A 72,089-nucleotide genomic window follows, 5' to 3' on the forward strand; every position below is an offset into this window, starting at 1 on the left:
GGAATCACAGCATTTAGCCAGAAGAATCGTTGGTAAAGTTAAAATTAAAAAAGTTCTGAGCAAGGTGCCTGTCACGTGGTGGGTGCTCAGTAATGGATTACTGATGTCCTATTGCATGCAGTTTCTACAATATTGAATTATCTCTGTATTCCCCCCACGATGCCATCCCCAGAAATCTGTCTACTGTATTTCCCATGAGCCACTTTTGCGTAGTCTGGTTGGTTACTGGATAACATGAGCCAAGCAGCAGAGCCTGAGGGCTAGTCACGTGGACTTAAGCACCAGATGAACCTGTTTGAGTCCTTTTCTGCCACTTATCCAAATGTGTGACCTTGGGAAAACTACTTAACCTCTCTTAGCCTCATGTTACTCATCTTTGAAATGGACTCCTACTCATCTTTGTAAGAACAGTTCCTACACTAAGAATCATTGCTCCTGTTCTAAGAGTTGTGTGTGTGCGCACCCATAAGAGAGAGAGTAAGTTTAACGTCTACCAGGTATTCTGAGATTAATAATATGGTCTAGAGAGTTGTGTGCATTGGGAAGACTGTACAAACTAAATCACAGCACTAATGGAAAATTGGAAATATGGCAACTTTTAAAAAGAAAAGTGAAATGATGCCTTGAAAGCCTATACTAAGGGGGATTTGACTCAGCCAGAGAGATCACAGTTGACTTCCCTGAAGAAGTGACAGTGGAGTAGAAAACTGAGGGACAGATAGGAGTTTGCTAGATGAATAGGGAGGGAAGGACGTTCATTCCTAGCAAGCTTTCAGCATCTGCATCACAAGCATATGATTGCCATCTTCTCGTCAGACTATAACCTCAAAGAGCTCTGGGATGTGTCTTTGTCATCTTCTGTCACCTCTCAGTTCCTTGAAGGAAGTAAATGCTTAGTAAATATTTCTTGAATGAGTGAATGTTAATAGGAAATCAATATGTGTTTGTTGAATGAAATAAAAAGTAACTGCTCTGCCCTCATCTCGTGGCTTTATTCAGGATGCACTTAAGGAAGACACATAATTTAGTAAAAAAAAAACAAAACCAAAAACGACATGGACCTTGCAGGCGAACAGACCACGCCCTCCTTATTTTGGCCCTATCACCTTGAGGAAGTCACAGAACATCTCTGTGTCAGTCTCCTCATGTGTAAAATGGGAATAAGGGTAGCTTCTTTACAGGGTTATTTTAAAGGTTATTATGGTAAGTCTGCAGCGCCTAATTAAAAGGGTGACTCAGAGTACACAGTCAAGAGATGAGTGTTGTGAATATTATTAGTATTAGAACATTGGCAAATTGCAGGCATGCAGTTTTTCAAAGACTTGCAGATTGCTGAAGACAGGCTAGGTACCGCTTGAAGGCCAGAGGGTGTTATCATCTGGACATCCCACAGACCTTAATTTGCTGGAAATGTCTAGAGTTCATCAATGCACTGCAGTCTCTTTCCAGTGCCTGAGTCAAATTGCAGGTTCAGATTCCCGGATGCATTGGTTATCATTGACTAGCAACAATTGGTAAAATATCCTGGGGCCTCAGTTTCCTTCTAGGGTTAATGATATAGTGTTTGCACAAGATAAAATCAGTTAATTCATGGGCATCTCATAGCACAAAGCCTGCACAGGATAAGTAAGCAATACCTGTTAGCTGTTACTATTTCGACGGCCAGGCCCTGCTGGATTTTCTGTCAACTACTCTGTAACTGAATCAGCCTTTCCTGGGCTGGGAATTGCTTCCTTTTGTAATTCCCTTTACGGAAGGAAGAAAAGCAACTCCCCGCTGAGGTCTGGAAGCCTAGCTTCCCGGGCATCGCACCCTCCTGGGCAGGTTCAGGGCCACTGAGGAGTCTAGGTGAGGCAGCTCAGCAGGGGCTAAAGGCTCTGGAAACTCTGCCTTCCCTCTGGAAACCACGGAGCTCGGCCCTACCCCTCTCTGCGTTCCTAACCCTGGAAGGCGCGATCTGCGGTTGCAGACGAGCAGTGGGCACGCTCGCAGCCCAAAGCAAGCTCGGGTCATCCGCGGGGCGCTCGGGCTTGCTGTGCTCCCCTGCGTGCAGGGACCCGGCTGCAGCTGCGGTGCCTCGGGTTTAGAAGAGCTGGAACCTCGGTGCGTGCAGCCAGGGAACCGAGCCTACCCCCGCCGACCCCAGAGCAGAACTGAACTCTGCACCACCCGCGGCTCGCGCACTCGGTGTCTGGTCTTGGAAACGCCTGGTTGGGGGAATCTCTCTGCAGACAAAGGGGTGCACGAGCCCCTAGCGCCCCTCTTTCGCTGCCGTGATCCCCTCCCTGGTCCCATACCCCGCAGCCACAGCAGCTGCAGCCCCAGCGCCACCACCCAAGCCCCGGCGGCCTCGGCCTGTGCGCGCGCTCGGGGCCGGGGATTGGCTCGCACTCCCCATTCAGGGGCTGCGCAGGCTGGCGGGAGGTGCGCGGCGCTCCGTGTGTCGTGTGTGTGTTTGTGTCTATGTGTGTGCGCGCGCGCGCGTGCTTGTGGGCATGTGTGTGTGTGCGCGTGTGTGTCTGTGCGGCGCGCGGGCGGGCGCGTGTCTGTGCGCGCGGGGGCTCCAGTGCGGGAGCCACTGGGTGTGCGTGCGTGTGTTATGGGTTTGATTCCAGAGCAGGTTGCACACTGGTCCTGGGTGGCTCTCAGGCTCAGGTCGTGCTTGGGCGTCCTCCTCCTAATCGTTTCCGAAGTAGCAGAGGCCGCAGCGCCAGCAGCAGCGGCAGGAGCCGCGGCACATCGGCAGCAGCTCAGCGGCACAGCCGGCAGAACTGTGCAGAAGCGAGCACCGTTTGGGGAGTCCGGGGGGCGGGTAAGAGGGAGGAGGGGGAAAGCCTGTCTTGGTCTTTGGGATTATTTTTCCCTTTCTTTCCCTCTCTCTCTTTCTTGAGGGTGTGTGTTACCCCCTCGAAGTGAAGGAATTTTGCTCCAGAGCGAGCTGGGACCGAAGACTCTAGGCTAAGTTATCTCTATGTAGATGGTGTCAGGGAGCGAAGCTACTGACCGAGCCGCTGGTAAATGTTTTTCACTTCTTACTCTTTAATGCTTAAGGCTTTTCCCCCCTCTTTTCTTTCTTCCTCATTTCCTTTCTGTTGCTCCTCATTCTGCAATCGCTCCTGAACCAGCCTGCAGTTTCCTTTTCTCTCTCTCCTTGTGTCTGTGCAGTTTGCAACTTGTTTCGTGGTTTTCTGTGTATTTTTTTCCTCTTTCATCCTCAGATGAATGCTGGAACATTTAAATTCGGCACTTCGGGAGGTCATCATTAGTTGCATGAGTTTCAAGGGGGAGGGGAAAGATTGGTAGGGCAGACTGTTATTTCCCTGCAGAAGGACTGCCGTTTTCTCTCTAATGTTCATCGCAATTATAGGGATTTTTTTTTTAGGATGCATTTTAACGTTGCGTTGATGTTTAAGGTTATCGTTCTTCAGGATTACAATGCATTTTGACTCAGTTTTGACAGCATGACAGAAGCCAGTGATTCCAGAGCTACTGTATGGTACATGCTGGCAAAAATATTCAAAATTAGAGGAAGAATCATTTGCATTCCAAAAGAGAATTTCTTAAAAATGCTGTTTTGCCTCACGTTGCTGCAGACTTGCAGGAGGCAATAATAGACACCACTACTCATGTTGCTTGCAAAGATAATAAACATATAAGTGGTTTAGTGCATCACATACTGTCCTGTTCTCCAGTGTTTGAGCTTTTGCTTAAATTTACTTAGTAATAAATTTAGGACTATGGAAAAGGAGGGAGATTGCTGGTATTGTTTTATTTAAAATTGCAAGACATGTTCAGCAATTTCTAATCCCTAAACCAGCCCTTTCTTAGATCTTACTTGAAGTGGCATCTGGTCAATTGGGGAGGGGGAGGGCAGATTCTGCCATCCACATGGAACAAAATTATTTCAAATAGCCAGCATAATGCATGCAAATTGACCTCTTAACTCTTTTCTTAAAAATAGAACTGACTCTGTAACTCTTGCTTCCAGGATCTGTTTTAAATATTATTTAAAAATTAACATACCACAGTTCCTTCATGTATTCGTATTTAAGTTCTTTGGAGGGTCCTTAGCAGTTAACCATGTTTCGTTTGTTTTGCTCTTTTTCCCCCTAACTTTTCAGTTCCAGTTCAGTAGAAACACTGAAGGGTCAGTAAGTAAAGGCAAATCAGCAGTTTAAAGAGAAATCAGTTGATAGTTGTGAAAATTTCTGCTAAACCATGGGAAAATAAGCTAAAATAATGACAGCTTAAATGTAGGGAGGGGAGTCGGGGGTAGAATGGATTGCAATTTCAGTATGTGTGTTACCATCCTGAGGAGCTCTGAACTCTAGATTCAGATGAGGATATCCAGTGCAGGGATACTGTGAGGCACACACATTTTACAGAGGGAAAATATTGTTATTTAAGGAAGCCTGCTTCTCTGTGGTTGCCACATCAGAGACCAGCAATTACCTAGGTGCAAAGAGTATGTTTGCAATAATACTGCTCAACTGTGTTTTAATGTAAACTTAGCTGATGTTGGAAGAGCAACATAAAACAGTTTAGGACTTGGAACAAAGCAAACTGTAAATTAACTCAAGTCAGACCCTCTTTTCTGTAGAAGAAAGCCTACTCCAAGACACCATGCAAATCCACCTGTTCTGGGCTGCCTGTGTTGACAAAAGCTTTTCTTGAAATTGTGGACAGGATTCCTAAGATCTAAAGCTTATTTCTTCTTTTGTAGTCTGCTGATGGTAATAAGACGTTTTATTTAGAATGAAAGCTCAGCTTACTCCTGGGTCCCTTGAGATGGCAATATTGGTATTTAAAATATTTTTACGGACCCTTGCCATTTACCATTTTGATCAAGTTGGAGGGAAAAACCCAGCTTCCATTCATTTGTATCACAGTTGTCTTTGAAGCATTTGTTTGCCTGGGTACGAAGGAAAAATGAATTCGTATAGTAAATTATGATCCTGAGAACCCAAGTCTTCTAAAGCATGGTTTTCTCATTCTAAGACCAAAACCAGAAAGTAATATATTCCATGCTGAGCAGCTGCATTATTTCTCTGGCATATTCCACAAACAGGGGCACAAACAGATAACTGACCAGGCTAAGGACTGATTTCACGTGGCCCATGAAGCAAGATTTCTAATTGTTATATAATATGTTCAGAGCATGAATTTATTTATGAAAGAGCACAATTAGCTTCAGTTTCAGCATCTTCACTAGTTACGAAGACCAAGAGTCCATTGATTTAAAGAACACATTCCTTCCTGCTGTGGTTGGTTTTTACCCACCCACCCCTTTCTACTTCTAGTTTCCTGGCAACTTCGGAAAAGCTCTGAGAGTTTGTGTTAAAATATAAACATAGCTATGTTTTGGGTGTATTGCCTGGTGAGATTGCTATTCAGTCAGCTGGATTTGTAATTACTCTTATATGGTTCTGTGTGGTATAGTGTTTGTGGCTTGTTGGTGGTTTTCTTATTATTGTTATTGATGTTAAGTTTTCCATTAAATCTTAACTAAGCTCATTTTAACTTTCTGTGCCTGGTGTTGATCTCAGATTAATGTGTCAAAGTAATACCATCCTCTTGCTGAGCTTGTTGGTAAATTAGGTAGTTTACGTTCAATTGGTGTTTGTGTTGAATTTCAGCATTTCCAAAGGCATGGCATCTGACATCCTGGGGAGAAGGTAACTTTTTTGGGAGGACAGGCTGTGTAGCAAGAGACTGTTGGTTCATGGAACTTGACAATGACAATACGTTTGCCTGTATTGTTAAGGCTCCTATTCTCATTTTGATAAGAGTAGAGTTTTATCTGCATGTGTGAGGTGTTTATTATGCTAGAGTTACTGAATGTTTCTTGAAAGTAATGACTTTTTTTTTTTTTTTTGCATTGTGAATTGAAAGGAACTCTGCACTCCTTGTGTGTTTTTGAGGAAAAGCTGTATTGGTGAGCTTTTCCATTATTTTCTATTCTGTGTAGACTAATTTTGAGAAGTGACTTCTGGTGAAATATGGTCAAGGTCATTGCCAAGGGCCTTTTTATCCCTCTCCACTTAAAAACTCAAACTTAAACTGCCAGTCAGATTTAAAGTGACAAAACTTATATCAGACTACTATCTCAAATGGGACTATGTGAAAAGCATATGTTTTTGTCTCTCATTACTTTGTGTGAAGCAACAGTTTTATTCTTTGACTTACTGGTTCCTAGTAGCCCTGATATACTCGCAGGAAGAAACCTTCCATTCTGTACTCATAGTACATACAACAGATTCTCAGCCTTCAGGGAAGATTGTAAGGACATTTTTGGGGGGCGGTGGGAGGGATGGCTGTCTTTTCATATATTCTTAATGGAAAGAGGAACGTAACAATATTTCATAAAATGGGATGTCGATCTAATTAGATAATACCCCATTTAAAATTTTGTGAAACCAACAGTAATTTTATGAGTCATGTGCAGTGAGAGCAAATAGTAGCTTTGTCAAAGTATTTCTTTATACTTCTGCTTTCGCTTTTGCTTTGTAAACGGAATATCCACAATGTTCAGGACTTTGTACTACCAGTAAATTGTGTGCGTATATATGTGTTTGTGTGTGTGTGTATATATATATATATGTATATATATATGATTGTTTTCTCTACCTAACAAAGATAAACCATTACTTAACATATTATTTTAGTTCTGCTAAAAGTATCCTGTTCATATTTCTAGAAGATTTTATGAAGTTGAAGAGATATAAAATCTTCTCCCAAAAATTCATGTTACTCACTGCCACAAGTCTACTTAATATATTGCATTTTCCCATGTGGTTTTGAACTTGAAATATTGCAGCCTTTTTGTATGAATTCCTCGTGGCTAAAAATGAAGCACCTTGAGAAATAGTTTGCAAATAAAGTTCCCTCATTTTTGCTGAAAGACTTTAATTGGTCTCCCTCTTCTAAGTGTAGCATTACCAACCTTTTAGACAAAAAGAATTATCCAGAAAAAAGTACGGTTATGTGCTTTTCAGCAGTAGTGTGGGTGAAAAGAGAGCAGGTGTTTTAACTCTTTGCATGTAAATTTAATGAATAGAAATTGAGATTAAATAATGCAGCTAATACGTTAAAATAAAATCTAGTTTCCCCGGCAAAGATTTTTTTTCCCCTGGACAATATGAATTGATCTTTGACTCTGATGGAACGATTGAGTGTGTCTCTCATCTCATCACCAGAATATTGGTGGTGGGTACCAAAGATCCTGCATCCATTTTGGGAAAGTACGCGTGCGTGGTTTGGGAGGAAAGAGATGGTTTCTTTAAAAGTTTAGACTTCTTATGCTTTGACTGCAGTTCTTTCAGAGGAGACTCTGCTCTCCTTGATACTTGTTTAGATCACCTGTGAAGACCCCGCATTATTTCTCCTGTCCCGGATTTGGTTCTGCCACAGGTTATTCTAATATTAATATGATGCCAGATTTCTCAGCTTAGTTGTTCTCATCATTGCATTAGTTTGTGATTTCTGGAATATGATGCAGATCTATAAAAGTTTAGGACCCAGCCTTATGAAAGATAGTCTATGTAACTGTTCTGGTGACTAAATTATTTAGCTATATAGGCTTAAGCCTATTAAAAAATATTAGAAATTTTGTATGATCCATTTCTATCATTATGGCCTTGGTAAAGTACTTATTTTATAACATATAAAAGGGAGTTATGGACCTTGTAAAATAAAGAATTTATTTATGAATTTGGTTCAAAAGAATAAGTCATTTTTGTTTGTTTGTTTAGTTGCCTCAATCTTCAATTTACCTATTAGGAGGCAAAAACTAAAGTTGGAGAATATAATTCACTTGGTGAAGATAAAATTGATACTAACAATAACATACTGATTTCACATCTTCAGAGAGGACAATTCTATGGAGGATTCTTTTGGCAAAGGCTGATGTTTAAATGTCATTTTTATTATTGCTTAGGATTTAACTGATACTCAATGTCTTGACATTTCTCCTCCTTTAATTAGAGGAATAAGAGTATATGTGGAAAAAGAAATACATCATTAAATAGAAATGATTAGGTTCTTAGATTATTTCTAAGAATGAAATTGCACTATTAGAGAAGATAGCTATGTCCACGTTTATGGCTAATTCAAACAGTAAATATCTACATAGCTAAAATTATAGTTATTATTAGGGAACTTACTGCAACAGACTTTGTGATCTTAACTGTGATAATTTTTCTAAACCATTTCAAATGTAAGATTCTATGGTTACATACTATACGTTTCAGTAGATATTACCTATTACCTAGAAGGAACATAGGCAAATTAAAGCTGCATGAAAGTGTATGTCAGTCTTTTATTTTTTTTTATTCCTTCAATAAGCAGTTTTTAGATTCCCAAGACAGGCCAGGTACTGTGCTCTGCTAAGAGCTAGATCTTATGCTAAGAGTAATTTGATGCCAAAGTGATGTCTAAGAAAGTAAATGAGAACAGAAGTGGGGTTTTTTTTTTTTTTTTAATACAAGATAAAGCTTTGCTCTTTGTGTCACTTGAGAGTATATTAGAAAAGTGATTTAATTTTTTTTTAGGATTTGCTCAGACAATAATTGTATACAAATATCTTCGCATTCTCTGCCTTCTGTATGCCCAACTTATGTCTGTTCATGTAGTCTGGTGTGATATGACCTCTGGAATTGGAGACCTCAGTCAAAATGTGGCTCTGCCTGCATGGATTTAATGGAGGCATGAGGGCAAGGCAGTGTGAGTTTGTGGGAAGAGGATGCAGACCAGAGGGAAAGGCACTCTGTAGTTGGCTACCATTTCCTTATGGTAATAATCATGCCACCAGTTTTATTTTTAGCCTCACCTAAACTTTTGGAGAAGATACAAACTGCTTCTCTAACCTTAAGAATAATAATATAATTATTACACAAACATTTCACAGTGGTTAGGGCTCTGCAATTTGTGTGACCTAACATCTAATTTTTCTCCTCTCTAATTCTGTTTATATATCCCCGCATATAATCAGACTCAGTCAGATGAAACCAATTACTAAGGGGAAAAAAATAAAATTTATTTATTATATTTATTGGATGTGTCTGCTGCTTAATTATCCATTGGCACATTTACATGTGGCCATGGAGAGGGCCGTGGAGGAGTGTGGAAAAATGATCAATGATCACTTCTCACAGTCCAGAGGAGGCTGCCAAGAAAACAAGAAAAAAATAAAAAATACAAACAAACAGAAAAACCCTACAACCCTACCCTTTCTCGTTGCTATCAACGTGGGAGACCTGAAAACTGAAAAACAAGTACACCCGGAAAAATGCGTTTGGCTTGACATAGGAAAATCTGGAAAAGGTTGGAAGTTGTTTTCAGACTTCTTCATAACCACTAGATAGAATGTTAGGAAGAAATGTAAGGAGTTCCGTACGCTTTGAAACAGATAATGATTTAGATGTTCAAAGGTGTGTGTTGGAAAATGAACTCAAATTATCCTGTGAAGCAGATGACCAAACCCACCCCTTGGCTGTGAGTTGGACTGTGGAAAGATGAGGGAGGGATGGAGGGGAGGGTGAGGGGATCTGCAAGGGGCGTTTGCAAAGTGACTGACCCTTATGTGTAACTGCAGTGAGCTGATGCTAAGACAGCACTGTTAAAGCAGTGAATTAAAGTACATTTTGTTTCTGACCTTCGATGGTAAAGACATACACAGACTTTTATTTTTGGTGTCATGTGTTCTTGTTAAAAAAAAAATTCCTCCCCTCAAACAAAAATGTTTTCTTTTCTTTTTTACCCACTACCCCACCCCAGATTAATGGGATCGATCTTAAGCATGGCTTATATCTTATTTTTTTCCCCACTTGCTCTCATCATACTTTTTTGGAAATATATCAGTGTGGAAGTTGTTCTTCAAAATAGATCGTAAGTGAAATAACCACCGTTTAAAGTAGACGTGGCAAGGCTAAATTGTTACAGAAACATCATCTTATGTATGGAATTCTTCAGTTCCGGGGACCGCTAAATTATCTGTTCTAGCCACACCGTTAAGGTAGAACGTGCGTATGAACTTCCGCGAGAAAAGCAGATCACTTTTGAATTTGAGGCATTTGAAGATTGTCTTCAAGGAAACACTGAATGAAGTGTGATTTTAGGAATTGTAGCACACCGTTAATGCATCCTTTAGAGAAGACAATGAGTAGATTATGATTTATTGCTAATTGCCATTTATTTGGAGATGCTGGTGTTGAAGAAACTATTTCAGCATTGTAGATTACGCTTTTGTTACATTTGGCTGCAAAGAAATTAAAATGGTAACATGAGTCTTGAGAATTGAGAGGGAAAGGTGGCTTTATACCTGTTGACTTAGCAAGAAAATATTAGCGATGAGGTACATTTTGCATTTATTCTATTCTGTATTTTAAAAGTTATTCTGTAAAAAAAAGGTTATTACAGAATAAAAGTTGCTCTCAGCTGAATTCACTGAAGAAGCCAAACAGTAAATAAAGAACCTGAACTCTCTTTCCTATGACAGTGATTTTTCACTAAGGACTCTCTCTCTAGGTATATAAGGGGCACTAGTTCTTTTTATATGATTTGTGTATGTTCCCATAGACTGAAGTCTATTCCTGGGCAGTTTTCAAGTTAAAATTGTGTTATGGCTACCCTGAAGGTTGTCATTTCTTGGTTTTTTCTCTTGTCAGTCAATTCATAACTGTTTATTAAGCCCCCACGGGGTATATACAGAATCATATACTATTTGGGTGTGTATACGTGTGTATGATTGGCTTCTGGTCTAGAAGCTTACAGTCTGTAGGCAAAAGTACCATTGTATGTGTGTGTGCATGTGTGTGTATAAAATAATACTTTAATTACAGAAGTTAGTAGTAGTTTTTTGTTTTGCTTTGTTTTGTTTTTAATAGCATTGTACTGGAACTCCAAATGCATTTACTCTGAGAAAAGCATAGCTTCAAGTGAGGTCAGGGATATAACTTCTCAGCTTTCTTTCCTTTAAATTCAGATATAGCAGACATGTTTTTTTTTTTTTTAATGAATTTATTTATTTATTTATTTATGGCTGTGTTGGGTCTTCGTTTCTGCGCGAGGGCTTTCTCCAGTTGTGGTGAGCGGGGGCCACTCTTTATCGCGGTGTGCGTGCCTCTCACTGTCGCGGCCTCTCTTGTTGCGGAGCACAGGCTCCAGACGCGCAGGCTCAGCAGTTGTGGCTCACAGGCTTAGTTGCTCCGTGGCATGCGGGATCCTCCCAGACCAGGGCTCGAACCCGTGTCCCCTGCATTGGCAGGCGGATTCCCAACCACTGCGCCACCAGGGAAGCCCTAGCAAGCATGTTTAAGTAAAGAAGAAAGCCCGAGGGCTAGTATTAAACTGGGGATTTTTGCCAGGTTAACATCTAGGTTTCAGAGTAAGGGCAGATCCTGATGCTGGTTATTTTTAGGACGTGCCTGTTACCTGTGTCAGTTCAGTCAGTGAATGGATGAATGACTTGATGCCCCAGAGCTGTCAATTTACATTTTTTTATGCCCAATGAGTCAATTTATGATTTACCTTTTTTTTTTTTTTTTTAAATGGAGGGTTTTGGAAAATGATAGGAGTTGTGAAGCAAAGAAAATTTCCAAGTGTTCCCATGGATGGAAAATGTTCTCTAAAGGAATATTTTCCCTGTTGTACTTGAAAGCGTGTGGTGAATATGTAGGTTCAGGGATTTACTTTTCAAAACTTATTCACTTTCTTAAGTTTATCTTTTATCAGTCATTTGTAGGAATGATAATATGCTTGAAAAGTACCTGGTGAATAGCTCTGAAAGTGGATGGCAAAGGAAGAGTGCACAGAGGCACTGACCCTTTTCACAGCCCCAGGTAATAGCTTGCTGGACTTCTGGCAGTTAGCTTTGACTTTTGATAGCCCTGGTCAGGCTCTTGATTAATGCTCATTTTTGCTGTGATTTTCAAGATGTGCATATCTCATTTCCAGCAAATTGTAGCTAACCCATCAAATTTCTTTTCCATCTTCTGTTCCTTGTGGATCTGAATCAGAGAAGCAATGGCTGAGAAAAATAGGAAGGGATCTTCATTTAAACTTTAACTCTTGGCTCTTTTCCTGTTGGATCCATGAATTTCTGAGAATTTCTGAGATCACTTCTCATCTGCTGCAGGAGAAGGATAGAAAGTTTCCTAGTCTTTGTGATAAGAACGTGTTCTTTACAACTCACAATATTGCAGGATCTCTTAATTTCCCAACAGTTTCTAAAATTAACCAACACAGAATAAAAGCACAATTTGATTTATTATTTTTGATTGTGGGGTTGGGTTATGTTCATACTTGTAAGTTAGAGAGACTAATTGTGGCGAACGTAAACAGAAAGGGAATGCGTTAGAAAGATATTGGGAATCACGGAGTCCCCGGGAAAGGTTTGGAACCAGGCACTTGTGCTTCTGCCACTGAATACTGGGTGCCCAGCTGTAGCCCTCCGCATCCCTGACACTGGGCTTTGCCATTGCCTTTAGTATCAGCTAGCGCTGCAGTCCTGGAGGCTGCAGTGGTGCAATAGATGACTATTTGTACCAGGGCTGGAAGGAACCACTGTCCTTTCTGCTGGGGATCCCGGGCTCTCGATTCAAAGTTCTAATCCGGTGCATCCATCCAGTGGCTGCATTTTGATCACGTGTCACATCCCTGTAACTAGAAAGTCTGGGAGATCAATAGTCTGGCCCTTTTATATTCTATAATGAGGCAAAAAGACTTAGACTTTGAGCAAGATGTAGATGGTGGAATTCCCTCAAAATAAAAGGGGAGAGGCAGTCAACGAAACTGATAAACAAAAAGCCCCCAGCAAGTATTTACCATAAGTGACCTGTAGGGTCTTAGAGGATGGACAGCAAGGGCTTCAGTGCATGAACTTGGAAGGCTAATAGCAGTGAGAACTGCTCTCTTGCTTAAAATGGATTGGAGGACATACCTGATTGTAAAGGTATGAAGCAAAATGCTTTTGATTTTAGCACACACCAATCTCAAATATGTTCGTCATGAAGAATTCTTTTAGTTATCACCAAGAGCCGTATTAAAATGTTATTCATGTGAATTCTGCTCATGTTGAAATTAAAGATAATCCACTAGAATGGGCTGAAGTTTGCCTATGCGTAAGTATGTAAAGTCGATAAATGGTATGAAAAAAGTGAAGATTTGTTTAAAGTACTGTAAGGAAGACATCTGGATGGCTGAGTAATTGCCTGCAAGGAAATTAGTAGGAATTTGGTATAAAAGATCAGACCAACTTTCTACTTATAAATTGCTAATAAGAGCAGTTGTGGTACTTGAAAGAAATAAAACCACATTTCTTTTTTTCTGTGGTTTAGACTCTCTGAGGTTCAAACACATCTTCCTCACTAAATTATTAGCAAACGTAGTGAGATGTAGGACCCACACAAGTAATCCATGTATCTAGTAAAACTTTTGCATCTGAAGGCTCAGTCCTTTATTCTTCAATTCCAAATTAATATATTTATCCTTCCATCACTGTCTCTCAAGGATTTTGAGAATTAATTAGAAACAAAATCACTTTCAGTCCTTGGATGTTACATTCTGTGCTGAAAAACTATGAGATACTGAAGTGTTATTAATAATGACAAAGGTTCATCCAATAAAATAATCCGACTGAATTCTCACATGGTTGGTATTTTCTAATATAAATTACTGTAGGATTAGATAGTTAAATATTGAATATTGTCTCATTTAATGCAGTTGCATGAAATATTAATGATAATGATGGTTCTCCAGTTTGGGGAATAGGGAGGTTTTTTTTTTTTTTAACTGACTAATAGCTTTGGCTGGTAACATAATAAGTTTCACAAGATGATAATGATGATATTTAAATGAAGGTATAGCAGGAAATAAATGGCCGCTGAATTGATAGATTTCAAACAGGTCAAACATCACAAAATTTTTTTAGTCTTTGTACTAAATAGTTTTCTCTCTATTCTAACGTCACCACTGTGATCATTGTGGTTGGCCTTGAGAATTTGTTAAAAGAACAGATTTAGTCTATTAGGCCCTTGAAGAGGAGCATCGTTGATGTTGTTTCGTTGGCATGAGGTGTAAAAGTCCGAAAACTGGATTGGGCTTGGAAGGAAGGCTGGCCGTGTTGAATGTAACAGTTGAAATGGGATTGTTCATGAAGATAAAAAAAAAAAAAAAAAAAAGAAGGCAAAGAAAAAATAAGGAAAGAATGAAAGAGAGAAAGAAAGAGAACTGGTAACCAAATAGTGCAACTGGTAAAACTTAGGTCTACTTAGACTTCACTATTTAATGAATAGAGCAAAAAACTTTTAAATGAAGACTTTTTATTGTTCGATTAAAAAAATTCCCTGTTTTGAATTTTCTTCATGTTCTGGAGCCTGTGCACTTATATCTCAAATTAGGGAAATACAACCCAGTGATAAATAGGGTGACTATTATTGAAATATTTTGTCATGAATACAGAATAAGAACATAAACCAGTGCATCAAATTGGTTTAAATCGATTGTTTTCTCCACTCCCCCCGCCAGGGGAGAACTTTAATGTTTTGTGAGATGATTTTATTTGAAATTGCAGTTATCCTTGTTTCAGACCTAGTAATTTAACAGTTGAAAAAGCTTCCTTTTTTGTTCTGTGTAGTTAATGTATGTGGTGTGGGTGAATACATTTTATTTAAAAAAAGTGTTTTGGGGTAGCATTCTTTTCGCACAAACTTATTCCTTGATAAAGGAGCTGGCTGTAATTTGCAGAAATGACTGTTTCTTTTTCTTTAGTTGTTGGATAATTGCTCTTTGTATACACTGTGGAAATGTGCATATAGACCAGTGACAAAGCCTAGCAGATGCACTTGCAATTATCTGGAATTTAAGTAAATTTTGCATCTGATACACACAAAGCAAAGGCTTTGTCCAAGCAGGCTCACATACTGGCATGTAGATTGCTGTGAATACAGTGAGTAGATTTTTAATGGAAACAAATGGGCCTGTTAGTAAGTCTTGTCTTTTACTTGAAAAGACACCCGCTTTAGGCATGGCCTACAACTTATTCATATTCGTAGTTGTTTCAGTTCTAAATATGACCTTTGAAATTGAACAAAAATTTTAGATGTTTAAAACAAAATGTGTAACTGTGTTTTTATTGGAGTCACATTCATAGTTTTTTGGAAAAAGAATGGTGAAATAAATATTTGTTTCATATTTCAGTGTTAACTCTTTTTCCACTGCTAAGGACAGCATTCACTTATTAAGACTCTAAAAATGTAAAAGGGGATTTCATGGTATAAATAAATCATGCTATAGATAAAAGATAATTACAATGTTACTTAAACAACCTCAATTCACAAGGGGGACCGTATGAAGGAATATATAATGGGTCCAAACTCGACTTCTTATTATAAACAAAAGAGATATAGCCAGAGGAATAGTTTTCTGCAAAAGCCTCTTTTCCGAGTTTTGTTTGAGATTAATCCTTTCCACTGTGTATTTTTTGTTGTTGTCAGATTTACGTAAGTGAGATATTTTTGAAGTCTTAATCTTTTGCTGTGTAGTTATTCTTAGAAAATATTAAATGTATGGATGGAGCTTCTTGGACTCTCTTAAATGCCTTTAGGTCTTTTGGCCGGGTGGGAGCAGGGTGGTTGGTTAAATAATTTCTACTTTCAATGGGAGAGTTATAAATAATTGGTCCAGTTGACTTCTTTTTCCTAGTTTAAAGGTGCTCCGTGCTATTCTGGCCTTTGAATGAAGCAAATTTCAAAAGTAACTCAGGCAACATAAAGGAGTGCCTATCTTGCCCATTTTCTCCTTTCTTCTCAATCTAAAATGGAATCTAATAATAACTGGAGATCTTTTCTAATTCTTTTAAGAATCAGAAGCCTCCAAGGGGTCTAAGGGTTGAGTAATTGTTGGAAAAAAAAAAAGTGGATAAAGTAGATTTGGGAAGAAATTTTTGAGAAGGAACGGGAGAGCCTGACAGAAGTATTTTGGGCTCTGAATTAGGGCAAGACAGATGTGCTGTTACTGGAATATCGTGCCTACAAAATATGCCTCCACCTTAACCATTTTTCCAAAAACAAAACTTCTCCAACTAAGGACTTTTTATAGAATTTTCAAAATGCCAGATTATTCTCTGTGTTCCACAGTCTCTCCAGTGCCGGTCGTGACCTCTCCACTCACCCCTCCCCTCCCCCACTGCTGTTTACATTTCTTAAAGGATCACAGGCTATCTTTAGGCTTGGAGAGGAACCAGGTACTTTCTTTGGTATTTAAGCAGCTTGCTATTTTGAAATTCCCTTAGAGAACTGTGGGCATTTTTATTTCTGTGTCTTGAAGCATCTCTTTCCCTCTCTGAAGGAGAAGCTGCTTATATAATACCCAGAAGCAGACCCCTGGGAACCGCCGAGCTATTTTATGGATATTTTGCAGAAAAAGAAAAGCAAGTGCTCCTGTGTCATGCGCGCCTCCCACGGGGGTCTCAATTTGAGATATTTGCACAATAGCAGATTCTCCAAAGGATAAATATATACAAATCCATTTTTCAAATTGAGTGGGATCGGTGGGAAGCAGCACCTAGGAGGGTGAGAGCCCACTAATAGCTCAGACTGAAAGAGAGTCTTCAGCGGTTCCAGAGCCAGTAACCAACTGTCTACAGAGCTTGCCAGAGAGACAGATGCTGCGTGTGGAAGACAGTTTTCCTCAGTTAGATATTTTGTTCTCGTCGATGGCCAACCATGACTCCTGGGGGAAATCGGAGAGAGAGAGGAGAAAAGAAGAGTAAATTAATCATTTTATTAATCCTTATTGAGAATTCAGTCATGTAACTAAATGTCAACCTGGTGAACTTTCCATGCAACCAGAAGGGTTGTAAAGACAGTTGCGGGGTTTGAAAGTTATGCCAGGTGATAAAGCCGTCTAATTTAACCTGCAGATGAAATGACTGACACAATTTCAGATGCATACCTGGAGAAAATAGTAGTGTAGGAATTATCAAATAATCCAGACTCAAAGCTTGTTTTTGAAGGATTGAAAGGACTTGAATCATTTTTCTCTGAGAGATGATAGGTTTGTTCTCTGTTCTCTCTTTCTATATCTGTGTCTGTTTATGAAAATAGTTGTATATGTGAAAGATAATCTTTTCTTCACTGTTCTTCTCTTTCTCTCCCTCTCTCTCCATATGTGTGTGATATGCATGTGTGTGTATGTATACACATATCACACCTACACAGATGTGTAACATTAAGCCCAGGTTACTGCTGCACCCTAAAATATCAGCTTTCATCCACATTTATCACGTACTTCCAGATCTCCTGACTCTGTAGCACATGCAGTTGATTAATTTAAAGCAGAACGTCTGCTATCTGAAAGATAGTAAAGTTCAGTTTTTGTAACTTATGACTATAGCTGATTGTGAGTTTCTTTCAAATTTCTAGAAAGGGGTTAATATGGTAGATAATAGTCTTAGTTTCCTCTCTTTTCTTTTTTCTTTTTTTTTTTTTTTTAAAGATTCCTCATTTCTTTTGAAAACAAACAAAAGAAGAGTTTGGTACAGTTTCCCAGATTCTCACTTGTTTGGGGCTGAGGACTTCAGGGTCCCTTTGAGCCAAGTTTATTTCATAGATCTACCCTGCAGGTCTCCAAAACTAGAAGTTACATGTTTGAGTGCCTAACGGTAGCCCCTATGCCAGACTTTTGATCTATCATTTTTCTGATAGAGTCTCAGAAGTTTTCATTTTCCAATCTGCATGTCCTTCCTGAGTTGGGATGGCAGATGGGCAAAACGTGTGTGTTTGGAGAAAAAGCGGGCTTTTATTCCCCACCCCCACCCCCCCGACCCCAGTCAGCTATTTGGAGGGTACTCTAAGAACTGAAAATCACAGCTGTGGAGCCAGTTTAGAGAGAATAATTCACAATTGACTTGGGGAAGATGTAGCCTGCCTTCTTGAGCCACTGCGCTTGTCTGACCAATATGGAGCTGTCTGAGATGAGGCTCTTTACTCAAGGTTTACATGCCTCCACTGTATCTCATGTCAAATCAAGCCCTAGGAGACGAGCTTGTCAGTCTGCAGCACTCTCTGGGGAACTTGGGGTCTTGAAAACCCTGGGTCACATTGATCCTTGAGTAAAGGTTGTTGCATGTCTTCTGAGATTTATCAAAATAATGATGACAGTTTTCATTTGACTGTTTCAGACCCTTATTTGTGAATGCACCTAAAAGGTGAATGATTCTTGTCTACATGCCAGAGGTTGCTGTCTTTCACATTGCCTTGCACATAGTATGTGCTTGATAAATGTCTGTTGAGTGAAAGCATTGTGGATTTCTTTTCCTTTGGGAGCATGGAAGAATCTACCATGTGATTTTAATTTTTTTAAAACCATGGCTCATTGAATGAGTTATCTTGGTTTCATGGATATATATTGGAAGTAACGTTGTTCATGTTCTATTCTTTTATAAATAAGGAAATTGTCACAAATAAGACTGAAGGACAGATTCAGGTATTGAACAATAAGTGTGTGGCAGAATTAGAATTATTAGAGTCCTGAATTAGGAGTCCATCAAATGTTTAGTGTGACTGAAGATATTTTAAATAATTATGTTTACATTTTATCCTTCACATTATTTAAAAGATGCTATAGTAGTTGCTATATAGGAATGATAAAAGTAGCAATCTTTTTGGTATGAGAAAATGCATCATTATCACTTTCCATGTACAAAGAGGCCAGGTATATAGTGCCTTACTGGAAATTGGGAAATGAGCTAATAAACTTGGTTTAAGGTAGGGGTCAGCAAACTATAACCTGTGGGCCAAATTTGACCTAGTACCTGTTTTATATGCCCGTCAATGAAAAAAAACTAATCAATGGTCAATCTAAGAAAGAAATGGAAAATTTTATTCAAGCCAAACTGAGGATTATAACCTGGGAGACAGTCTCTCAGAGAGCTCTGAGAACTGTTCCAGAGAGGTAAAGGGGGAGGTCAGTATATATGTGATTTTGGCAAAGGGGGTACATGCAATGAAGCACACATCTCAGTAGAAGTTTGCTGCTAGCCATAAGGAGGAGACATCTTAGTTAATGATTTTAGTGCTTTTGTAAGTATGGGAAGATGTAAGAATCTAGGTTCATAAAAAATTTCTCCCGAAAATATCTATCTGAAGTCCTGTTCTGCCGGTTTACCAGAACCGAGCATGGAGTGCCTCATCCTAATCTTTGCCCTGAATTCCTTTCAGAGTGTATTGTAGGTCAGTGACCGCAGTGGCTAATGACTTGATTCTTGCAGAACTGGATGGTGGGCAGTGTTCTTTATTTTATAATCCCTTCCCTTTTGGTCTTCATTTCAACCGGTTTGGGAGGCGTGTCACGACCAATTTGCTACAGGGCACTAGGAATGCTCATTCCCAGGTCAGGCAAGGATTTCATTGATAGGCCACTCAGTGTGCTATTCCTGGAGTAGGGCTTGTTAACAGTAACCAGAAGTCTCTGGACCTCCTATCTTACTGGTCTGTTATGGTCCAGGAAATGGTTCCCTCTTGTTGCTTCTTCCCATATCTAGAGTTACCCTATCACAGTAATTGATCTTATAGAGCTATGTCTGAGGTTCAGTCACACATTTGATAATGCAGGAAACAATAATCTTGGGGGAAAAAAAGGCAGAATACAAGTTAAACAGCTAGTACTATTAATAAGGTCATAAGTAAGTCTTTAAGCAAAGACCGTTTATTAGGTGCAGCCCAGCATCTCCCCAGGTTGTCTGACCAGTCTGTTCTGCACCAGTCGCTGTCTTTAAGGGAAATGATATATTGGTATTGTACATAAAGTCCACTGAAGATGTCTGCACATACAAGACAAGTGGTTGGTCCTCGTGACCCCCTTACAGGATTGAGAAAGGAATGTTAGCTTCTAAAAAGTTATGTAGCTGATGCCAGAAGGAGAAAAATTGATCTTTAAAGTTGAGCAGGTATTTGTGCCATTGGAGAGGCCTGGTTAACACATAATGCAGATGCACAATGCACATTAGAGGGGCGGGAGGAGGCCAAAGGGCAGAGAAAACGTTTTAGTTTGAAATTTTTCTTGTCTTGCCTTAAAATGCAAATTTTTATTTCATCATGCCCATAAGCCAAGAATGTTTTTCTATTTTCAAATGGCTGGGAAAAATATCAAAAGAAGGGTAATATTTCATGATACTTAAAAATTATGTACAATTGAAATGTCTGTGCCCATAAATAAAGTTTTATTGAAACACAGCCATGCCCATTCCATTGCATGTTTTTGATGGCTGCTTTTGCAACAGCAGTGTTGATTAGTATGACCCACGATGCTAAAACATTTCCTATTTGTCCTTTTACAGAAAAACTGTGCTGGCCCTTATGTTATTTGAGGTTTACAGTGGTTCAAAGGCAATGCAACAAAACTGGTGCATTTATGTTGAACTAAAACATAAAGTGAAGTATGAGTCTAAATGAACAAGGCAGAAAATGGAAGCAGAAAGAAGGCAGACCAAGTGTCACATGAAAAGGTGCAGAGGCCAGAGAGAGTGTGATGGATTTGGGGAAAAGAGACGTCTTCATTCACTTCATCTGAAGCAGAGCATCAGTGAAGGAGAGTGCTGGAAATTATAGGAGTCAGATCATTCATGAGTCACTGATTTATTTACCAAACGTTTATTGAGATTCTGCTAAGTACCAGGCACTGATTTCAGAACAGGGGTAGTAAAAACACATGTAGTTTATGGTTTAGTGGGATGAGATAGACAAAAAGATAAGTAAACAAATAGAAGATCAAAATAATTTCAGAAAATGATAAGGACTTGGAAGACAAGAGAGAGTGATATTTATGCACATAAGTGTACATCTACGTGCATACATGCACCAGTTAATTTAGATAGGGTAGACAGAGAAGGCTTTTCTGAAGCAATGGTATTTGAGCTGAGACCTCAATAACAAGAAAGAATTGGGCACTTGGAAAGGTATGGGATTTTCTCAGGCAAAAGGAACAGTAAGTGCCAAGGCCCTGAAGTGGGAGTCAAAGTGGAGTGTTGGTGAGATGGAGAGAAGACCAGATGTGGTTATAAGGAGGTCAAGGAGAAAGAGAGTGGGCCATGATGAGATCTGGTCAGTGACCAGATTCTGAAAGATTCTGTAGGCCTCGGTGAAGAACTTTTAGATTTTATTCTCAATGCAGTAAGAATTTATTGGAGTATTTTAAGCAGAGGAGCGCTATAATCATATTAATATTTAAAAAAGATCACCCTCCCTTGAATGTTACTGTATCTAAATGGTACCTCAATGAATCTGACTTAACGTGAATAGCTATCAAACTTCTAGCTCTAATAATTCGTAGGAAAGAGGGAAAGAGAAATATGTTTCAAAGACACTAGAGGGATATAATCAGCACAATTCTCATTTTGTCCTGAAACTCACAGGCACTGATGAACTCAGGTGCATGTTGTCATGGTAGTAAAATGCAATAGACATGGGATATGTTTTTGAGGTGGAGTTGGCAGCTCTTGTTTTGGCTGTAAAAAGTGAGGGTAAGAGAAGAAAGAAGGATGACTTCTGAGGTTCTGGTTTGAGCATTAGAGTCAATGACGGCATCATTTATGGAGAAAGAATATCTTTAGGGGGTAAATGCCGAAACCACACCTAAAAGGAAGGGGGATCCACTGAAGATAGATTGACTGGTGGCAAGATCAAGAGTAGACTAGGTGGTTGAGTCTTGGAGTCAGGGAGTTGGAGGTGAAAGACCATGGTGGTGATTCTGATGAGATGCTGAGCATATTGACTCAATTAATGAAAGTTTGAATGGAGAGAAGGCAAGGGATCTAGAGCGTATTTTGGAAGAGGAGCCAACGTGACTTAATTGGAGGTGGGAAGGAAGGGAGAAGGAAGACTGTATAGTGCCTTCAGGTTGATGGTGAGCATATACTAAATGATGGGCAGCTTCAGTCAGGGCAGAACAAGTGTTGGAGGAAGACATCAGAAGTCCAGCTTTGACCACCTGGTTTTGAGATGCCTTTAATAGGGATGTCCTATAGAATTAGATATATGAGTCTGAAGCTTAAGGGAGAGAGATGAACAAGAGCCTTCAGTAGTGTCAGTGTGAGCAAAATTGCCCAGAGAACTGGTAAGAAGAAGAGAAAAGAGAGGAGAAAAGAGAGCTGGACATAGGGTGTTGGGAAACACCAGTGTTTCCAGCTTAGACTGAGGAGAACGGAGTGTGGGGGAAGATTGAAAGGTGCAAGAGAGGAGGACCATGGGAGAGGAATGTTGTAAAACTAAGGCAGAAAAGAGTTTTAAGAAGCAGGGCACTATAATCAGTGTCAGATACTGCAGAGGTGTTCATTAGATTTGGACTGGAAAGTATCCATCACATTTAGCTGTTAAGAAGCCACTGTTAAATTTTTTAGCAAGATCACAGTCAGTGGAAGGCAGAGCTACCTTGGTTTAAGCAGTTAATGGGAGTTCAGAAAATGGAAACCAAGATACTTTATCCAGCCAAAAATTAGGTGAAAACCAAGTAGAAATTAGGAAGATCAAAAAGAAAAGAAAAAAAAGAAGTGCTATCAAATACCAAACATCTGTTTGAATTGTTAGAACTTTCCCTCTATTGCCGTTAGTAATCATGAGTTTTACTTTAATTTGCTTTATGGAATTGGACTGTTCATATGGAGGTTTTATGTTATAAATCACAGTTTAGAGTTTATAATTGGGAGCACATTGGAAAGAAATCTGTAGCCAGACCTTTATAGTTCAAAAGTAACCTCTATCTACTAAATTCATATGTATATTTGTTGCTTAAAGAAAAGCCTACCAAAAATGTAGTGGATGAAGAATTCTATGTGCCAAAGATAGTAGATGTTTGGGCCATGATATAGAGTTGCTTTTTGAGTATAATATATATTTGTTCTGGTCTGATTGCTTAATTAAGAGCCATTTAGTTAATAAAATGGAGAAGGTAGATTGGAAAATTTAAAACAATATTTTTATACACATACGAATACCTTGCATAGAGCTAGTTTTTGGAATGAATAAATGGTTAAATTTATTATCAATGATCATGTATGAATAAATGATTATGCGTATAGATAAGCTTATTGGAACTTTTAGTTCTATTCATAGAAAGTTATTCATTTCAAAATTTAATCAGGTGGCTTTAAAACCTTCTATAATGTACTCATGTAAAAGCTCTCTGATCGTTGGACTTTCTGGAGGAAAAGTAAGTTGTTCTTTGTGTGTTTTGTTTAAACTTTGTGCAGTTGTTGTTATTTCCTGGATTTCTATTTGCCTGACACAAAATGACAGTTTAGTCAATTAGCCAATACATTGGTTGATGGGTTAGTTAGTGAATTAACCAATTAATTAACTGATTAGAGATTTTTAAATATAGTGTTAATTAATTGGTTTGTCATCCTGTGGGGCTTTTGAGATAGAAATGTAGGCTGGTGCAAAAGCTACCTCAAAGATTCTGAAATCCAGAAGTTCCACATTTCTAAATTAAGATCCAATTTAATTTGATGAGAAGCTCTGAAGTGTGAAGCGGATCGGTGTACATTTTCAAGGAGGAAAGTTTGGCCTTGCGGTCTTCATGCATAAGCCTTGGTTAAAGGTACTGAAGTTTGGGCTTCCCTGGTGGCGCAGTGGTTGAGAGTCTGCCTGCCGGTGCGGGGGACGCGGGTTCGAGCCCTGGTCTGGGAGGATCCCACATGCCGCGGAGCAACTGGGCCCGTGGGCCACAATTGCTGAGCCTGCGCGTCTGGAGCCTGTGCTCCGCAACAAGAGAGGCCACGATAGTGAGAGGCCCCGCGCACCGCGATGAAGAGTGGCCCCCGCTTGCCGCAACTAGAGAAAGCCCTCGCACAGAAACGAAGACCCAACACAGCCATAAATAAATAAATAAATAAATAAATAAAAAATCAAAAAAAAAAAAAAAAAAAAGGTACTGAAGTTTGATATGAAAAGGAAATCACCTCCTAAGACTAACAGCATCATGAGTTACTCTCATTTTCAAGCTTATGGAAAAATTGTTCTCAAGGCATTCATACGTATTTCACATATCTTATTCTCCAGAGTGTAGGCAGTAATCTTAGATCCTGAATCTTGATTTCTTTACAGACCAGTACTGACCTGATTTGTGGGGTTGGAGGAGTTATGATGACATGCATAACTGCCGTTATACTTTATTGAATGAAAAGAGCATTGTCCAAGACCTACCCAAAGTGGAATTATAAAAAAATACAAACAGTAAGAACCAAAACAGGTTAAATGTTCCTTATTTTTGTACAGTCTTTGACTATTAGATTAGAGTCAATCAAATTTTAGGCTTTTTAAAAGCAGGCTGCAGGAACAACCACCACCCCCCCCCATCACATTTTATTACAAATGTTGCTTTGCATGTTATCCATGAGAACAGCCTACTGAATCAAAAGAAATAATGTTGTGTCCATGGCAGTGGCTGTTTTATACAGCAAAGCACATAGTACAAGCTTGTTGGTAGGTAGCTAGAATTTGACTACTCTTTTAGTTCTCCCTCTCTCTCTCTCCTTTTTTTAGTAGACAAATCTCATTGGAGTCTCCAAATGCTTATTTTATTTTGCTTTCTGATGCTCCTGCCTTTACTTATTCAGTGAGTTCCTTACAGAAAGTTGCTTGCCTGAGTTGATTTAATTCATATCATATAAAAACTCTTCTTGTACTTTTATGAAATTGATTCTATTATTCACAATAATATTTTACTGTTCTTCTAACAATAAAATGACGGGATATTTTTGGACAGACTGTATGGTTCATATGAAAAAGAACTAGGGAAAAAACGATCTTTTTCAGAAAAATATCACTGGAGTAGCTAGCCATTTCAGAGCTGTAAATCCCTTAGGAGAACATTCAGTTTAACCTCCTAAAGGGGAAAATTTGGGCCTAAAGCAATGAAACAAGTTGTGAAAGCATCCATAAAACCTGTTGTATTGCCTAAATGAAACTAATCATAAGACATTAAATTGAATGTTAACTCTGTATTTTTAAAAAAGAAAATTAACACTATATTTAAAAATCTCATCTTGTGAAAAGAGTTATAAGCAGTCTGGAATGAAGTAAATTATAACCAAAATTTCTTAATAATCAGTGAATAGTAATAATAGTTAATAATAATGTCTTTTAATTATTCCAGGTAAGAGTTTCCTCTTAAGAAGTATTAGACACTTGAGAGGTTATTTTGCAGTGATACGGATTTTTCTTCCCCTTTAAAGTTCCTCCACATAAAAAATAATTAAATGCAATTAATATATGTAAAGTTCTTTTTTTTTTTGGTGACATTTTTTCATAAAACCCTCTAGGACTCATTTGAAAAGCTGCTTTGAAGTTAATTTCAGGCAGATCTTCCTGATTTGTAGTTGTGGTGAATTATTGTTAAACTAAAAGAAAAATATCTGAAAAACCCAAATCATCCAAACTTACCATTTATTTTATCTTTTGTTTAAATTGGTTTACTTTAAACCAGGCAAGTGATACTGAGTAGTTCAAGTCTCTCATAAATTAAACGGACGTGATAAAAATCTTTCTATGAATTAATATAGGATACAGCAGAATTGCTGTTTAATAATCCAGGTGTCTTCACCCAAAAACAGTTATTAAGATACCTATCACCTCATTAAAATGTCCCTACAAATAAAAACCTCTTCCTGAGTGTTCTTTTCCTTTTAAACTGTCATTTGCATAATTGGGGGAAGGGTGTTTTCATTATGCAAATGATTTCCGAGGCTCAAATCAGAAGAGTTGCTTAATTGTCAGTGAATAGGTCAGTTTATACCTCCTCATTCATATTTTTTTTTTTTAATTTATTTTATTTTTATTTATTTATGGCTGTGTTGGGTCTTCGTTTCTGTGCGAGGGCTTTCTCTAGTTGTGGCAAGCGGGGGCCACTCTTCATCGCGGTGCGCGGGCCTCTCACTATCGCGGCCTCTCTCATTGCGGAGCACAGGCTCCAGACGCGCAGGCTCAGTAGTTGTGGCTCACGGGCCCAGTTGCTCCGCGGCATGTGGGATCTTCCCAGACCAGGGCTCGAACCCGTGTCCCCTGCATTGGCAGGCAGATTCTCAACCGCTGCGCCACCAGGGAAGCCCCCTCATTCATATTTGAAGTTTTAGTTGAAACCACTTAATGGCACAAGTGACAAGCTTCTGTCTTGTAGCATAATTTAATTTATTGTGACCAGGATGTCAGGTTTACTTTAAACTTTCTATGAGTGTGTATTTGTGATTGGCAACCACCCTTTGTTGCCTGGTTAGAAAGGTAGAACTTCTTTTATGTCTTAAAATTATAAGGTCATTTTGAGATATGTGTAATTCAGGGCAAGGCAGTTGACAACCCTGCCAGTGTCTCATTTCTAGAAATACAGTAAAATTCAGTAAATAAATACTTTGATGATCTTGGAAGAGGGACTCATATTGTACAATAGAATGTAAAACGCTTTACATAACACATGTACTCTTTTCAGATGGTTCATTATTAACAAGGAGTGTGTCTAATGAGCATTTTAGCTTCTTACTTAGAAAATATACTCAACTCTCAGTTATAGGCTTTTGGACTCTAGTTTGTGGATTATCTGTAACAAAATGTTAATCCCAGCCATGATTCTGAGTCAATTCCTTTGCTCAGGAATTGTAATTCATTTTTAATATTAGCCTTAGGGGTAGAAACGTGATTAGAAATGCAGAATAATGCTTCCATTCGAAACCAATTAAAACAACTTCTGATTCTCCAACTTAATGGATAATTCACAGCACTGCATTTCTCCATTAGGATAGATTGAATTTGATGTATTGAAGGATGATTTAAGACTTAGTCACTGAAATATATTTCAAGAAAACATTTAATTTTAGTTTTTACTGATGAGGAAAATTCTTAGTTTTGTGCGTCATTTGAAATATACAAAATTGCATTATGTCTTGGCAAAAGAAAAGTTCAGTTTCTGTTTTTGATCTGTTGCAAAAATGATGTTTCATGTAAACTGTACTATATTTGTTTTCAGCTAGCTATTCGTTGCCCTGCAATAAAGTATCATTTTACAGTATATAGAGAAACCATCACTTACAAAAGTTATTTATTTGTGGCAGTATTGTATAATCTGGTACTTTTAAAATTTCAGACAGGGATTAAAAAACACAGTTGAAAAGAAGATGGTTAATGGCATATTCTGTAAAATCTTATTGTATTTGCTAGATTCATTGGCTTTACTTTTTAGAGATCTTAGTGTTTAAAACCAAAGATGGGAAATGTTATTACTCTTTGAATATGTACACGGCTTATTATTTGGTTATGAGTAGGTACCTTAGTAGGGAAATAAAACTTGATATATAAAAAGATTTTTAATAGTCTTCCAAGCTTGCAGACTGTGTTCCTTTCAGGCAGTATGCTCCACTGGGTTAGAAGGGACTTGCGTTGCTGAATGTCAAAGAAAAGCTTTTCTTCCGCTCTGCAGCCCACTTACACGAAAGCAATGTGGGAAGGGAACCTGTCAGATGTCCTTTAAAATTAAGTAAAAAGAATTCTGTCTAACCGTATTACTCATCTAGACCTTATTTCTTAACTGACCTTTCTTTCCAGCTGTTTTCCTAGGATGATTGGAATACTGAGTCAGGAAAACTATATTCATTCATTCATTTAAAAAAATTAAAAGGTATATATGTCCATGCCACTCTCTCACTTCATCCCAACTTACCCTTTCCACTCCCCATGTCCTCAAGTCCATTCTCTACCAAATGTAAAATAGATAGCTAGTGGAAAGCAGCCACATAGCACAGGGAGATCAGCTCGGTCCTTTGTGACCACCTAGAGGGGTAGGATAGGGAGGGTGGGAGGGAGACGCAAGAGGGAGGAGATATGGGGATGTATGTATATGTATAGCTGATTCACTTTGTTATACAGCAGAAACTAACACACCATTGTAAAGCAATTATACTGCAATAAAGATGTTTAAAAAAAATAAGTTGCAAAGGGATTCATAAGCAGATAATGACAAATAAATCGAGAAATATTAAACATGAAAAAAAAAATTAAAAGGTCAAGAAAACATCCACAGTGCAGATCATTAAGAAAAAAATAAAACAAAAAAAATTTTTTTAAACAGAAGTTCTAGAAAGGAAGTTGGTTTTGGTTTTGTTTTCCTTTCAACTGGGACTCTGTGAGTCTCTTTGCTGCCTCAGTGTTTGCACAGCAACGTGATATGGATTCAAGGGACTTCTTCTGTAGTGTCTTTTACTGTTTCCACATGCAGTGTGTATAATTTCATAGAAAGGTCTGTTGAATGTTGGGAATGGTCTGTGGAGGGTAGAAAACATCTAAAAGATGTAAAGATTTGTCACCCGCTCCCTGGGTATCAAATATATTCATTTTATTAGTTTGTCAGTCAAGAGAATGCCAGTTTTTTATTGAAACCTGTAGGACATCCGCTAGGAGCACTGTTGATTTTTAATAATACTTATAGAATGTTACTCTGTTTCCACCATTTTGGACTTTTAAAATGTGGTTTTTTTGACTTCTAGGAAGGCAGATGAGAAAATAATGTGTAGTAGACCAAACTTTTACCTTAGTGCTATGTTTCTGATATGCTGAATTTAAAAAAATTAATCTTTCCTTCTTTTGATCTATATGGATGTGCTTGCTGACAATGAATGCTCATTCTTATTCCAGCTGCTGAAGTCTTTAATGAATTGTAGTAGGATCTAATAGAGCGGATGCAAACGCAAACCGTTGAGCCTAGACTAGCTTTTTTAATCCTAAAGGACCTGAAGTCTTGGGTTCCCTCCCAACTTTACTGTCCTTTGAGCCAACCTGGGAGTCCTGAAATTGTGCATTCAGATCCCAGATATGTTATGGCCAGGCTAGCCAGGTTAATATACTTATTATGATTTTTACAAAAATGTAAGAGTAACCAGATGCCCGATACTTTTTAGAAAACTTTTGGTCAGTTCAACAGTAGAAGAGAATGTGCAAACCCTTTTCCATTCTTAATCTGTCAAAACTGCTAAGTAGACTGGAGCTTGTTTCTTTACAAGTATTTCCTTGTCCTTTTTTTTTTTTTTTTAAGCATGTTGTTTTATCGTGTGATTTTACTTGATGAAAATGCTGAAGCATGGTATTGTCTGAAAGTAAAACAACGCAGAAAAGTAAAAAGAAGAAACTTTAAAAATCAGCCATATTCCCAGAACCTACATCTAACTGATATCAACATTTAGGTGGTATGTTCTTCCAGAGAAATGCATTTTTATTTACTTGTATGTATTTGTGTACATACTGGAGCATAGGTACATGATATATTTAACTTTATGTAATGAGTCATTTATTTATGCAGCACTCCATATTCCTTATTTTAACCTCATATTCTGTTATGCTTTTTTGGTCAATAAAAAATTTCAAAAATATAATTTCATGTCTGTGCAGTGCATGATTCTGTTTAATACATTTTAATGCATTTATTCATTCTCCTGCCATTGATTCCTTGCAGTTTTATAAATAATGGAAGTGCTTGCATTTTGAATATCATTATTGGCCTGCTTTAACATACATATTTCCATTTCTTTCTGCCTTACTCCTCCATTGCCCAGAATGACTGTGTCTGTTTGTCTGTTAATTTCAGGATCACATATATAGACTTAAGTCCCAAAGGCATTTCCCAGCTTTCAGTTTAAAGGATAAGCCTGTTGACTCTGAGAAAAGATTTTAACCTGAGCATTTCCAATTTAAGGAAAAACGCTCACAGGAGTTAATTTTGGTGGAGCATATCTAATCTTTTACCTTATTTGGCTGTTAATTTATGAATGCAATGCATGCACAGGCAAAACAAAAGTACACAAGTATATATGTATCCAGTTCTCTGTATATATGTTGCTAGTTATTTCTGTTCATTCTTTCTTCAGTCTACCCCTCCCATACCATCCTATGGTAACTCTTACGTTAATATTTTGATGCTGTCATTCCATACTTTAGTGTAGGCTTATATAAATAAATAAATAAGATACCCCACTCCCAGAAAAAACATTCTAATGCCTTATCATCCCCATTATTTTCTAACATGCTCCCCCCACTCCACTTAATCATGGTTAAATGTATATAACTAATTCATTCTTTCTACTGCACGTAATACAATGATTCTGCTTACATGAGTTACCTCAAATGGTCAAATTCATGGAGACAGAAAGTAAAATAGTGGTTGTCAAGGGCTGGGGAGAGGAAAGAATGAGGAGTAACTGTTTTATAGGTACAGAATTCTGAGTTTGGGAAGATGGAAAAGTTCTGGAGATGGATGGTGGTGATAGCTGCACAAGAATGTGAATGTATTTAATGCCACCGAACCATACAGTTAAAAACAGTTAAAATGGTAAATTGTATGTTTTGCATATTTTACCAAAAAAATTAATAAATAAACATACATAAACGAGCACTTGAAAAAAATAGCACGTTAATACACCATTGTGCCCCAGGTGAGGTTCGGTCTTTCCACCTTTTTTGGGCCCACTGGCTCCTGGTGGGTTTTACTTCTGCCAGCCAGTACCTGCGTCTCTCTGAAGGGCTTGGCTCCAGCTGCCAGAGCTGCTTTACACCCACCTTGGGAGTAGCCCAGAACCAGCGACTGACAGTTGCAGGGGGCTACCTGTGGCAACACTGAACGCGACCCCAGCAGCCTCCAGAACTTTTCTATGTGACTGAGCCAGTTACGCTGCTTAAAATTGCACAGTGGCCTCCCTCCCTTCCCTGTCCCCCTCCGCTAGCTGTTTTGCCCAGGAGCACTTCCTAATGAATCATTGTTGTACAGATCTCATCTCAGAGCCTGTTTCTGGGGAACTCAGTCTAAGACATAGAGTGCGTGTATGTTTTCTTCCCTGACAGTGGACATTTAAGTAGTTTATACTTTTGGCTCTTAACAGCCTTTTCTTCATCATTCAAACTTGTACACACATCTTTATATATGGTTGTTTTTTCCTTTGTTGCAGGATAGATGCATTCTAACATTGAGATAGCTGAGTAAAAGAGTTGATGTAGTTTTTAAATTTTAATAAACAGAGCCAGGAGAAAATCCAGAAAATGATGGCAAAAATTCATACCCCTTCCAGCAATGGATGAATGCGCCTGCCTGTTTTCCTACACGTTGACCACATTGGGTGTTAACAATTTTTAAAAATGTTCTTCATCTAATGAGTCAGAAATGGTTTTGGTTATAATTTTTATTTACCTGATTCCTAGAGTAGTTGGGCCTCCTTTCATATACGTTTCGTTTTTCGTGTCAGTTTGGTTTGCCATTAGTTTTGCTATTCGTGTTATCTTCGTGAATTGGCAGTCTATTCCATGTTGAGTGTGCTGTCTTTTTCTTATCCATTTGTAGGATATCTTTGCATTGGGATATCTTAATTCTTTGTCTCCATGTATATTGAAACTATGTTCTTCCAGCTGTCATTTGTTTGGACTTTGTTTTAAAAACTGTTTAGAAGGAGAGGCACATGAAAATACTGAGGATGTTCCCTTAGAAACATCCTCGGCTTGGGAGCCGTGCCTGCCCATTTGCTTCCCAGGGTATTGATGTACACATTTGTGAATCATATGCATCGTTCCTATTTGGGTCAGTGTGCACAACTTGAGTAAATGCAGACCATCCTATTTATAGGCATACGCTTTAGGAATTCCCACAACAAAGCTTTTAGCATGAGTCCTGCAGGCTGTCCCACTTACAGCTTTGTGCTTCGCATCAACACATGAGAGGAGGAAAGGGATCAGAGGCCTGGCTGTCCAAGTGTGGGGTGATCAGGCACTTGTGAGAAAATGAGCTTCCATCAGAAAACGTGAGAGGATCAACTCCGCCGTGCCATAGGTTTCAACTCATTTACACCCTTCCGCAGAGACATGAGCTCCCAAGTTAAATTTTAGGCTCGAATTATCCGTGGTGATAGTTTTTATTGATTAAACGATCAGCTGCACATGGGCACAGGCCCAGACGCGCACCCGCCCTACCCCGTTCCATCCCCTCCCTTGGTTAACCTGAGCGAAGAAAATAGAAACGTTCTTTCTTGCACTTTGGACTCCTTTTTGCCTTTCAACTTTGATTTCCTTTCTAACCCATTTATTAATTTTTCCATATTACTGCGCCTCTCTGCTTATTTTTAATAATTAGAAGTGTAAAAATATTTACTTTTCAAAACAAATCGATGTCTACATAATTAACAGGCATTTTTGCCAAGTACACTTTTTTCCTTTGGAATAAAGTGTTAAAAATACAAAATAATACATAAGCAAAGAATATTTAAACTAAATGATATTTAAGCAATGGATTTCTGTATCTAGTTTGTACCCCTCAATGATAGTATAATTAAGTGACATGGTCCCAGGTTTATGGAGATAATCTTTTAAATCTCCAAATTCCTCAAAGCTTCTTTGGCCTTGGGGTTGTCGAACTTGCTTTTTTATTGATCTTTGCATTTCAACTTAGGCACCTAAAGTTTTCTCCCCCCATCACAGGAGAGGAACAACCCTGTGATATATGTATACGTCCCCTAATTGAAGCTTAAATCTAGTTCCCAGCAATTGCGCTTCTGAAATGTTGGAACCACAGAATGAAATATTTTTAACTTTTTCCATCCATCACATTGGTTTTTAGGTTGCTAGTAATGTCAGCCAGAAAAATATCTGAATTAGGAGCATTTCTTCATAGAGACTGCTACTACATTTCTTAAATGGGTAAGTTAGTATTAAAGGTATCACTGGAATTTATCCCAAAATGTAACTGAATTTTTTATTGGTTTTAGGGTACAGTTTTTAGTTGTTCAGTTCAGATATGAACCATAGGAAGTAAAGAATGTGGCACAAGTTGGTGTCAGAACAGCAGTAAAATTTTACAAAGGAATTCTATCTTTTAGGACGTCAAACCCTTTGCCCAGAGATACTGTCCGTTTGGTATTTTAATGGACAGCTTCTTGGATATGTGAACTAGGATGGCAGTGCTAGGTGAGAACATATGGAGTGTTACTTTTCGGCAAGTAATTCATTATTTTGAAAAATGAATAAAAATCTCCTGCTTGGATACCTAATAGAGTTGGCTCTTCTGCTGCTTTATGGCTATTTGGGCAAACCTCTAGTTCCTCCTTTAAAAATTTAATCATGGTATTTTATATTCCTCCCCAAAGAAGTACTATATTTGTTTTAAATAGGAAGAAATGTTTTGATGCTATTTCTTCACTCTTTTTCCTTTTGTGTAACACAACTTTTATGAAACTAGGGCTATTGTTTTAACATGACAACAATGAAGGCCACAGCTTTTTGGATGAACGATGTTAAAGTGATAAAATAGCAAATGATAAACAAATGTTAGGCTTTAGTCTGTGCCTGGTGTTTTGCCCAGCACTTTATAAAACATTACACCATTTATTCCTCATAACACCCGTGTGCACAGGTAGTATAGTTATCCTTGTTTTATAGATGTGAAGAGAAAAACTTTAATAGGTCAGGTAACCTGGTCAGACTAATAATGTACCTTGGCTAATAAGGTAAAATTCCACAATTCCTTATTTGGAGTTTAGGACTTTTGGAACTATAAATTCTTTAGAAAGACGATGTTAATGCCTTTTGGTTCTTGCACTAACTCAAGCTAACTGCTCATTACTACATCCTCTGCTTTTCTTGTGCAAGGAAATGCTTAACACCGTTGACCTCGAGCAGGAGCCATTGTAACTGACAAAAAATGGTGAAATCCATAAACTTCTAAGCAATGAGTTATACCTTTGTAATTCCTTTGTACTATTAGGCCTGTTTAATAAACCTTGTCTTCATCACACAAAGGCAAACTTAAACCTAGCTATGGGTCATAATGTCTACAGTTCCCATTGTGAATGCTTAAATGTTTGGGTTTTATTTATAGGAGCCTGAACATGTACAGTGTTTCAGTATTTATGGAAAGGTGCTCACTGTGAGTTTGAAAATGGAGTCTTACATGTCAATAATAGTAAGTCTTCATGTTCTTTGGGCAGTTGATGAGGGAGGCTGAGAATCTTGCTCAGAGAGGATCTGGAGCCATAGCAGTTAAGCCAGGATAAGGCAAGGGTGAGAGGGAGTCCTTCTTGTTTGTTATATATATTTGCCGTGGCAGCCAAAGTTTGGGAGCCCCTCTTCTCCCTGTTAATAGGAGAATTTGAGGCCAGATATGAAGTTGGAGGTTTTGTCCCTTCTATTAGGAATCGAGTTACGTTGATTTCTTTGGTGAACTCACTTGGCAGGTGACATATACTATGGTTTCATTTCCTATCCGAGAAACTAATATTAGTAGTATAGATTTATGTCACAGGATATGATTTGTTATTAGATTACTTTTGTCTTTGTTGTGGAATCAGGGTTATTGTAAAGCGTGTCATTCTATTGGCTGTGAATTAGCTAAGGCATATTGTCATGGTTGATGGCCATGAAAGCTTTCAGCTTAGTCCTCTCTTCTGACTGTTGGTCCTCTTCTGTTGCTATCAAGATTCATCTCCTCGTGGGGTTGTGGCCTCTCAGTAATCATAAAAATCAGAATACAGAAGACAGAAACAATTTGGCTTACAGCACCTTCACAGATTTTATTGGCCTTTTACCATTTCTTTCTCTATAGAAGTCTTGCAGTGCCCCAGATCAAACACACTTGGAATGAAAAGCTTTCACAAAGATAATCACTAAACTTCTGAGTATGTCCATTGATTCCATTTTCCTTCCACACTAAACTCTAGTGCCTGCATCCAGCCATCGTTTAACACATATTTATCAAATGCTTCCAATACATCAGGCATGCCATTGGTTCTGGAGATACCGTGGTGACTAAGGCTGACAAGATCCCCTTGCTCTCAGAGCTCATATTCTCATGAGGAGAAGACAGATAATATCATATAAACAACCGGAATCAAGACAATTTCAGATGGTAGTAATTCAGTAGAGATAACAAATGCATAGTGTACATAGAGAGTGATGGGGCTGGGAAAGGGGTTTATTGTAGTCAGGGGAAGACTCTCAGAGGAGGTGACATGACCTGAAATCTGAGTGATGAGAAGGAATCAGATGTAAAAATTCTGGAGGAAGAGATTCCAAGCAGAGGGATTCTAGGGCTGCCATGGAAGGTTGTGTAGTATGTGCACTGAACAAAGGCACCTGGCCAAGGGAGAAGCAGGGGCTGAAATCTCATGCTTCTCTTACAAAGTTATGCTATCAGGCAAGGGGCTACATCTTCCCAGAGAACATCAGGACTTTAAAAAATTTTAACCACAAAGACTGTTCCTCTTGCCAAGCCTGAGGGGACCATGTCCACCAGAGGGTATGTATATGAGTTTTGTTTTGCTTTGTTTTGACCAAAGACCACTTTATAGGCTATAGTTTTGAGTGAATTAGGTGTATAAAGTTGACTTCTTAGAGCTTAATTAGATTGTAAGATTACTATTGATATATCATTGCAACGGATGTACAATAAAGCTTTCAAATATGATACATTCATCAGGGAATGTTGAAAAGCTTCTTGTGAGAACATAGCAGGTTGGCAAACTGAAGTACCTAGTATTGCAAAACACTGATACCATCAGCAAAATTGAAGTAGAACAAGTACATTGTCATTGACTGAATGAATCAGGATTCAAATGCATTATATAAGTTTATTTTGTGAAAAGCATGTATTAGATTGTAGGACTTAGGAATTATTTACTGGTGTTTGATGCCATCTCAGAAAACCAGTCATTTCCGCCCCCCCCCCAAATGATCATGAGCTTTATAAGAGGAAGACCCTGACAGATATTTTTGGACTTAACGTTTCTGAACATCACAGAATTTGAATTTGACAATGGTTTTTGGAGAAAGGTAGAATAAAGCATGGGGTCTTTTAGGCTTAACAGTAGAGGAGAAGATTGTAGTGATCTGCTCTTAGCTCTAGGGAAAAGAAATGGAAAAAAAAAAAGACAACAAACACTGAATTCAATGAGTCTTAATTTTCTCACTCTTCCTTCCCCCTTTCCCTAACTGTATTATAAAAGATCGGGCCCAATAAGGGAGTCTGCTTAAGGATTAGTTCCCTATTCACATAAGGAAGGTGATAGCATGGGCAGGCCTGTGTTCTGAATTTTAATGGATTCCCCTCCCTTCCATCCCCCCAGGGTGAGGAGAGGTAAGAAACAAATGGGCCAAACAGACTAAACAGTACAATAACCCTCCAGAACCCTGTTACATAAAGAGAAAGAACCCAGATTAGGTACTTCAACGTGAACAGATGTGGCTGGTTAATTCAGCTGCCCTGACCAAGCGATTAAGGGAATTAAACCCGGCCTGTTTCATTACGCTGAGTATCCTTACACCTACTCTTCTTTCGAGATACAATGCTGCTTGGAGTCTAAGAGTTATCGTCCAAGACCAGGGTGAAGCCAAACATTATCAATCCCAGATGTGACATTTCACCTTTTCCCTTAAATAAATGCATTTGTGAACGTAGGAAGCTTCTGCAGAGTCTGCCTAAATTAATCCCTTTTTAAAAGGGTACGCAAAAACTGTTACAGCTTTGCTTTGTGATTTAGCTGTCTATTAGAAGGGTCTAAAATTTATATAAACCATCATTATACAAACCTGTTCTCTAGCTGTAATGAAAGGCTTTCTTGCATGTAGTTTACACTATATATATGAAGTGTGTAGATGGTTTAAACGTTTTTCCAGCACATACTAGACTCTCAGTGAATGTCTTTAATTAGTGAATGTAAGAATGACAGGACTAATCTTTTGGTTTCCTATGATATTTTGAAACTCTAAATATTTTTGGTTTTTTAAGTGGTTGGGAAAAACAGAATCTTTTCTTCAAAATGCCACACTTTTCTAAAGTGTGATGGAAATATAGGGAACACAGTTAATTCTTTTTAGTTATATCCTTGCCGAGGACAACATTTATGATCAATTTTTAGATTTAAGTAGGGGTAGTAAACATTCTTTGCACAATGATATTTTAGCATGCAGGTGTTTGGCTGAGATTCCAACCTAGAAATCACTTTTTAAGCATAGGTATTTCTTCAAAGAGCATATGAAATGTCATAATCATAGCACACTAATACATTTTATGTTATGTTTACCATTTATTCATACACTTCCCAGGATTACTGGATGGTCTTCTTTGTAAATTCTTTGAATTCTTTGTAAAATAAGCTTGGAAAACTGTTTATCCATTACTTAGAAAATTGTTATTATGTAAGATAATACATGATTTCTGTAAAGTATTTGCACCTTGTAGTTTGTTTGTTTGTTTGACATCTTGCCATCTGTGTTTTCATGGTAAGGATACCAGCGTATACCATTGTGCACCTATTCCAAGTGGGTAAATCAAATCATTATGCTACAAGGACAAGATGTAAGGTTTTTGGTTTTTTCCCCCTCTGATTTGAATAGATTTACTGCTTCTCTAGTCTGCGATGTTGAGTCATCATGGTACTAACTTCAAATATATCAAGCCATTTCCCTTTCTGTCTCTCTTGTACCAATTTACTTTTCCCTTTTCTGCCCTGAGTAATCCTCAGAGGCTCACAAAGTGAGGAAGATTCTAGTGTTGGAATAGAGATGGAGGCCTCCTGTCTGCTGTCCTTACCTGAAAAATCATTAGTGTGCACTGTTAATCATATTGACAAATGCCATTTCTCAAAATAGTCTCTTTAATTTCTGTTTGTTTGTTTGTTTGTTTTTGCACGTATTAGAAAGGAGCTAGGACCCAAAACAAAAGAATTCCTAATTATGTGGGTAAAATACAAAATGAATACATGAATGCACTTTACGTTTGCAAGAATAGTTTTTCTCCTCTCTAATTTGTGGGTTGAAGGAAAAAGGTTGATAAACCTGAGCTAGTTCTTGTTTAATGAAACTTAAGTCATGAAACTAGGGTGGATCCATTCACTATGGCTGCTAACTCCCTCCTGGTTATTGGAACTGTCCTTGGAAGAAAGGATAAAGGAAAATGCTTTCATTCTTACTAATATCATCACTCATCTTAATGAGGTTAAGATAGATTTCCCTATGAGAGCAAGACACTTTTGTTTATGCCAAAGCCCACCTGATTACTACCTAATGAGAAAATGGGATTTGGTGATACCTGGATTGCAGAAGATTATTTGTCATGCGTGTTCCTTAGAGATTTGTCAGCTGCTAACAGTAATGCCTCAGATTAAGGTACCTACTCATGCCCCAGATTAGAGCCTCTCAGCTTCTTGCCCTTCCTGTCTTGACTATAAGAGGTGGCAAAATAAAATAAAATAAAATAAAATAATATATATATATATATATATATATATATATATATATATATATGTATGTATGTTATGAGAATTTCCTTCAGCAGTTTGATTGACTAGTAGGTATTTTCCCTTTCTGGGCTTATTACAAATAAAAATTCTTCACCTTGAATATTATACATGGGATTTTTCTTGTCTCCTGAGATGAATCAATATATTTCAACTAGGTTAATTCTGTCAAAATAAACCGACCAATTTCCAGCCCAGTGTTCTTGTGCTCCTTTGGCCATATAACTAAAGAACACCAGGGGAAATCTGAATTATTTATCTGGAAGCACTGTGGTATAATTATTTATATTGCAATAGAAAATTATATTATTTTTACTCTAAATGTTGTATGCACAGCCCCATCGTATTTTACACAGTGTTTGTAAATGTGTGTCCATTTTCTAGACATTCTGTCCAGTGGGAATTGATATTCATTGAAATCAGTGAAAATAACTAACATCCATTGAATGCTTACTGTGTGCCAAACACTTGCTATATTAGCCCATATAATCCTCAGAACAGCACTGCGAGATAGGTATAGTCTCATTCTGAAATTTAGAGAAGTATTTTAAGTATTCAGATGCTTTTAGTTATAAGGAATAGTCTGATAGAAACTGATGAAAGCAATAAGGAAATTTTGTCTTGTATAACTGGAAATCTAGAAATATATCAGGCAGGATCCGGTTAGAGTTCTGGCTTACTTTTGTGTGTGTGTGTGTGTGTGTGTGTCATTTTACTCAGTCGGTCCTAATCTCTGTGTCAGTATTGTCCTCAGATTATTTTTCCTAATGGTTAGAAGAGAGCTGTCAAGATTCACTGGAGCAAAATACTTCCTTGTTCATATCCAGTGGTAGAGAGAGAGAAACTGTCTCCCTATTAGTCTCCGGGGAAAGGAAGAATTTTACAAGAAACCTCTATTGTAAGCCTTTATTCAAATCACATTGATCACTCCTGATCTCCTGCCCATTCTGAGCCGATCACTGGCAAAACAGAAGTGGATTATTATGATAAAGTTTATACATAACAGAGCTCAGGCCTGAAGGTGAAGGTGGGGGTCATAAGGAGGATGGGATAACTGAACACGGTTGAGATTCCCTGGAGAAGAGGGAAAGCATGCATGGGTTCTAGGTAAAAATCATTGTCCACAGCAGGGGGACCGGGTGATCTATAAAGCCTTATAACTACTTACTGGTGGTCCCTAGTGGTAAATCTAGGTCTTTTTCATTTCAGAAGCCCAGGCTTCTTTATTGTCTCTTGTGATGAATATCCGGTCTTATTTAGGAGAATATATTTTCAATAAAACTTTAAAAGTAATCTGAGTAACCTTGGACATGTCATTTTCTCTTGGCCTCAGTTTCCCTATGCATACAAAGTAAGAGTGAATTGAAATATTTTAGGTTTTGGCACAATTTCTCTGCCACTATAGCATGAAAGCAGGCATGGGCGACATGTAAATGAATGGGCGTAGCTGTGTTCCAAAACACATTATTTACGGTAACAGGTGGCGACCCATGGATTCTAGTTTGCCAACCCCTGAACTGGATGAGTTCTAATGTCTCTCTACTCTAAAATGTAGGCTTCCGATTATATACATCAGTAGCAGTTTTAATATATATTTTGAATCAGAAACTTTTATTCTAGTTGAACTTCTATATTTAATATAACAGATTTAAGAGATATTAAAATTCATAATTGCTAAGACTTTACATTATATATTTCCTAGTATAAAATTTTAAAATTTATCCTCTGTAGTTTGAATATCTGCAGGAAATTTGTCTTATTTGGAGTTGTCATAACATTCTAGAAACATTTTCTCCCAGATCATGTTGACACTTGTGAAAGTAACATTTCTGTCTTTACTGGCATGTTGACCTGTTGGAGATGACAAATCCATGTCAATAAAGGTAGGATAAAGGCCTAGGAAAAGAGAAAATGCGGGAGAGACCCTCAGCTGTTTATCGACATGTGATTATCAGGTGTCCATCTTTTATAAAAAACAAAGTTGCTCATGGAAAATAACATTGAATAGTCTTTTACAGTTCCTAATCTTCTTCATAATGTATTCTTCTCTTAATTATAAAATGTGCAAGTAGATAAAGGGTATATAAAGCCACTCAGTCACCTTCATTAACATTAAATGAACTACATTGCATATAAAAAGACTTGTTCAGTCAATTTCCCCTGAAATAATATATCACAATTCTTGTTACTCCCAGAGTAAAATAAATTGGTTTTAGTGTTTCGTTTTAGTGGGTCAGTGTTACACCCATAGCAAAGAGACAGGTGCTTGGCAGACAACAATAAAACTATCAAAGAGCTTGATAGCTGAAAAGCCATTTTACCTGTTTCTTTTTCTCCCCTAAATTCCACTTAAAAAAAAAAAAAAATATATATATATATATATATATATATATATATGTATATACACACAAACCAGACATCATGTTTGAGTCATAGAATGAATAGCTTAATGAAGGTTCATTATGATCATAGTGTATGCCCTTTGCTTCTACTAAGAACAATATCTCATGAGAATAGAGATTTTAATTTTAGGGATGCATATAAGTAATCACTCATTCATTCGTCCACATGTGTCAAATTGCAAATAACATGTGAGGAGATGAGATTTCTGCCTCAGTCTAATCTGTGTATCTTGATTCACTCTCACTGCCTTGGAAATATTTGGGGAAAAATATCTAGAGTGTCTAAGGAAAAAAAAAGTGAAAGAAAACTTAAGGATGATCAGAACTTTTGAAGAAGGCAACCAGCTGGCAGAGGTCTGGAAGACTGTACCACAGTCTAGTTGATCAGGAAAAAAAGGCAAGTCCATTCTTGCAGCTTCAATTCCCACATTTGTAAAATGAGACAATACCTTTCAGAGACCTGTTTAAAATCAAATGAGGTAATATATGTGAAAATGCTTTGTAATCTAATGTGGCTGTATTGAAATGAAGGATTTAAAAATCTTTCCCAGAGTAGATTCCTTCTGAGGTCTGGTCTGTACACATAGATGCAAGCTCTGTCTTACAATTTTCTATCTATATTGCTAATTCTTCTCTTCACTTTGATTTACCTTGTCTACAGATTACAGATTTAGATTAAGGCATATTCTCTTTTACTTATTCATCCATCCATCCATCCATCCATCCACCTATCCACCCATCCATTTATTCACTCAACGTTCATTTTCTGTTATTTAGAGGGATTGAGGTGAGTCTCCAAAAGAGTAGCAATGATTCAACAGCCTGGATGGATGTTTTCTCCAGAGGGAAGGGCCTTCTGGAGAAATTGATGTAGGCAAGGTCAGAGAAGAATATGAGTGTCTAAGCCATTTGCTGTGGTTAGATGCCTGAGTGGGCATCACCATGGCCTGGTAAGGTTGGTTGGGGAGAGATTGTGAAAGACTCTCCTGAGCTATCTGCACTTCTTCATGGAAGGAACAAACAGCACAGTTCTAGAAATTTAGAGTGCTACCATGAAGATTCTGGGGCTCTCAAGCCCTCAAAATTAGAATCAATTATTTTGACAAGCTTTGTTTCCTTCCAAAAAAAAAGAAAAAAAAAGAAAAAAGAATTCTCTTCAGGGCCAAGAGCAAGAAGGTAATCTACCAAATTCTAGTCCTTTGGGGGTGGGAGGTGGTGTAGGTCAGGGGAAAAGAAAAGAATGATAAAAAATGGAGGGAGAATAATAAAATATGGGAGAGTGTCAAAAAGATTTTTCCCATTTCTGAACTTTACATAGATCCAGCTCTATGCCCTGAAATTAGAAATATTCACCTAGTATTAAAGTTCTTTATCTTCTGGCCCGTCCTGTCATGTCACCACATATAAAACATTTTCTATGGGAAAATTATTCCAAGTGAAATTTACTCACAAACACTTTTGAGACATAGCATGTCCGTGAGCAGATAGTCAGCCTTGAGCTCAGGAAGAATTCTCTGTACACTGAAACACCTGAAGGTCAACATTCTATATGCCTGATGACTCAAGTTACCGGAAATCATTTTGGAAGCTACAGAATAACGTTAAGAATGCTAGGAAGGGGCTTCCCTGGTGGTGCAGTGGTTAAGAACCCTCCTGCCAATGCAGGGGACACAGGTTCGAGCCCTGGTCCGGGAAGATCCCGCATGCTGCGGAGCAACTAAGGCCGTGCGCCCCAACTACTGAGCCTGTGCTCTAGGGCCCATGAGCCACGACTACTGAGCCTGCACTCTAGATACTGCGTGCCACAACTACTGAAGCCCACACGCCTAGAGCCCGTGCTCCGCAACAAGAGAAGCCACCGCAATGAGAAGCCCGTACATCTCAATGAAGAGCAGCCCCCGCTAGACGCAACTAAAGAAAGCCCGTGTGCAACAACGGAGGCGCAGTGCAGCCAAAAATAAATAAATACATAAATGCATAAATAAATAAATTTCTTAAAAAAAAAAGAATGCTAGGAAGAAACTTGGCAACTTTTTCCTCTTTTCGTTTCATAGCTGAAGAAAGAGGTTCACAGATGTGCAGTCCCTGGGTGTATTTGGTCTGCCCAGACATTCTCTATCCAGAAACTGTGAGCAAGCTTTGCCTCACAGGGTAGAACAAAGGAAATCTTAAGGACTCTCTCCAAAATGGGCGAAAGATTACATTGGTCATTTCATCCCTTTGGATCTTAGATTCTTATCTGTAAAATAAAGTCTGTGGGCCAGATGAATCATAAGAGCCTCTTTATTGGCTAGTTGAGCCTTCCTTTTGGAGACGTGGGTGTTTGCTGGTTTGAGTTGGAGGCAAAGTGAATTACCTTTCCTGTCTGTCTGCTCTTACCAAAGTTTGCCCATGGCTGATTTCGTAGGGAAGCACTGAAGACAGTGATGAAAGTTCGTGTATATCCTGTGTCTGCAGCATGTTTTATTCATTGCATAAAGAGGTCTTTTTTGAAAGAGGTATTAAAGGGATAGAGAATACCCTTAAAAGAAGACCTAAATTTCCTCCCGCTCTAAACACGCATAACCTTTCACATAAAATAAGGCAGACAGGTGAGTTGTCATGAAGTAAGTCAGGAAAAAGAAATGACTTATTTCTTTAATTTGGGGGATGGAATGATGAATCTGAGTTAAATTTACTCAAATGATTGCTGCAGAACCAAAATACAGTAGTACAGGAAATTAATTGTGGTAAAAATTTAAAATGCTATAAAGAACTGTGTTAATTTAATTTCCCGTTAACTTTGTGGTATGCACAGAACATAAAATTCACAGAATGACTCATAAAGCTGGTGGTATACTTTACTCTTCTGACTGTGAGGCTGTAGTCTCAGCTTCATTTTGTTGTACTTTTTTTTTTTTTTAAAGAGATTATCTTGAAAGAACTTTTTTTTTTTTTTTTTTTTTTTGTCTCTGCATGCAAAAAGGGCATCACAGATTACACCATATGTTACTCTTTTGGATCTGGCAAATTTTTGTTCATGAACTTAACCTGAATTAAATTTCTCTGTCTCAGCTTTCTGTAAAACTGATAGATGTTTGCCTATATTTGTCTGTCTTTGAGGGGTTCCTGCTCATCAATTTTAGCTCTTTTTTGAAAGATTGTAGAGGAAATATCAAGGCTCTGGAGCTAGAACACCTGGAGTAGAATTCTGGTTCTGCTGTGTACTAACAGTGTGGCCCTGGGCAAGGTACTTAACTTCTCTGTGCCTCAGTGCTTCATCTGGAAAATGGGAATGATGAGAGAACCACAATTCATAGAAACTAGAGGATTAAATAATTTAAAGCATATAAAGTGCTCAGAACAAGATCTGATGCACAATATATGCTTAGAGGATGCTAGTTCTTATTATTGTTATTGTTGTTGTTATTTTGTCCTTGATTAAATTACCCACATTACAATGGAAGTTCACATAAGTTTATGTTCTTCAGCACCTATGTACAGGGTCTTCATATCACATTTTACCTGCCCTTGAACTTACCTCTGTGTATCTACTATCAAAAAAAAGAGGAAGTCTTTGCATCCAAGGGACTTTAATATCTACTTGTTAAAACAAGACTCACCCCCCCAATTTTCAAAACCCAGAAACAGAGTAATTGAATAGCAAACTCTAATATAATGGTTCAAATTGAATACCCAGATGAAAAATCCATTGGAATTCATCAAGGCAGGGTTTTTTAAAGTTGGGGCAGCCCAGTGTTGAATCTAGCTTGCAGATATGGTTCACATGTATGATTGCCAGATATGAGGATTGTCAGAGGATACACAGTGAAATCTGAACTCCCAAGTAAACAACCAATTGTTTTTAGTATAAGTATATCCTATGCAACACTTAGGACATTCTTAAACTAAAATATTATTCATTGTTTATCTAAAATTCAAAATAAAACGGATTGCTGTAGTTTTATTTGCTGGTTCTGGCAACTCAGTTCACACTGGTGTCTTTATAAAAGTAGGTATTCATTGCCTGCTTCTAAATTTTGGAAGATTTTACATAGAAATACGAATTCTTACCTTCTTTTGAAAAACTAGGAGGTTTGGCAAAACTGGACCCAGGTGGCAATGATAAGCCAGGCTTGAAGCTTCTACTCCTTTCCGTGGGGCATGTAATCTCCCATCAACACCGTCTCCCACTCCTCACGGTCCTTCTTCATTCTTTTGTCTCTAATTCCCGTCACTTTCTTCTGGAAACCTTCGGTTTTGAGATATTTACTATAACAGCTACATAGGAATTTGGAATTTTAATATATTTTGCTCATTTCAGTATGAATGCTTTTAATAATGGTTCAGTTATACACTAAATTAGTAAAGACTGAAACACAGTCTATTTACTCTAAGGGTCTGTAGATAAATTTACCAAGGCATTATCTAGCCGAATGAAAACTCTTCCCTCTGAGCTGTCATGTGCTAATACAGCCTCTGGGACTTACTACCCACTGGCCCTCTTAAATGCTTCAGCCCCCTTCTGAGAATTTTAGCTTCTAAGATTCTGGCAGCTTGTAGATAGATGAGGAATAATAATTTTCACATGCTGCACTACTGGGGCCAATCCAAGGGCAGTAACAGGAATTCCTGCTCTCCCTTGCAACTAAACTTCATCAGCAGTTTCCAGCTAACTGTGTTTTAATGCATGGCATTCTGAAGTGGTTAAAATGTAATGAAGGGTATTAACATTAGTAATTTCTTAAATTGTGCTTGGCTTAATATGTGAAGAGTATTCCTCACATTATACCTGTCACACATGAGAAAGTCATACACCTGGATGAATGTCATCCTTTTATTGGTTTGCGTGGACACAAGCCATGAGAGAATTATTTGAACGTCTTTTGAGATTCAGAGAAATTAGGTGTGATGTTCGTACTGTGAATTCACTGTGTGAGTGTAAAAGTGTAGATAATTTTCAAAGGTGAAATACATCTAATAAAAGTGCTATTCTTTTGTCTCTATATCCCTGAAGGGTGACTGTTTATATTTACATTGTTGACCAGAATGGCAGTAGAATCAGACAGTCAATGAATTAAAAGAGTCTCTTTGCAAAACCACTCTCTGTTATCTTCTCGGTTTTAATTACCCCCAAGACAACATGTTTGCTGAGAATGTACCTGTATGTCCAAAATAGAAATTGCAACATGAGAGTGTCTATATTATGATCAAGGAATAAAAATGAGCCACATAGTATAAGTCTACAAGTCCAGATTCAGCTGCATTTTTCTGTTCTACTGGTGAGACAGAACACAGAATTCCCTTCGTGACTTGTCGTCTGGTCAGCACTTTTCTTCTGAAAGCAAACTATTCAAGAAGGCTTGCTAATGGGAAGTACCATTAGCAAATAAATACATATTTATTTATTGGAATTTAAAAAAATTCACAAGCCTGGAATTTCACTCAAGGAAAAGAGGCTTAATTTAAACTTTAATATATCCACGTTTCAAATTGAGGTAATAGGCTATTCAAATAAATGAACAAGCAATCAAATTAGCCTTAAGAACAGAGATTTACCAGAATTGACTATCAATCAGTTCTCTCTTTCTTCTGGGTTTAGTTATTAGCTCTAAGACTTGGAAAAAAATTATCTCAAAATTTTGGTAAACTGTTTGAAAATTGAAGCATCATGGTTATAATTTGTTGCTAAATATTATGTGTGCATTCTCTTTTTCATTAAATAGTTATTGAGGTTCCCCTATTTGCCGGTCAGTGTTCTAGGCACTGGAGATAGAACAGTGGCTAATAGGGACCAGTCTCTTCTCCTGGAGCTCCCGTTCTAGGAGAGACCCGAGGTAAGCAGTAAACAAAGGATGTCAGACAGTGTCAGGGGTCATGAAGAAAATAAAATGAAGATGGGGGTGAGAGGCAGGTCTGGCAACACTACTTGAAATCATGGAATCAGGTTTGAACATGGAAACGTGGGTAACAGAATGAACAGAGCCATCCATGTAAGGATCTATGCTATAAGCTTTGTAGGCAGAAGCAACAGCAAATATAAAAGGCTTAAAGTGGGATTAGCTTGGATATTTCAAGGAGCTGAAGGAAAGCCATTGTGAATGGATGCTAGTGAACCCTGGGGGAGAATTGTGAAGATGAGGCTGAGAGGTGAGTGGGCTGGACCAGACAGGGACATGCACTCATATACTCCTTTCAGCCCAGGACTTCCAGATTCACCTTTCTACAACATCTGATAGCACTTGGTTACTTCCTCTTTGAAAATCCTTTGGCATCTTCCCACTGTCTGCACAAGGAAGTTCAATCATTTTAGCATGGCATCTGATTCCTGACTGCAAGTACTCAATAGCCATATGTGGCTAGTGGCTGCTTTATTGGACAGTGAAGCTCTACAATATAACTCTAACCTGTTGTCCAGCGTGACACAGTCGTGGTTAAAAAACTCGACTTTTGTAGTCAGATATTAATTAATTCAATCCCAGCTGTGTGCTGTGGGATTATAGATTGGTGAATGCCTGCCTGCCTTAATTCCCACATCTATTAAAGATGAATAATATTGTTACCCTGTTATCAGTAGAATTGAAGATGAAAACATAGGTCAAGTATCTAGCTCTACACCACAGACTTTCAGTTGGTTAGATTTTTCTTCTATCCCTTACCATTCCACCTATCCCATACTTAATCCTTTAACTCTGTTGAATCTCTATGATAAAAATAATAATTAAAAGGACAAAGACTTTCATGTCTGTACACCTTTGGTTATGATCATCTTTCTCAACTTCCTTCATCTCTATCCTTTCTTTTCTCCTTTTCCTCCAGCGTCATTTTGTCCATAAAAATCCTGACCAAACAAGTCGATATGCATATATTAATATAGATTTGAAGATACTTTACTTCTGACACTGATTTGAATATCTTTTCCCACAAGGCTGTATAGTCTTTATCTGAGGAGTTATCCATTGGGGGCACACAGACCAAATTAGATCCACAGTCCTGTTTCATTTTGCCTAATACAGTGTTTGTTCATATAGGATTTAAAAATTGGTTGCTAGCATTTAAGAATCAACTAAATTTGCACAGAACCTAGATTTGCAGCTTCTCATGAAAAAATAAAAAAAGGAGACAGAAGAAGTGTTGGCAACACAAGGCCTGCATTTCCATATCATGACAGTCTACTGAGCCAAATTGAAGCTTTCCCTTTAGACAACATGTATTTTCCAGGTATCCAGTCTCCACCATACCTTCTTGTCTTTTTTTTTTTTAAATTTATTTATTATACAGCAGGTTCTTATTAGTTATCTATTTTATACACATCAGTGTATACATGTCAATCCCAATCTCCCAATTCATCACACCACACCACCCCCACCCCACCCCCGCTTTCCCCCCTTGGTGTCCATACATTTGTTATGTACATCTCTGTCTCTATTTCTGCCTTGCAAACCGGTTCATCTGTACCATTTTTCTAGATTTCAGATGTATGCGTTAATATACAGTATTTGTTTTTCTGACTTACTTCACTCTGTATGACAGTCTCTAGGTCCATCCACGTCTCTACAAATGACCCAGTTTCGTTCCTTTTTATGGCTGAGTAATATTCCATTGTATATATGTACCATATCTTTTTTATCCATTCATCTGCTGATGGGCATTTAGGTTGCTTCCATGGCCTGGCTATTATAAATAGTGCTACAATGAACATTGGGGTGCGTGTGTCTTTTTGAATTATGGTTTTGTCTGGATATATGCCCAGTAGTGGGATTGCTGGGTCACCTTCTTGTCTTTTGACTGTAAAGCTAAATGCCAGCTGCTATTTATCATCTCTCTTATACTTGCAATTTTTTTTTTAACCTGTTACCATTACTTCACTGGCTACAGCATGCTAATGAATTTATGACTTCTCTGTTTCAATGTTAAATCTGCCCTCTTCAACTCCACACCCTTCCTGTCTTTCCAAAAGCAGCTAGAGACTTTAACATATACAGACATTGGATCATTTTCTTCTGATTGCCAGTGCTCACTCTAGACTTTTGGAGATAGGACTTGAATATTATATTTGATGTGAGATGTGTGGGTGTCCTGGAATGTGTGTAGGCGAAAAGCTTCCACTTTTGGTGAAACCCCCCACCAAGTGATCTTCAAGCCTAAAGTACAGCCATGTTGTCATCAATTCTCAACAGGATTTTTTGGAGAATGGCAGTAACATAATGAATGAGCTGCTTGAGGGAGAGCCCACTGATGATTTTTCCAGATTAGTCAACATTTTCATGATGGTGTGATTGTATCTAAGATCCTAGCAAAGCCCTCAGGAAACAGAAGAACAGATAACATTTTTCAACCTCTGTCATTGAAACGAGACCACTAAAGTAGGAATTTATGTTGTTTAGTTCTTAAGAGTCTCTTCAAAGACTTCTGGAAAAATTTCAAATTTCCGTAGCTCCATTTAAAATATGACTTTATCCTATATAATCTAGAGTCATATTCACATAGGGGTTGGGGATCATTTTGAGGGGCTGTGAATTACTAAGGTATTATTATTATTATTATTGTTAGAAATGCCTTCGGAGGTGATCAAGCTCAAGTTTGTCATTTAATGCTTTAGTAAGTGAGGTCTAGGGAATGTTCACTGGCTAAGTCCAGTTCCCCCAGCTAGATAGAGATGAAGTCTCTATTTGAATTCAAATATCCTCTTACTTGGTAAAGCCCTGGAGATGCTTATTTATTAGCACTTACCTTAGATGCAAAATTATGTTAGGATCATAAATATAATTCTACTTGCTTGTTAAAAATGGTGAATATTAAATGTTACTTAGAAAAACTGTGCTATTAGTATAGATCATCTTGTGCTTTTATTTTGTTTTTTAGAAAAAGTACTTCTACTTCAGAAAAAAATCAAGCTAAAAAATATATATTTATTGGGGTTTTTTTTCTCCTGATTATAATGCACGATTATTTACATTCGACTTGAATGATTCAGGAACATATAAGGAAGAATGTAAGTGTCATCTAAAATCTTATATCCAAATATTATCACTGTTAATACTTTGGTGCATATTGTCCCAGACATCTCTTTATTCATACGATATAAAATTTTACATAAATGGAATCATGTATTTACATTTTAAGTATCTTTATTTTTTGCCCTCTTGGCAATAGAAACTTACCATCATGCCCATGAACACAGAGCCATATAATTTATTATTGTGGTATAAGACTCTAATAAAATAAATATAATTTGTTTTACTAATATGACATATAAGTTGTTTCTAACCTTTTTACTACACACATTAAAATGAACATCTTTATTCATGTACTTTTAGTCAACTCTCTAATCTTTTAAAAAGAATCCCTAGTATTAGAATTAATGAATCTGAGGGTATACATACACATTATATATTTTGATGCATAATGTGAAATTTCTTTCACAGAATTATCAACAAATATTTTGTGTTGATTTACTTGTGTATTCACCAACAATGTGTTTTATCATATTTTTACTCTTTGCCAATCTAAGTGAAAAAATGTATCTCTTTGGTTTTCATATCTTTGCTTACTATTTATTTTGTACATTTTTTCTACCAATTTTTGTAGGCAGATGTTTGCATTTTTCTTTTAAATGTGAAAGAACTCACTATATTAGATTTATCAAATATATATATATATATATAGCAAATGTATATAGTAAGTAGTCATATTTTTTAACCTTTTCTTTCATGTATTTTTTTTCCTGAGAAAAACAATATCAAATTTAGCGGGTCCATTTATTAAGGTAACAATAGACTATAAGTCAGTTTCATCTTTGAGGTGGTCAATAGGTATCCCAAGATGTCTAAGCTTTGCCACTAATGAGTCAATGTGATTCGAGGCTTGTATTCTCATTCTTTCTAATCTCAGTTTCCTAACTTAATACATGAGAGAGTTGTATGAGAGAAATTATTCATAAGGACTCTTTCAGGTCTAACATTCTTTGAACCTGTGTTACATTTTATTGGGGTTTTCTACATTATCACTGAAACTTTGAAAAACATTAATTTCTTAATAACAGGACATAAAAAAAAATTGTAACTCAACAATCTAGTTTGATCATTAATCAGAGTTGTGCTTTATTTTAGTCTTTTTATCCAAGCCAGCCTAGTCACATATGTTGTATGGATACAACATACACTGGATATTTGCAGTCGTAGAATGAATACCCCAATAAATACATCTCTTTGCTCCATTGTAACTTACAGTGTGAGAAGCTGCAGTACTTTCTTTTTCCTTCATATTCCATCTATTAATACAGACCCTTGACCTTTGTGGATTCTCAAGGTCATAAATATAGCAAGCATACTATTTTCTTCATAAAATGTAATTAAGAACAACTAGAATTCTTAAACAATCCCCTTTTGTGCTCTGATGAGTCAAACGATAATAGTATAAACAATGCTTCGGTTTATCTGAAACATTTTGGAAGGGTGGAAGGGGCATACTCAACATCTCCGTATTGTTGGATGCTGGCCCATACCCTTCCATTCTCTACACTCAGCACTAGGGATGTAAACTGGTGATTAAAAACTCCTAAACATGGCTCCATTGCTTCCTAGGTACATGGGCATGTCACTTTGCAACCTCTCTAAATCATCCTCGTCTCTAAAATCAGGATTACATCAATTCCTTCCTCATGGGGTTGTTGTCAGAGATAGCCCAGATATTAATGATGGCTGACATTTATCCAGTGCTGTGTGCCAGGGACTGTGGACTAGATTTGTTATTCTCACAACGTAATCCACACAGTACTTGGCCCTAATGAATGTTGCTTTATTAATTTCATAACCATCTTCCACAGGTGAAAATAATGAAACATTTTGTTCAGTTTATGTAACAGTTTCCAGTTACAAGGAATGGAAAGCAGGTGCTGGTTAGAGCCCTGGCTGGACCTTGCTAATTACCAGACTCACTCTGTCCAGGGGGCTGCCCTCCAGCTAGTGCTTCAAATCCTTACAGTTGGTGGCAGAATTACTAACAGCCGCATGGATGTTCCTATGATGTGGGCAAAAACAACCAGCGATTTCTTAGAAACAAGCAAGTTAAATCTATGACTGTCAGGGATCAACCAAGTACCCTGGCTAATCTTTAACAATTTCCTAGTCCTCTGTTCAGTAGTAACTGCAAGCCCATTCCTTTTCAGTTGTTCTACATTGTGTTTTCCTTCCTGGGCTCTTTCATTCTTCACTGGTCACAATTCACACATCACACATCTTCTGGGGTAGTAGATGCAGGCTGGGGGCCCATTTGGTTGGTGGAATTTAAAATATATATATATAAATATATATATTTAAAAATATATAAATATATATAAATTAGTTATGAACACTTGAGTGTTAAGAATTGCAAACAAAATAAAATCTAGATTTCTGGCTTTCCTTGGAAAGAAAGAAAGGTAGGTATGGCAGCCCTGGGCTTTTATTCCCAATTAATTGCAATTGGCTGGTGACCTTCTTAGATGGGTCACATGCTTCGTCCTGCACTATCCCCAATGCTTTCTCTCCTTTCATTTCCCCACCTGCATCTTTACTGCGTGCCCGCTTGTGGACTCTGCCCTATGAGGATTCGGTTTTTCCTCCTAACTCCCATTTGCTTGCTTCTTTCTTCTGACCTTTCTCCTTCCTTCCCCACTTTCAGGAGTCAGCTCTGTGTTTGCATCTTTGCTGCTTCTTCTGGCTTCTGTCTCCATAGTAACAGGAACAGAGCAGAGAAGTGAGAAATTCTGGGTACTACCAGCAGGGGGTGAGAGTCCTGAAAAGGAAGGGGAAGGAGAGTCTGCACAAAGGAAGAGGTGGCAACTCTGTCCCATGTTTAAACACAGCTGAGGCAGCCTTTATTTACCACTCCTCGCCTCCTTTCACGGGACATCACTTCCTGCAGGGGTTCCTTGGAACGTTCCAGTGTGATCGAGCTGAAGGGCCTTAGTCCAGGGTCATCCGGTCCTGTGCCTCACCACGTCCAGGCTTTGCCTAAGGAGCCTCCTTAGCATCAACTCTCACAATTTGGATTCAGTAGAACCAGAATGGGACCTGGGAACATGTAGCTGTTAGAAGCGATCCAGGTCTTGTAAGGAGCTGGTCCACAGAAAGACATCTAGAAGCTGCTAAAAGCTTCATTTTGAGTATAGGAAACCTAAGACCCAGACGAGGGGCAAAACTGTCTAAGAGGCTCATCCTACAGACAGACTAGTGCTTACGTGCAGGATCCAAGATCTCTCCTTCATGTCGACGTTCACTGGAAGTACCAGAGAGTATTTGTTTTCCAGTTTAAGATCCAATTTAGACCGGCTTTCATCTGAGCCAAAAGTAAAGAGAATTTTAATATTGGAATGTTCACATTAGAAACAAATTAGATTTTGGGGCTTTCCTTGAGAAATGGCAACTCTGCATGCCCATACAACATGACTTAAGTTAGTAAACTTGGAGTCATCCGAGGGCTCGAGTTGGTAGTTGATTCCAAAATAGGATAACCTCATAGGTATACATATATATGTACTTAGGCTTATAACAGGAATAGAATGAACAGCTTGTTAGGATAGAAAAGTTTTTTCCTCCACGCGTCTCCTTTTATCCTGTTGTGTACTTTGAATTCTTTAAAAGCCTCCTGAGTTGTTCAGTTCTCCTTGCTACTGAAGTGACCTTCGTATAGGTTCGTTTGGTAGGTTCCCACTGCAAGCAGTGGGCCACTCTGCAATCTTGCTTTGCCATCATTAGAGATAGATAGCCACGATTGCTGGATTAAAACACCTACCTATGTGAACATGGAATTCAGTGTTTTGTCAGAATTGCACTGAGAGTCAAGAAAAGGATATTAATTTTAAGTAAATAAGTACAATTTTATTCACAGTCTGGGGAATATTATAAGATTACAGGTATAGCTAATTTCAAGAAATTTATGAGCTTTTGTAGAATACATACTCAAAGGTAAAACCACCAAAAAAACTGCATGCATGTAATTGAGCAACAAATAAGCCACAATAGAGATGCCTAGGGGCACAATTTGCAAGTCTGGCCTTAGAATTCAGGTTGAATAATGTCCCTAGGATTCAGTGGTATATATATTTTTGCTGCCTTTGCTGTTGGGGTTCTGTATTGTCAAGGGTGGATCACAAAACAGTTATGATCATTAGTAGGAGAGTTTTTTTGAAGGGGGTGAGAAGCCTAGAAAGTAAAATCTTGGAAACCAACTAAATGCCCTTGTGTTTTATTAGCTAGCACTTTCTATAGCTCATAATAAAGTCAGCTCAGAAGGTCACTTCTTGAACATGGCTATGAATATTGTAGTCTATGAATTCTCAAATTGTTTATAAGCAGGCTGGGTGAGGATTTTTAATAAATACTTGGCCAAGAGAACTATTCTGATATATATGTATATGAATCATGCAATGAAAACTTGAATTGGATTCCTCTTCCTCTCTCTCCCTCCCATTACCTCACCCCAGGGCAGCAAGTCCCATCCACATTGAAGCTGTGGTTACTATATTCTTGTTTTTCCTTTTGCATTGATTATCTGTGGAAACCATGGGGATTACAGTACTGTTTACATACTTTATTTCTAACTTAGCTGAAGGATTTTGTCACCTTTATTTCCTGCCATCTTATATCTATTTCTTAATGTTTTTCTGTGGTGAATGCAAGGCTCCTACAGATAAAATTCTCACCTGAATTGCTTTATTTTTCAGCTCAAAAACTGAGGTGTAATTATTGCAAGCAATACCAAGTAGGTGCATGTAGGCAGGGTGGTGGGAAAACTTCAGTGAAAGACAGAAGTTAGAAGGAGAAAGCACATAGGCTCGCTTGCTAGAATAATTTTCTCAGTGTCACATGACAGATTGACAAGTGTTAGATCAAAGGGATAGGATCCAGTTTAGTAATATCTGAAGGAAAAGCGTTAACCTTAAAATCAATCGTATATTGTGATTAAGCACATATATAATTCACATCTCTTTATTCTTGCTGGTTTTTGAGAAAATTCACTTCATGAAATGATGCATTCAGTCCAATAAAATGGAACTAATATCCAACGTTGCTGATGTACTGATATTCTTCTACTTGATTTATGGAACAAGGTGAACAGAATAAAGCAGTTTGGCCCAAGTTCAGTTTCCATCCACTTGAATTCTATCTTTAGAGCTGTAGATTTGTACATCATGTTGTCGCTGATACTCGTTTTCCGTAGTTACGAAGTTAATTGTGACAAGCTGATTGTTGTCTTTAACCCTGATGAGTAGCCTTTGAAAGGTGTGTTTGCAGTGAAGGTGCAGTTTGAAAAGTGAAAGCCAGCTAGTCAGTTTCAGTTTATTTTATAGAGATTTTGTAGTTTCTCTTTCCTGTCTTTTTTAATGAAAATATATTACGGACTTTCTGTACCTAATACTAAAAAGAGATGACAATGAAACTTTAAAATGGCATCATTTAAAAGAAGGTAAGCATATGAACATAAGTACCTTAACCATATTATTCTGAATAACGCTGATACTCATTAGGGGAAGCCTTTTTGTTTTTAGCAAATATAAGTAAACACGCTGCAAACACCAAACTGTCATTCAACATTTGTAACGCAATACAATTTTTGGGGGGTGGGGGGGTGGAGTATGGTGTTCAGATTTTTTTTTTTTGGATGTGATACGATACTACAAAATAAAATTCTTATATTGTTGCAGGGTCTATCTTTTTTTAAATGATTTTTCCCACTTCAAATAAAAATTCAAGAAAAAAGAGAAAAATCTTTTGCATGACCCATTTTTCATGCGTATTTGGTAAGTCAGTATGCATGTTTTTCTGACCATACATGCACCTTGACTTTCCTAAATCCTTAAGGTAATTAGGAAAATAGACATTTGTCTATGTCTAAAAGCCCCAGTGATAAAATGCTATATCGGAGTTGGGAACTTCACTCATCTTGAGCGGTGGGGTGGCAGGGGTGATAGTGGTTGGGCATTTCAGGAAAGTGAGAGAAACCTGCTCTAACCTACATGGAAAAACCTAGAGGAGATGTTAGGAATAAGAAAATGACACTGGATATTCCTATGTGCTTTCCTACTTTCCAGACCAGCCCAAATAACCCCCCCAAACCATTGATGAGTCTTGTTGCCTTATGCAATCTGGAGGGTTCAGCAGCAAAAACTAGTTCATCCTTTCAGGGTTTCACTTCACTTAGATATGTTAGAATTAGGTGATGTAACAATTGGTTGTCCCAAATTGATATCCCAGCACTGAACTCCTTCCTCTCACAATAAGGAGGAAAAGATAGCAAAAAGAGAGGAAGGTGTCCATGTGAAATTATTTTAAAATAGTGGTTCAGGAAAATGAGTTGGATTATGATTATTATTGTCTTCCAGTAGTTGTTCCAAGTGACTGTTGAACTGTGTTGGTAATTTCTGAGTCTCTTTGAGGCTGAAAGCCATGGGTTGGCTATTTACGCTACTTCACTTGATTTCAGGTTGACCACTCTGGTCACATCTTACGGGCATAGGGACCCTTAGCTGCCATAGAAATTAGTGCTGTCTTCTAAGGCTCCAAAATTCCTCCTCAAAAAGGAAAACATTCTTCTGGAGTAGGTTAAAAACCTTTGTGTTGGTGATTTTCTATTATAAATGAAAGTGTTTTTATATATCTTGGTTTGTGGGCCACGTTATATTTTGTAATAAATAATACAACAAACCTACATACATATTATAATGGTTTAGGCTGGGTGGGAGTACATTAAACCATCAGTTTTTCATAGGCTGACTTTGCATTCAGGTGCCCAGATGCAATTTGAAATTGAATAGCGATTTAATTCTTGTTCTTCATTCTTTCCATTCCTGAAACGTCACCACAGACTCTACTTTATTTGAAACATATACACACAGAGATATTACCATGCATAGTAGTTCTTTAACTGCAGCATATTTCATTAGGTTGCATGCATTAATTCTACTCCATTGGAAAAAGAAAAAAGAAAACTGGAAGTAACTACATGGCAGTTAACTTCATATGGATTTTCATGAGTAAATATAGGCACTGGCTTGATGCTATTAGATGAGTGAGATCCTCGAAAGTTCATTATTCGAGGCCTAATATGACCCAATGTGTAATTACAGAGTTGGCAGTGTAACCACTCTGAAGAATTCGTGTTCATGCGTCTGCTGATTTAAAACTTTTGCCTAAATTTAGATTCTTTGCTGTTAGACATTGGTAATGATGTCATCTACCACCATTGTCTATGTTACATCTACTTTCTTCCACTCTTGGTGGTATTTGCACAATCTCCTAACTGTCAGCCAGGTTACGTTTATTCATTTATTCAGTGATCATTTATGGAGGGAGCTATTATTGAGGCTAAGGCCACAGTAGTAAAGGAAGCAAGGAGAGTGCCTTCACAGAGCTTGTATTGGGAGCCGAGGGTGGGGTGGCAGGAAGAAGCCAGGAAACAAACAATGAAGTGACTCTAGGGTAGTTTTAGACAGTGATAAGTCCCGCAAAGAAAATTAAACAGGATGAGAATGAGATTCTGCCTTGGTAGGAAGGTCAGCTTTAAGTATGCTGGTCAGAGAAGGCCTTCTGAGGAGGGGACATCTGCCCTGACTCCCTCCTGGGGAAGATGCAGGGGGAGGAGTGTTCTAGGATGAGGGAAGAACCATTGCAAGGGACCACAGGCAGACCAAGGTGGAAGGTTTGTTTTAAAGTTTGGAGCTATTATGTATGCACATGAATAAAGTCAGAAAGAGATGAAACTCAACAGGAAAGTGGGGATCAGACTATTTCAGGCTATATTTTTCATTGTGACTCATCTGCTTTGTTTGGAGTAATTGTTCAGCATTTCTAAGATAGCTTATAAACAAATTACACCCTTCAAGATCTTAGTTTTTAAAAATTCTTTAGACCAATAATACAATGATCACATTTCAATATGTAATCTTCATTTCTCTTGTATTTTAATTATATTACGGGTTTTCACATTATATCAATAAAATGTCTTTGCTTTGAATTCTTATATTCTACTTAGACATAAACACTTTTTTTTTTCCAGAGTTGAGGTATATTTCATGAAGTTTTTCTTCCCCTACCTATTATTATTTTACATCTTTGAGTGGGAAAGTCAAATGATGTTGGTGATTATTTTCCTGAGGCACTGAATGCAGGATTTCTTTAATTGTCTGCATAATCAGTTGAATTTGTTTTGAGCCATCCTGTTTTCCAAGGGCCTCATCCTGTTAAATATGTGCACTTTCTCAAAGTCTTTTTTTTATTTGCTCCTGTATTCCTAACCTCCAAAGCCTTCTTATTGTCTCTCACCAGTGTTTGCCCCTCATACCAATTTAATACTACCTGTAGGTTTAATTAACTTGTTGTTTATTTCTCTGGCCTGGACCATTAATGAAGATGTTAAGTAAGACCAGGCAGACCCTCCTACACTGAATATGCTTTGCCATTTAAATTCTATTTTGCTCTGGGATCTTCAATTCAATTTTCAACAAAATACTCCTCCCTTAATCTGAATCCGGTTTGGAAAGCAGATTGAATCTTGAGTGTCTATTTAAAAAAAAAAAAATAGGTGCATGATGAATGTATATAAAGATCTATTGGGGGGCTTCCCTGGTGGCGCAGTGGTTGAGAATCTGCCTGCTAATGCAGGGGACACGGGTTCGAGCCCTGGTCTGGGAAGATCCCACATGCCGCGGAGCAACTGGGCCCGTGAGTCGCAATTACTGAGCCTGCGCGTCTGGAGCCTGTGCTCCGTAACAAGAGAGGCCGCGACAGTGAGAGGCCTGCGCACCGCGATGAAGAGTGGCCCCCACTTGCCACAACTAGAGAAAGCCCTAGCACAGAAACGAAGACCCAACACAGCCATAAATAAATAAATAAATAAATATTAAAAAAAAAAAAAAAAAAAAGATCTATTGGTTTCTTCAGTCCCGGTAAGGACATTTTGCATTGCATTTTGAGGAAGGTTTTAGCAAACCACTTCACAGACTTTGCTATCTTCCTGTTGTTAGAAGAGCAACTCCTCCATACCATTGCTCTATAAGCTTTAAGTTATGTTATGATAATTTGATTTCTTGAGGCACTTCAGTGATCATATGAGGAGAAAAATTTTCTTGGCTGATCTCAGGTCTTAGACATCACTTGTATTTATTCCTGCTGTTCTCACTCAGTTCTGTGATTTGGAGCTTTTTGTTTTTAAGGTCTTCATTTAGACCCCCACTCAAATATATTCAAAAATAAGAATAATGGTTTACAGAGTCATTGCCAGTTGTTTCCAGTTTGTAGCAGGAAGTTACATTAGGATTATCTCTGTTTTTCATCTTAGACCCTGATTACTTTCATTCCAACACAGGATCCTAGCCCAACCATGCAAAACTTGCAGAAGTGCCCAAGAACTGGTTTTGCCACCTTCTCACCACCAACCGCCTTCTTGTTAAAGCAGCTGGAGGAGGTGAAAGGGGAACTGGAAATGGAGGGTGACATTTCTTGGAAGGAGCTGTAGGGTCTTGTGAAGGGGCGAGGAGTGGACCTCTTGGGCCCACCGAGCAAGGCTCCAGAGACTGACTGACTCAGGTTCCCTGCTAACACTTAGGCACAGAGTATGGTGCTGGGACCATTCCTGGAGAAGAGGAGATGAGAAAACGTGACCTAGATTAGGGAGCAGGGAGAGGGGCTGCTTTGGGAATGGTCTGTGCTGCTGGGCTCTATTGTAGGGAAAAATGTGTAAGTGTCTTCTGTGGGCTTTGGGGGAGAAACTTTCCTAGAGGAGGTTTCTTAGAAGGCAAGACAGGCCCAGGAGAAGGAGATTGGAGATGTATCGTGAAGCACAGGAGAAAGAGACTGGAGATGTATCACGAAATGAAGACTGAGGGGCATTCCTTATAGCAGCCAATGGAGACCCTTAGGGGGTCTGTGATGAAGATGTCCTCGTGATGGCAGAAGGTGGGGGAGGAGTCCTTGAACAGTCAGGCATTAAACGTCTTTCATGACCCAATGACTCCAAGGCCAGGTTACATCAGTGCTAGTCAAGTAAGTGGTAGTGTACCCTGTACCTTTTATCCCTTCTCTGCTTCCCCGCTCCAGTTCTGGAGGGATCAGAATTCAAGGCAGACAAGCTAGGAATTGGGAAAGAGGAGAAACTCGAAGCAGTAAACAGAAATTCAGGGGACTGCGATGGCCCTTCTCCATGACCGTGTAGTTTAGGCTTGAAATAGGACTGAAGGAGAAGAGAGGGAATAAGTTAGCTTTAAATGAACTTTGGAGTTTTAACTAGTACCTAGGACTGGACATCTTAACTATAGAAAATTTTTTTTAACTGAAAAGCATTTTAGTTAACTAAAAGTCACTTAAAGACTTTCATTATCTCAGAGTGGTTAGAAAAGTCCTGGGGTTGGCTAGATTGTCCTTAAAGGACAGAGAAAATCCATTGCCACAAGAATGAGCTTGAATGAAGTTCATGACCAAGCCTAACTTTTTTTTTTATTTTATAAATTTATTTATTTATTTATGTCTGTGTTGGGTCTTCATTTCTGTGTGAGGGCTTTCTCCAGTTGCGGCGAGCGGGGGCCACTCTTCATCGCGGTGCGCGGGCCTCTCACTGTCGCGGCCTCTCCCATTGCGGAGCACAGGCTCCAGATGCGCAGGCTCAGTAGTTGTGGCTCACGGGCTTAGTTGCTCTGCGGCATGTGGGATCCTCCCAGACCAAGGCTCGAACCCTTGTCCCCTGCATTGACAGGCAGATTCTTAACCACTGCGCCACCAGGGAAGCTCCCAAGCCTAACTTTTTGCACCTGTGCCTTGTGTAGCTCTGCGCTTTCAACCTAACCTTTACCTTTTTGCTTTTAGAGATTACTAGGAATATAAACTAAGTGATGAGACTTTCTTTCAGTTTAACAGCTCAGAATCTGCTTGGAGTCAGCACCCTCAGCCTTTATTTGATATCTACATTTTGTCTCTTTGGTCTGTAGAAGTGAAGCCCAAATCTGGCTGTGGAGAAATTCAGTAGGAAATGTAGGCATCAGGAAAAGGTGACAGGATGATGAAGGGTCTGAGATCCTTCCCATATGAAGAACAGATATAAGGACAAGGGGCATATTTAGTATGTAAAAAATTGAGAGAATCTGGCACCTATCTTCATGTATCATGGATGAAGGACTGTATTTAATTCTGTATGTCTTCATAGAATCAAACTTGGGAGCATTCTAGGGAGAGAGATGATATGCTAACCAAATTACAACTTTAAAATGTTCAGAGCTATTTTTAAATCCTGGAACCAGGTGTGCCTAAGAGAGTACACTACCATTTCTAGGTATTTGCAAGCAGAGACCAACTGGCTAAACGCAGGGGATGCTGCAGGAGACCCCTGCGTTGGGGAGAATCTCCGATTTCATAGCGTAAGATCCCTTGCCAGTGCTGAGGTTCTGGGTGTTGGTAGCATGTCCTTGAAGAGGCACTGCTCAGGAACCCAGACCATCACAGCTCTGCAGTTACCACTGTAATACACACCTGAGGCACCTTTGCACACAGCGCCTGCACTAATATGTTTGTTCCATCACGCCCAATACGGCTACTGCCCATACTGCAGTTGTATAGCTGGATTTTGTTTTCCTTTCTGGTTGTGGTAGCTAGCAAATGGAAACAACACAGAAGACAGATGCAGTATTAACAGCAAAAATAGAAGGTTGAAGCCACATCAAATTTTAATTTAGTGTTACCAAAAACATCTGTGCATCTATAATGTGTGAAGCCTTATGTCAGTGTTAGTACTGGTTTCACTTTAAAGACTTAGTTTTCCAAAGTTATAAATATATCTCTAATCAGAATAACTAAAGGTTCTGAAATGAAGGCTCAGTGTACAGAAGTTGCTCTTTCATTGTCATAAAAAAAAAGAGAAAAGCACAAGTCCTCACCTGCTCAGTTAATGCTTCACCAACATACATCCTGAGGGGAGTCGAGTTTGAAGGCCCGGCTGCATTCTGTATGTCTCTTCTGGGATTTAGTTTCCAAACTGAGACTCTAATAATCTTCTGCTTCTGCTATTTACGATAGGAGTTCATCTGTCAGCATAAAGACATAGCCTTCTCTCTGGCAGCAGAAATAGGGCTTCTAGGATCCATTCATTGAGCCATATATTTTTAAAGATGCAAACATGCTGTTATTTTCACTACATTAAAACACACACACACACAAATCTCTTCATCTTACACTCCTATCTAGCTAACACCCTGTTTATCTGCTTTTCAGCAGAACTTTCCAGGAGCTTTCTATTCTTGTGGTCTTCAGTTCTTCTCAAAGCATCCTTTCTTGAACTGAGTACCTTGCAGATCTCAAATATTCTTACAGTTTTAAGATCATTCCCAATATATACTACTATCCCAGACATTTCACTTGCCAAAACCAGGGAACAGACATGGTTACCACAGGAGATAAGCTTTGACATGAATCTTGAAGTTGAAGTTAAAAATTTAGACAAGTTAGAAGTTGGCTGGCAGAAGGCTGAACGTGAAGTCCCCAGGTCAGACACATGACCAGGTGGGTCTAGATGCTGAGAGAATAAAAGGCAGTCTTCTTGTGGAATTAGGGTCAGGAACACAGAAGGCAGTAAAAGAGTTGGCAGAACAGAGGTGAGATGCCAGACTTCCTGTGAGAAGAAACACTAGCAGAGACCTAAAAGAAGTATTTGAGACACTAAATGTCTAATTATATCTATTTTCCTTGTGTCTGAATCTAGTTCTGGAAAATTCTTCGTTTCCAACACTTACTTTTCCTTGTAGAGGCCTTTACCATGCAAAGGGAAAAAAAATCTATACACTGTATTTTAATAAATGCTGAAAATTACATGAATAATATTTCCTCCACTGGCAGTTACTAATCTTACTTTACTGTAGCTCGAAGGCCATAAATACATTGAGCTTTAATGAATCTTTGAGATAAATTATTGATGATCATGAATTTCCTCACACTGAAGCCAACTTAGAGCTATACCCCTGCAGTTTTATGAAAGTAAATTGTGTCTGTATATTATAAGTCTATTAAGAGAATCATGACTTCCTGCTGATGAGAGCTGTGGGTAGTATCATTTAGCAACATGGTGGTCAGTTTTCAGTAACCCTTAAGTTATTAGATACCAATTAGATGCATTTTCTTTTTCATGACACATCAGGCCTTTGGTGAAAGGGGAGCAGAGCACAATAAACGAATAGCCGCGTGCATGTAGATAGTAAACCATATAGACATCATGCATTTCCTCAGCAATTGGCATTGAATTTGTGACAAGTCAGCCTTTATTGAGTGCAATTCCCTGGGTGTATTCAACATTTACCTGGCAATGATCACTAATATCAGTGCAGATATGGATCTCATTAAGGATATGGAAATAATACATAAGGGATGTCTTAAGGAATGCCTTTGGTTGGGAAGATACCCCCAGCAGGCCATAATTTATGCAACCAGCCTTAACTAAAGATTTCAAAAATCCATAACCACCACCAATGCATATGGAAGCAGAGTTCCTGAAACAGATTCTGATACTTTGGACTTGAGCAAGGGAACCAACTGTAGGCTGATGTTCTTGGCTGTGAACAAATTCATCTTCACTCTTCCCACCAAGTGTCTAATTACCAAATAGGCAAATTGTGAAAGTGTTCAGAGTCCTAAGAAAGCAGGGACACCAAAACGTTTCTAACAATCAGCATTAAAAAAACAAACTTGAACTTTGTAACCAAAGGAATCTGGAAAAACTCCATTTTAATTTCAGCACGTGCATGAAATTATGTGTTTTATGATTTAGTTTGTTTTTTTTTTTTAAATTACAAACTCAGGAGCAAGTATCAAAATATTTTCAGGTTTTAGTGCCCTTTAAAGGTCTTCAGCTGACCTTGTTCTGCACTGAAATGGAAGCAAAGCCCCTCTCTGAGAGTGCACATGTGTCCCAGACTGTGTGCTGGTCCGGCAGTGTCTTTGTGACCCAGAAGGTAATTAGTCTGAGCCCAGAAGGATGATTGGATTACCCTTATCTGCACATGAGCTTGCAGCGTGACAGACTTTATTAATGGTCATAAAATTATCTGATCCCTTTTTAACACCAGCCTTAGCATTTGTCTCTCTGACCTCGTGCAGGAGTTATTCCCACAGGCTGACCAATGTGCTGGGCGAAGATGAATTCCTTTTTATTGGTTTGAAATTTATTGTCTGTTAATTTCATCGATCAAAGGGAATAAAAGATCAAAGAAAGGGTAGCCCATTACATGAAGATACAAATCATTATTACTTTCTTTAATATTTTTGACATTAACATTAATCACTATGAATTATGGCAGTGCTCCTTTGGATATAATATGCAACTTCAAATACATTTTATTTGAATACCACATTATTGCTCACCATGTTACTTAAGCAAGTTTTCTTTTAGCACAGTTTTTTTTTTTTCCTCATTTGCAACCAAATGGGGGGAAAAGCATCATGTTTGTATCTCTAGAGGCTGTAATCACACATCTGTGTACCTGTATCTGCTTTTGCAGCAAAATACTTAATATTTAATAGACGTGACTGTGCTGTGTTCTTTCCTCAATAGACTACACCAACTTGAAAGGCATATAAATATTCAAGATCTGTGGAATCAAAGACAAATTTTATATTTTGGGGGAGAAACTTAGAGCTGTGAATGATAATAGGATTGTGTACTTGATTTGAAAATGTGAGAGAAAAGATAGAAAGACGTCTTTGATGCATCTATAAAGACATACATTTCCTAGCCAAAGGACTGTTTTCCAAGACAGTTTTGTGGGGATTTTTTAGAGCTAAGTATGAAATATTCAATTATATGCGTACTTTTGGGAAGATTGTTGGGAGCAATTTGTTATTTCTTCTTATTCAATACACATCTTTGATTATTTACAACAAAGAGGATTTTTTTTTTTTTTTGGTCGTTTTTTCTTTCTTTAGTCCTTTCTTTTGAATGTCTGCCTGTGTGGTCAGTTATGATCTCATACAACAAAATAGATATTTGAAAGCTGGAGAGATTTTCGAGATTATTCTATTCAGCTCACTTTACAGGTGGAATGTTTGGATGAAGCAGAGATAAAAGATTTGTCTAAGGATTCACAGCTGGCCAGTGACACCACAGGCTCTGGAACTACACATTCTGACTTCCAATTTATTGATCTCCAAAATAAATCTCATTTGTTCTATGGCTAAATTGCTTCAAAGGCATACTGATTATTTTCAAAATAATTGAGGTTGCCTGTTTGTTTGCTTGAGCTTAAAACTGAAGGTTCTCGTCCATCAAATGTCAAGTGGAGTTCAACAGTCATTTACTCAGCATCTCCTGTGTGATAGGCCCTGAGCCAGGTACTGGAAAAAGCAAAATGATTGAAAAGGGAGCTCTTGATTTCAAAGTCTTAGTGAGGCAGACAGGCTCAGGTAAAAATCAAATTGCAGGGCTTCCCTGGTGGCGCAGTGGTTGAGAATCTGCCTGCTAATGCAGGGGACACGGGTTCGAGCCCTGGTCTGGGAAGATCCCACATGCCACGGAGCAGCTGGGCCCGTGAGCCACAACTACTGAGCCTGCGCGTCTGGAGCCTGTGCCCCGCAACGGGAGGGGCCGCGATAGTGAAAGGCCCGCGCACCGCGATGAAGAGCGGTCCCCGCACCGCGATGAAGAGTGGCCCCCACTTGCCGTAACCAGAGAAAGCCCTCGCACGAACCGAAGACCCAACACAGCCATAAATAAATAAATAAATAAATAAAGTAGCTATAAAATTAAAAAAAAAAAATCAAATTGCAATATAGTGTAAAGTGTAAATGCTAGAAACTTCATGCTGTTTGTGCATGCCTTCAAGGAAGGGAGGGCTTATCTCTGGGCAAGATCAAAAACTGTTTCAGGAAGAAGAAAATTCTTGTCTGTGTGAGGTATTGAAGATAAAATAGGTGTTTTCTTGGCAAAAAAAAGGAGGGGGGGAATTCAAAGTGGAAAAGGAAAACTGAATGTGTAAATATCCAGAGATGTGAAAAATTAGAGTGTGTTCAGAACACTCAGCTGTGCAGGAGATATGGGGACAAGGGTGCACGTGGTGGGAGATGGGGCTGAAGAGGAAGACAGCAGCCAGATCCTGCACAGCCTGGCTAAGGAAGTTGGCGAAGCCAGAGCCAGGTTTATGCAGATGTAAAGCATCTGCATCCTTTAGGTCTGATTTGTGTTTTAGAGATACTGTTGTGAGGACAGTAAAGAGGACTGGTTAAAGGGGGCAGGGGTAGGACTGGAGACAGAGGACATAGGCCATCTCCTTGGCCCAGGAAAGAGTGACAAGGGCCTGAAGTGTGACAAAGTGTGGTGGTTCGTTAGAGAGGATTTGGTAGACTGAGGAATTATGAGGGAGGAAGAAAAGGATGTCCTGGAGATTGAAGTGTCAAGTGTAACTTCCAGAGTTTTGGCGTCTATTTTTGACGTGTGATATAAAGTGACTTTGAGGTGAGGAAGAAGGGTAGGAACACAGTGAGCTCAGTTTGGAATATGTTGAGTTTGAGGTCACATCATTCATCCATGTGGTCATTGTGCCTAATACCCAGTGGGATGTACAGTTCTGGTTTTCGGATGAGAAATCCAGGTCGGTGGTATAGGTGAACAGATCACCAGTGTGTACAAGTCACTTCAGCTTGTGAGAGATTGTGAGCATCCCGAGGGTGTGTAGAGAGGTAGCAGAAAAGAAGGACACAGATGGAACTCTCGGTGCCACCAATATTTCTGAGACATTTAAATGAAGAGCCACTGGTGTAGAAGCTGGCTAAGGGATGGAGAGCCGGCAGACTGAGATTTTAGAAAAGAAGGGCAGAATGTTTCAATGAACCAGAAGCCTAAGGTCATGGTAAGATGTGTGCTGACAAGTGTCCACTTGACTTGTCCACTCGTGGAATACTGGTGACTTCAGCAGAGGCAGTTCTGGGCATGGCGGGGCAGAGGTCTATTCCAGAGGCAAGAGAGGATAATGGGCAAAACCAAGTACAGTTGACCCTGGAAAAAATGATGAGGGTTAGGGATGCCAACACCCTCACAATTAAAAATCAGAATATCACTTTAGAGTGGGCCTTCCAAATCCACAGTGCTGCATCCTGGTATTCAACCAACTGCAAATCATGTAATACAGTAGTATTTATTGAAAAATTATCTGTTTATAAGTGGACCCACCCATGCCGTTCACACCCACGTTGTTCAAGGGTCAACCGTATAGACAGTGACAAAGTGGTGACGGTCAGAGAAAGTCCAGGGGTCAAGGAATAGAATTGGGGTGAACAGATCGGAGCAGTTTTAGAGACTGGTGGGGAAGAAGACTCTAGAATGGGAGAGACTGGACCTAGAGGTGAGGGGGCAAATTAAAGGAGAACGTTACTGGATAACGTGGTCCCAGCACAGAGGGAAAGCCGCCTTTGACAAGGAGGAGGGAGACTTCACACTTTGAAACTACAGAGGAGGAGAGGGTGATGTAGACTTCCTTGAGGGAGAAGACGTGACGTGGAGAACCCTCCCAAACTGCATCGTTTGGAATATAAATCCTGACTTACTGGCTGTGTGTCCTTTGCAAGTTTTATTATCTCTCTTTTCTTCAGTTTTCTCATCTGTAAAATCGTGACACTAATTATCTAAACCTTATTGAGTTATGTGGATTAAATGAGATAAAGCCTATACAATTCTCAGTTCACTACCTAACACAATGTAAGTGCTTGAAAATGGTGGCTCTGATGAAGGGCCAGCTGAAGAGCTTTCATCCCTACATCCTTCCTGACCTTTTTCATTCCCTTCTGCAGATGTAGCTTTTCTCCATTCCCTTTTCCTTCCTCCACCTTACGGCCCTACCTTGGCATCTTCCTCGTCCAGTACAGAGGTCACTCTTTAGAGTTGGAAGTCAATTTATTATGAATGGCCTCTTGTTCTTCTGTATTTAAGATTGTACATGGTTCAAAGGGAAAGCACAACTTGTCTATCATTATCAAGCTGTCTCTTTTTTCCCAGGTCATTCACTCAGCTTGTTTGCATGAAGCAACTGTAAGCCAGGCAGAGTATGCATCACAGTGTAAAGACAGACCTGCCCATTTCAGGGGAGCAAAGAGAATTGCTGGAGGCAATTCTCCAGAATCTGGAAGCAAAACAGTAGTTATTTGCCCAGACGCTGAGCTCTGGACACGAGGAATTCAGTCTGCACTTTCCAACACTGATGGTTGCTTGGCTCTTCATTTGTGCCTTGAGGAGAATTGAGTGATGGCAGGGGGATGAGCGGAGAGAGTAACCTATACTCATCTTCTCTGATCAGTTTCTCTTAGACTGAAAGATCAGTTGTCTTCAACATGATGCTCAACCACATTTCTTAGTCCCTGTCTCAAAATTTGTCAAAGTTCCTTAAGACATCCCAATATAGCCACTTACTTGTGAGCACACAGAGCAAAAAGGTAACTAATCAAGAACTCACTGGAAAAAAAGGCAAAAGGGTCTCCTTCCAAATCATAGTCACGTTGAGAATAACCGTGTGTGAACCCCCGTCACTTGTCTCCCTGCCCAGTCTCCTATACACGAACACTCCAAGAGGTATAATGAGAATTTTTCCCCAAATATTTTGTTTATTTCCATGGTGAAAAAGAATCGTGTGATTTATTAGTCCATTGAAAACCCATTAAAGATCTACTTGCCTTGATTAAATGGCACCATTTTAAAGGTTAATCAGTGTCATTTTTTTGTATTTAAAACTTAAAGGTACAGTGCTTCTTACTTACTGAAAATTACCACCAAAAAATGGAATGAGAGCAGTCGTTGAAATGCATACTTACTAAAAGCGTGGAATAAATAGTGTGAATCATTTCTTAGTCAGAGCCTATGGGTCAGTACGCTACTAATAATACACATTTTTCTCACTTCTGGTAACTCCAAGGTCAGTATGAGTGTCCCTATTTATAGTTTTCTCCATGCATCTCTATACGAAGCAGGCTGAAGAATTTCCCCTTTTTCTCTGTCCTTTGATTTCCAACAAACTGGTTGGTAGATCTCTTGCCACCAACATGGAAAACTGTGCCCTAGACTAATGGAGAAATACTCTGTTTTTCTTTATGTAGCTTTTTATTACAATTTGCTTTACTCTCATGTATTTTCTTAATTTTTATATTATATTTAATATCTAAATATTCTTCTCATACGTAGGGTTGAATCATCACAGATAAAAGTCGTCTTTGACCTTCCTCCCACATCTGGTCCCCTCCCAGATTCTCTAATCAGCTTGACGTAGGTAATCATTCTATTTTTTAACATCAAAACATCATTCTGTAGGTGTTCATCTGTACCTGGCATATTTCAACCTCTGTTATATCCTAGAGATAGCTTATTTTGCTTTCTTAATTTATCTTGTGAGACTTACAAAAAAAATGTTCAAATGAGTTTTGGAACTACTGAAAAGGAGAAACCCTTCACATGTAACTCAATTATGAGTAGGTATTAGAAGGTAAATCCTGCAACTGTTTAAGTAAGCTTCTTGGCTTTATTAGGTGATAAGAGAGAGGCTAGTTTATATTATCTCTTGAGATCTTGACGATCTCCCATCCTGAGATTCTGTTTTGAAGACTTTTCCCCATTTGTCTATATAGAGTGTGGTTTCCTTGCTGATGACTCTCATCATAGTAAGTCTTTAGTTGTGAGAACTCAGTGGTGATGTTCCTTATGTGATTGCCTGGTTTTTGCTTTTCAGTGAATTCCTGCATCAGGGAACAAGCATCCTCTTTTAATATGATGCAAGCACACTAGTGTTGGATAACTTATCTGTGCTTCATCGCTAGAGAGAGAAAGAAGAAAGACCCTATAGCAAAAGCCTGTACACAGCATGCTCTTTTTTGTGTAAAACATATTGAAGAAGCAATACCACTTTGATAGTGCTATGCTCAGTGGCTTTGCCACAGATAGAAGAATTCAATAAGAAAAAAAAAATCTAGATGAATTTAATCTGCATTCATGAATAATTATTTGGCTATGATTTCCTTATTTACCAAGTAATTATGGTTTTAAAATCTGTTTGGGTTAGCATTTAGCATTTCTCCATCCAAGGGAATCATAACATTGATGGAATATCTATCAGCCCATTCTTATGAGCTAAAGTAATTTAAAAAAATTCTTTATTATTCTCTGTATGATAGTAACCTATAATAAATTTGGAATGAGTTGCTCAAATATTGACTATCAAAGCAATGTACTTCTGCTTCACTGCATAAAGGTGGGGGGGGGGGAGAATTTGAAGGGCTTTAGGCTTTAATGACACTCATGATTTCAGAATCACCCAGACATTGGAAAAGAAATGAATGAGGTTTAGTCACACCACACATACACAGGACCAACCACAAAATTATATGCAATGTGATGCCAATATTCATCAGACTTACAGAAATGAAGTTAGAATCTGAACTTTAGAAGCGTGAAATTTTAGGGCTGTTATGTGGTAAGTTATGATTCAGTAGTTTCTTTTGATTAAGTTAAATCAGGAAATTCACCCTTTTAAAAATGTGCCCCATCTCATTACTCTATATAAACGAGCAGCCATTATAAAATTATTGCTGCTAAACAAAAACACCTATTTGGGTTATTTTCTATCTTGAGTTACTTTCTAAATTAGGTATAATACTACAAGGAATTAAAAAAAAATCTTCCAACAAAGTGAGGGCATTGGACAAGAATATGTCTCAGGTCTGACTGCTACCATTGTATAATAATTCTAAGATAGCTATCATGCCAACAAAGATTCTTTGATTTGTTTCCCTTTGAAAATGTTATTTGTAGCTATTTAAAATTTGCAAGTGAGGATGGTGGAGCAGAGATAGGGGTTCTCAGCAGGTACTGGGAGAACAGTGTACTTTTTTTTTATAAGAACCACAATGTTGAAAGTACGTAATTACATAGTAACTGTTGACCTTGTAATTACACTGTAAGTACCTGTAGTGACAAGATAAATGCATGGTTATTTCAGTCTTTTAAGCTATAGGGCTATCATGCGACCCTAACAATGTAAGCTACATAGTAATTTATTTGTAGAGTAAATAGTGCTTACCCACAAGTAATACCCACACATGTGCAGTGCTTGCTACACAGAGCCATAGAAATGTGGTAAATCCATGCCCTCTAGGCACTTTTATTAAAATGACACACAAGCCACATGCATGTATATCACTAGGATTACTTAATTTATTTGTGGGCCATTTGGAGGTTTTCATCACTACCTTTTTTCCTAAAATGTCCTTGTCTCTACATAAATAGAGTGAGCTCTTTTTATTGATAATTTTTTTTTTTTTGTTACAATAGCATGTAATTATATGGTTTGTTGACCGGGAGTCCTCTTACTTTTACAGGTTTCCTTCACTTAAAATAAAGGCACTTTCACAAAAAAAATGCACATGCATCAAACAATGTTTTAACAAGTTTTAAGTGATCATCTTTATGTGATTGTGCAGTAGAAATAGTAGTTGTGAAGAATTTTCTAAATCATACATGCTTTTGTAATGTAAACAATAATCGTTTGTGCTACAGTTTATTGAATGCATATTAAGCCCTAGGACATCATGAGAATTTTGCCATGCCTAACCAAGTTCGGATTTCAACATACTGAATGTTTTTTGACAATTTGATAAGAACTAAGAAGATAGATGACTTCTTTTTCAGTCATTTATTCATTCAGAATATTTGTTTTCAGTCTCTCCATTGTACCGGATACTGTGCTATGTAGTCTTTAGAGACTAAGCATAATGTGAGAGAAAATTGAACCACTTATTTCAAATCTATTGTATAAAAATTATAGTGAGCATAAAATACAATGGTAATCAGTGGACGTTTTCCAGTCATTAGGGCAAAGGAGGGCTTGTGATGGAGGAGGAGTGTTCCGGCTGAGGGGACAGCATGGTACAAATACCCAGAGACCAAGGAGAAATGAGAGGGGAGATTTGAAGCCTCTGTGCCTGGGACTTGGAGTTTGAGAGTCTGAGCTTGTGGAGAAAAGACCCCAAAAGACAGGCTCTGTTCCTCGAACAACCTTATAGTGGGGAGTCGGGATTTCCTCCTGGGGTCAGAGAACATTAAAGAAGGTAAACAGAAGAATGTAAAGAGAATATAACACCTAGATCAGAGGCCCCTCCCCTATTCTGTCTGCATAGTTCTTCACTCTGGAGTGTTTGGTGTCACCGCCCTTAGTGAATATTATACATTTGTCCAGGTCCAATGTAAATGCAAGGTGGGTCGACTGATGGCACTGGAAGAATCAGTCTGGAACTATTAACTGGCCAAGGTCTAGTCAAGATGCTTATAATTGGACCCTGAATTTGATGTATTGCACACTAGTGTTTATAAGTTCTGTAGGTGGGAGTTTGTCAGCCTGAAGCTGGTTTCAGCTCATGAGACATACTTCA

The sequence above is a fragment of the Balaenoptera acutorostrata genome, chromosome 2 (genome assembly GCF_949987535.1).
Source record: "Balaenoptera acutorostrata chromosome 2, mBalAcu1.1, whole genome shotgun sequence".
Classification (NCBI taxonomy): domain Eukaryota; kingdom Metazoa; phylum Chordata; class Mammalia; order Artiodactyla; family Balaenopteridae; genus Balaenoptera; species Balaenoptera acutorostrata.